The following is a 72089-nucleotide window of genomic DNA, read 5'->3' as shown; positions in this document are numbered from 1 at the left end:
ACTAAATCCCTTGGCCCGATGATTGACATGAGCCAAATCGCCTTGCTTGTCATATGAAATCCGTGACAGATCTTGCACTATTACATTCATCAAAATAAATACGAAATCAGCGAAAACCTTCTGCTAAAACAAGAATAGAGTGCTAAGTTTGAGGGTTTCTGTTGCTGATAATCTTGCAACTGATCATCTTGAAATCAGAAACAAGAAATGCCAGTTAGTGATCGATCACATTCTATCAAGAAAGGATAACCGCCGGTTACAACCGCCCGCGTCTACTCACATGTAAATCAACGACTGATCATAATTCAATCGTCTAACGAAAGATCCAGTGGTGTACAGTGAAGACAGGTAGACAGTTAGGGGAGTTAGTCTCAGAAGGAAACGCCTTACGGCGTAACAATGGTGTACAGTGAAGACAGGTAGACAGTTAGGGGAGTTAGTCTTAGAAGGAAACGCCTTACGGCGTAATTACATTAAACGATTACAATGCAGTACATAGATGAGTTTAAAAGTTTAACCGTGAGTTAAAGAGAAGATGAGAGTATGCATATTTTCAGTAAAGTTTTTACTTTAAATAATTTAAACCATTAGCTATATTTATAAATATAGAATATATTTTATAACATAAAGATTAAAAGGTTATATTTTTAAGTAAATAATTATTAAAAAAATTGGATAATTGATTGGGACATTTTTTTTATTTGAAAAAAAATTCTATACCCATCATTATTTTAATAATGATAGCTATTTCTATATTAGTAAATAAATTTGGTTAATATTAAAACGCACATAATATTAATTATATAGAGCATGGATAATGTTTAAAGCAAATATAAAATTTTGATTATTGTTTAAAAATTTATCAATTTATGTGTGATAATATACAGAAAGGTGGATAACTTTTGATTACTTTATTTTCTCTTTAATCTAATTTTTTTCTATAATTATTTGAAATTAAAATGCTTATTGAAAGGTGTTTGTTATTTAGTTGTTTTTATGCATTTTGTTTTAAAGTTTTTAAATTTAAATAATTAAGTATATTTATAAACATAGATTTTATTTTATAGAATTAAGATTTAAAAAAGTTATATTTTTAATAAACAATTATTTAAAAAAAATTGATAGTTGATGGGATGTTTATACACATTTTTTTTATTTGGAAAAAAGAGTAATACATATTGTTCTAGATGATAATTATTTTATATTAGAAAATGAGTTTAGTGAATATTAGAGTTTATAGAATTATTTAACAAATATTATTAGTTAATTAATTGTGTAAGACATGAGCAATGTTTAAAGCAAATATAAAGTTTTGAATATTGTTTAAAAATTGATCAACTCATGTGTCATAATATCTAAAAAGTGGATAATTTTGATTACTTCATTTGTTTTTCAATCCAAAAGCTTTTCAATCTATTTTATTTTACAATTATTTGAAATTAAAATGCTTATTGAAGTGGGTTTGTTATTTAGTTTCTTTTGTAAGTGATGATGAAAAGTAACTTTGATTTTTACATGATTTATAGCTATTTTTATGTATTTTATAGTAAAGTTTTAATTTAAATAATTTAAATATTTACGATATGTTTATAAACATAGACTTTATTTTATAAAATTAAGATTTAAAAAAGTTAATTTTTTAATAAACAATTATTTTAAAAAACTGGATAGTTGTTACACACATTTTTATTTGAGAAAAGAGTCAATGCATATTGCTCTAAATGATAATTATTTCTACATCAGAAAATGAGTTTGGTTAAGATTAAAGTGTACATAAAATTAATCAATGAAATATGTCTTTTATGAATATATGTGATAGTTGTCCCTATTGTTGGTATCACTCGTAAGTCTTCTTACCTGAAGGTGTGTATGTGTGCATATATATATATATATATATATATATATATATATATATATATATGAAACCAACATTCATCTTCACAATCTTGTAGCAAGCACCAAAATGATCAAATTTATTGAGGTGCAAAATTTTTCTCAAATTTTACACTCCGAAAATATGTTTGCACCTCGACACATTTGATCTCTTTTGGCACTTGATAGATCTAGAGTTAAAATGGATCTATGCTAGTTTTATTTTTTATTTTTCTCTTTTTAATTTTTAATTTTTATAGCTATTAAAATTTTGATTAGTTAACAGATTTGATAGGACTTAAATATCCATGATATATATATTTTTTTTCAAAATTTTAAATTGGTTTAAAAAAAATCCAAAAAAATTATAACTAAAATAATTGACGATAATTTTAAGTCTTTTTAATTAATTTTCTCATCCTCTAAATTTAATCTCCAAAAACCTTCAATGCACTCTTAAGATCATTCTCTAAGTAAACCCTGACATTATAATTCTTTAAATAAACCATGGCATTCTTAACCTACAAACACTATCAATACACTCATAATATTATGCTTTAAGTAATCCATGACATCTTCAACTTATAAACACCATAGATGCATTGAGAAAATCACTGTCCAAGTTTACCTCAACCTGTTATGAAAATATTATAATTAAACTTCTTCATGGCTTTCAAAGTAATTCATAAATAGCCAAAGTCTTATGGTTCATGTTTAAAAACTATAGACATTTGGTGGTCACTTTAGCACTTTAATTTTATTTTTATTTTTCCATGGGAAGAATTCTATAGCTTTCATTATATAAAATAGTAAAAAACACATCAGTAAATGCACATGCCGTCCTTCGATGGTTTAGAGACCTTGGTAGAGAAAAATTGCTTTCTTATATGGACATCTATTCATCGACATGTTGATATAAAATAATCCATCTGCACTGATTTTCTCAGTAAAAAAATCATAGCATGATGCTATTAATATCCACTCTAAAACCAACATCATTGTTGTCTCTATAGTACCTAATGTTATTTACTGGATACAATATTAAAAGCAGAAAATATAGTAGCAACTTTGATATCTCGAATATTAATAAATTATATCTTTGAAATAAAAATCACTAGAGGACTAGTCAGGCCCAAGGGTCAACAAGAAATTATTTCCTCTATCCTTCTTTATTTTCAAAGACCTTTCATGTTCCCTAGTCAAGATCAAATCCACTCTTCAAGCACCTACCATCTTCTTATTTCCTATGCTTGTAGAGGTGATTGAAAGTAATATGATGATCTAGGTGAATATTGGTGGCCACCTGCCAATTCCACTTGAACCCCGACCATTGTTTCTGTTAGTTTTTCAGTTTCCTTAATTGTAGCACAATTTACTATTTTTAGCAGTTTTTCGAGTCTTGAAATTCCGGAGCCGTTTTGAGGCCCTAAACAACGTTTTTTGGGAAAACTATGAGAAACATGGGTCCACAAACCTATGTTGCTCTTCCCAAATTTGTAGTCCTCAAATAGATATTTCTAACGAGGTATTGTGCGCGTCAAACGGAGATCATATGCCAAAGTTATGACCCCGGGAAGTTGATGTACCAATTTACCCAAAACGGGGCCCATAGTTTGGCGCTTCATCTCCTAGGGTTAAGTTTTTGGATGTTTACGATTTTCCATTATTTCTCAACAATAAATAGGCCTTCGAGCCTCATTGTAAGACAGTTCAGAGGCATGTAGCTGCCACATCTCTTCTTAGATATAAGCTACCATTTCCCTAACTAGTTTATTTCCATTTCTATTTGTAAGCATATTTCAGTATTTTATAGCAATGAAATGAAGTATTTTTTTTGCTGCATCTTTGTATGTATGGTCATATCTGTCATTTATTGCGTTCCTGTTTAAATATGGATTAGTGGCATACTCTTTCTCCGTCTTTCTTTGCATGTGTGCAACGAGGTCGGGATATAAGGAGTTAAGGCTTGAACTAGTCAAACCTTTGCAAGACTAGCCTCACAAATCCAGAGGACCTCCCATGGTGAATGAAAAGAAAGACGAGGGGGCAAGAGATCCTATCAAAATCATGCTCGAAGAAGCCCTTGAGCAACAAAGGAACGCGATGATGGACAACTTTGCCCAAATCCTTCAGCGGCTATCAAGGGGCAACACATATACTTCCAATAACTACTCTAGAAGTGCCACACCCTTTAAGGTACAAGTTAACTTTGACATTCCCATATTTTAGGGTTAGATAGATGTAGACGTTGTAGATAAACGGTTAAATATGTTAGAAGGGTAATTTTTTGTTCATGATTTTTCGACCAGGAAAATATTACTTTCACTCTTCTCAAAGTCGTCCCCCATGTCAAGGACTGGTGGGAAACCTACTATGAGCAGAAGGATGAAGTACAACCTCATTTTTTTAAGCTACACCCACTTTGAATTCATTCTGGGCTGCCATCAAGGAGAAGTACTACCCTATAGGAAGCTATGAGGATCAATACATAAAGTGAACCACACTGCGACAAGGAAGGGACCAAGACGTGCCAGAGTTTACCAATATTTTCCATACCCTTCACACGCATTTGGGTGTCAAGGATTCAGAGCAGCATTTGGTACTCAAATATCACAGGTGCCTACAAAGGTACATCCAAGATGAAATAGAATTCCTAAACATCTCCTCACTCGGCACGACATACCGATATGTCGTCAAGATCGAGCAAAAGTTTAAACAAAAGAAGAAAGACTTTGGATCTATGAATCCGAAGCAAGGGAAAGGTGCCCCCAAACAACAGAATAAAGGACAAAGCCAAGGCGGGGCAACCCAAGACAACCCGCCAAAGCTGTAACCAAAGAACAACACTGCAAAGCCAAAAAAGGACATGGGAAAGTGGTGTGAGTTCCATAAGAGATCCACTCACAACACAAGTGAGTGTTGGGCAAGCAGTCACTAGTGGCCGAGCTAAAGGTTTCAGAATCAGATGTATGTTCCAACTCAGAGTCAAAACCCAACAAGGGGAATGACAAAGGGAAGCAGATTATCAATGCAGAGCCCAACGCCACTGTTGCCACCATGAAGATCCAGAATAGGAACTCAAAGATCCAGAGGAGGAGGAGTGCCTCTTCCCTTCCCAAATGTGGGTAGAGGGCTCCTCACTACAGTTCATTGTTGACAATGGGAGCCAAAAGAACCTCATAATAGTAGAGGTCGTGAAGCAGCTGGGCTTATCAACCACAACACATCCACAACCGTACACCATCAGATGGCTTAACCAAGGACAATATCTTTCCCTAAGCGAGCAGTGTCACCTTCCATACAACATCAAGCCCTTCACTGATGAGGTATTATGTGACGTTGACCCCCTTGATGTTTTTGATGTATTATTAGGCCATCCATGCTTGTGGAAGCGATATGATGTATATGAATCAAGGCCTCATGTTGTTATTTTTACTTTGGGAAATAAGTTGTACAGGATACCGGTGGTATCACCGCCTACTGCCATCCCTTTGGTTACTACAAAACAATGCAGTAAGATCATTTCGAAAACTGGGAAATTTGTTTTCCTAATGATATGCCCTCAAGGAAAGAAGAAGACGGTGGCCACGACCTCTAAACAAGGCCCCTCTACATGACAACTACAGATGGACAAGGTCGTGGATGAGTACGAGGACATCTTCACCTCCCCCACAGGGGTTCCTCTATGCTATCAGGTCAAGCACTCCATCAATTTGACCCCAAGTGCGCCGCTGCCCAATGGACCAATCTATTGGCACTCCGTTATGGAGAACGATGAGATCAAGAGGCAGATTTAGGAGCTATTGCATAAAGGTCACATTTGTCTGAGGTCATCGTTTTGTGGGAGCCCTATCGTGTTGGTACAGAAGAAGGATGGGACTTTGAGACTCAGTATTGACTATCAGGTGCAGAATAAGATCACTGTCTGTAATAGGTACCCGATCCCACAGATTGATGACCTCTTGGAACAAATGAGGGGGGAAAATATTTCAGCAAGATTGATTTGAAGTCAGGATATCACCAACTACCAATCAAACCCTCTAATGTGTGGAAAACTACCTTCAAAGCCAAGGAGGGCCTTTTCGAATGGTTGGTTATGCATTTTGGGTTGATGAATGCTCCTGCAACGTTCATGAGGCCAATGGATGACATCTTGCAGCCATTCACCAACTCTTTGTAGTGGTATACTTATATGAAATCCCGTTCTTCAACTAGATTTGGGAAGAGCACCTCCACCACATCTGACAGGTTCTCCAAACACTGCGGCAACACAAGTTATGTGCCGATTTAGAGAAATGCACTTTTGGCATGAACCAAGTTCAATATATGGGATACATTATTGATGAACGAGGGGTGCATGTGGATCCATCCAAGATACAAGTCATTCAGAATTGGCCATCCAACCACTCTGATAGAGCTCCACAACTTTCTGGGTCTTGCCATCTTCTACTGCAGGTTCGTGTTGGGATTTTCTCATATCACTTGGCCCTTGAGTCAAGTCACCAAGGAAGGAGTGAAGGAAAAATTCTTTTGGTCTAAATCTTAACAGAAGGAATTCACAGAGTTGAAACCTCACCTCTACTCATAACCAGTGGTCGCATTACCAGACTTGCAACAACCATTTGAGGTTGAGACAGATGCCTCTGACTATGCTATTGGCGTAGTCCTTACTCAACACAGGAATCCAATGGCATATCATAATGAGACACTTTCAGACACAATGTGGAAGTATCCAACTTATGACAAAGAGATGTATTCCATTGTGTAGGCCTACCGACAATGGAAGCATTACATTTTGGGGAAGGAAACAATCATCCACATAGACCACCGACCCCTGCAGTTCATACAGACCCAAGGGAAATTGTAGAATGATCGTCATCAGAAGTGGTCCACACACCTGCAACAGTTCCATTTGAATATCAAATATAAGAAGGGAAAAACCAATAATGTTGTAGATTGCCTTAGTTGACCACTGATCATGGCATTAACCACCGTGCTAAACTCTTGTGGTCACGAGACTTCTGATTGGCCACTTCTCTACAAAAGCGACCTAGAATTTGGCCACACATACCAGACACTCTTGGAGGGTCAGCATGTTCCATATTTTCACCTCCAAGATGCCCTGTTATGCTACCTGGGTCACCTTTGTGTTCCTTCAAGCGAGCGTGCCAAGATAATTTGGGAGGCACACTATAGTCAGGCTGCTGGGAATTTCAGGGTCGAGAAAACGGTGGCAGTATTGAAAAAGTGTTTTTATTGGTCGAATCTTTGGCGGGATGTCGGGAAGTACATTAGATCATGCACTTCTTGCACCATTGCCAAACCAACCATCAAGAAGCAAGGCCTCTATACCTCGCTGCCTACCCCTAGTCGACTCTGGGAATCCATCTCTATGGATTACATGTCGGGCCTTCCTTCTACTAAGCATGGAAATGACTATGTTTTTGTGGTCGTCGACATGTTCTCGAAGATGGCCATTATGGCGGTCTGCAAGAAGAATATCACAACAGAAGCCACTGGTAAACTCTTCTTTGAACGAGTCTGAGTACACTTTGGAATCCCACAGCCTATCATCTCAAATCGGTGTAGCGGGTTCCTAGTACATTTGGTCCAGTCTCTAATCGATGTTGGACACCAAACTCACTAAGTCCAGAGTCTTCCATCCCCAAACAAATGTGGCCATGCCATTTGCAGCTACTCAGGAAGATTCAGCTCATGTCTAGTCCAAAATAGCTAATGCAAACAGATTCTTTGAGCACTTCCAACATATTCGCCAGCAGGTCCACAACATTTTGGAGAAATCAAATGCCAAATACAAGAAGCTATATGATCAACATTGGGTGCCACACAAGTTTTAGGTGGGCGACAAAGTCTGGTTGCATTTGCAAAAGGAATGCCTTACTGGAGCCTATCGGAAACTCAGACCACTCTGATATGGTGCTTACACCATTACCAAGACTGTGGGAGACAATGCATTTGAGCTTAGCATTCCCCTATTCCTTGGCCTGCACCCAGTGTTCAATGTGGACCGCCTTCGACCATACTTTCCACCATTACTAGACACATATGACATTGTAAAACAACTCACACCCACAAAGTTAAATCCAGATTGCATGGAACAAGATGCAACTAATCGGATCATGGGCACACAAATCAATCACACTTTATAGTAGAAGATCCAATTGTATCGAGTTGTCAAAGCATGCCAACTCCTTCACCAAGGCAAGTGGGTCGCCAGGGACCAATTTTAGTAGAAGTTTCCTCATCTCATGGAGGAACTCAATGCAATGGGGACCATTGCTTACTAGGGGGGGGGGGGGGGGGGGGGGGGGGATATGGATATTGGTGGCCACGCCAATTCCACTAATGGAACCCCACCATTGTTTCTTTCAGTTTTTCAGTTTCCTTAATTGTAGCACAATTTACTATTTTTAGTAGTTTTTCGGGTCGTGAACTTCCGAAGCCGTTTTGAGGTCCTAAATGATGCTTTTGGGAAAACTGGGAGCAACATGGTGCCATGAAGCCATGTTTCTCTTCCGAAAGTTGTATTCCTCGGAAAGATGTTTCTAATGAGGTTTTGTGCACGTCAAATGGAGATCATATGCCAAAGTTGTGACCCCAAGAAGTTGATGTACCATTTTTCCCAAAATGGGGCCCATAGTTTGGTGCTTCATCTCCTAGTGTTAGAATTTTAGATGTTTAGGGTTTTCCATTGTTTCTCAACAATAAATAGGCCTTCATTGTAAGACAATTCAAAGGCATGTAGCCACCACATATCTTCTCAAAGATAAGCTACCATCGCCCTAGCTAGTTTATTTCCATTTCTGTTTGTAAGCATCTTTCAGTATTTTACAGTAATGAAATGAAGTATTGTTTCTGTTGCATCTTTGTATGTATGGTTATATCTTTCATTTATCGTGTTCCTGTTTAAATTCGAATCATATGAGAAAAATATGTGATTTTGTGTGTAATTTTTTGATGAAGTGCTAGTAAAGAATAATTCCCCCAGACAAAACTTACCCTTGCATCCATTTTATGAAAACCTATGAATCACAATAGATCTATATGCATTGAATTTCTAGAGAAATGTCTAGAAGGATGATGGTATGAAGAGAAAAAAGTTCAACATAGTTATTTGTGGCCTAACTTATATTGTAGAGAAGGATAAAAAATGGGAATTGGAAATGTACAAAATTCCTTCAATTCCTCCATGAGAAGTAAAGCCTTGAGCCACCCCATCAAAGAAAGCCTAGAGAGTATTCCTAAAATTCCTCCATGAGAAGGAAAGCCTTGAGCCAACCCATCAAAGAAAGCCCATGAAATATTTGTTTGCAGATCCATAAAAGCAGGTGGGATGGATGTATGAGTGGAGGGAGGAATAGAGAAAGAGGAGGAAATAGCAAGACATTAAGAGGACACTTTGCAAAATTTAGGTACTCTGTTTTAAATGATAGTCAAATTCTTCTCCAGTCAAATTCCCCACCTAACAAATAGGGGGATTTCATTTATGTGATCCAAAAGATTATGAGACAACCAAGTTTAAAGACATAGATAGATGTTACCATCTTCCCAAGAGGGAATTTGAGGGTAAGAAAGTTTGATTTTTTTCCAAACCTTGCTAGTAAAAAGGCATTTGATGAAAATATGGAAGATGGATTTTGTGTCGTCTTTAGCGAGAGGGGAAAAACAAGGGCCCTAAAAGGATCACTTTTGTAGGTTTTCCTAGGTGGGACCTTATCTTTTAACATGAACCACATTAACAATTTCACTTTTTGTTCCATAGAGAATTCCCCCACTAGGGAGGATTTCCCGACTCTTGAAACAAGGGGATGTAACCATATTTTGGGGCATAAGAACCAAAGGGGATAGGGTCCAGGTGAGGCTATCTGGTCCTTTTCTAATTCTAAATATAGCCTCATTTAGAATCCTAGCCCCTTTGTGTCTTATGCCTTGAAATATGGCTACATATCCCTGTTTCAAGAGCAGGGAAATCCACCTTGGTGTGGGAATTCTCTATGGGAAATTAGTTGTCATCCAAAAGAAAAATTACTAATATGTCTTAAGATAAAGATAAGGTCCCCACCAAGGACAACCTAAAAAAAAAAAAATCCTTTTAGGGCCCTATCGTTCTCCCTCTCTATAGACAAGATGGAGAATCCATCTTCCATATTTTCATCAAATTCCCCTTTACTAACAAATTTTGGACAAATATCAAGCTTTCTTACACTCAACTTCCCCCTTGGGAAGTTGGTAACGTTTCTCTATGCCTTTAGACTTGGCTCCCTCATTAGCTTCTAGATCACATAAAGTGGCATTCCCTATTGGTGGGCTCCAGTATTGCAGCAATGATGCTGCAACTCCTAGGACTCCCTTATTTACTTTTATCAACCCAATAGTTCGTAACAAACTTGGAAGCAACAGTGCTGTATCCACAAGTACTAGCCCTTACTGCAACCTGTCACTTGATCAGTTGGCACAAGTTCTCTAGGAGCTCAAGACAACACTTATGAGTTCTCAGAAGAATCTTTTAATCATGATGGAAGAAAGATAATCTCAAAAGGGCTATTCTATTTGTAAAAAGAAGATGAAAGCTGAAAGGAAACACAAACCCTAACAAACCCTAGTTTTACCCGTTATCCCTACCTTTGCAAGAAAAAGAGAGGAAACTACTAAAATGGATGCCATGGACTATTCTCAATATGAAATTCATGTACTTAAGCTATTTCTGAAGGAAAATGTGGAAGAACCATCTTTTTGTATTTTTGAGCAATTTTATGTAGAGTTATTATGGTTGTGCTTTAAGTTATTCGACTATGCAGATGTTTGGTGGCGAAAGGAGGTGGGATTGGCTGTTGCAGATGATGGGGAAGGTGTGGAGAGGACCTAAGGAGACCCCAGCACCCTTCTATATAATTCCATGGCGATCAGATCTCAAAAAATTGCTCGCATGAACTTCTACAAGAAGTCTGCAGGGGATCTACAGGAAGTTCTACAGGAGCAGGCCGAAAGTGATTTTTGAAGGTTTGAAGGAGGAAAAATAGTGGGAAAGTGGAAATGAATGATGGATAGAGATGTTAAGGGGTCTAGGACCTTGTAAATGAAGCTCAGGAGTGAAGAAGATGGTTGGAGTTGTTCAAAGGTGAAGGAAGCGATTTTGCACAAAAATGTAGAAATTAGGGCTGTTTGGGAAAGTGTGGCAAATGAGTGAAGAAAACCTTGAGAAAGAGACTGGAACAGGTTGTATGATGGAGGAAGGATAGGTTGGAGTGTCTTACAGGTGCTCTGCACACTTCTATTCAAAACTGACCCAAGCAAAAACTATGAAAACATATTTTTACTTATTTTTGACCTAATTTTGACCTAGAAAACATAAAAGTGCTAAACAGAACTTGATGGACAGGAAGTTATGCAAGAAATCTATGGAAAATGAGCAAGAACAGATCTAAGCATGAAAATATAATTGGTATCAACTTTTCCAACTCGAAATCCAACACTAGCAATTTTATTGGAAAGCAAAAACTTCTCTTTTTGTGGCAGCAAGAGTGCCTTGGTCTCAATTCATGGTCCCAAGGTGGGAGAAAGGAGATCAAGGACTGCTTGGTAGTATTTTTGTGGATATTTTCTGTTACCAAACTATCAAGTCAACCTGAAGCAAAAACAACTATCTTAATCATCAAAAACAACCTAAGTAACAAAGCAAGATTTAACCTAAATAACAGAAATTATTCTATGAATGCAAGAAAAAAACATATATAAATACAAGAAGGAGGTACTGGGAACTTGGGTTACACCAAACCCCAAGAGCTACAGCCCCTTAGAAACATTAGTTCTGGTTCAAGGCTGAATTCATCTTCATTGATCAAAAAATAATAGTCATGTCACAAAACTGTTTACAGAAAGAGCTCGAAAATGAGTTGAATGCAGAGCTGCACTAAAGTGTGAAAATAAATTGTTCAATAGCTAACCTACTGAGGCCTGAGGCCTTCTTATTTATACAAGTTGGGGACCCCAACAGTCCTCCTAAACTTTAGGAACTTGACTGCCAAAACTTGCAGATAACAACCACTTCACTAGACTTGCTCGGCTGCCCCTTGAAATCTTCTTTGGTGGGCTGTGGAACTCCGAGCTGTTGGTGGAGAACTCAAGGAAGGGGTCATTTAGTGTAGGAGACACCCCTCCTATAAATCCTCAGCCTTTTTTCTTCGAATTGGCTGCTAATCTGCTTCATAAATGCCTGATCTTGGTCCAAAAATGTCCAAAAATCTGCAATAAGCACGTATTAGACTTTGTGGTAAAATGACTATCCCCATTCACTCAATTAACATAAATATATTCAAAATCATGCATAAAACTATGGAGAATGGTGGATTAAATGAGAATAATAGGCAAAATGAGCCCATAAAGTTACCCATTTCTGGGGTTCATCATCACCCCCCTGTTGAATGGGTTGCTCATCCTCTGAGCAACTAATCCAGCTCTTCATCCTTGATGGCCTTAACTACTTCCCTGACATCCCATGCTTTTGAGGTGATGTCCTCTTCTCTATCATGAAACCCTACCTTTCTTTCTACTTCCTCCCATTGCCTGTGTTCTTCTTCTTCCTTAACCCCTTCCAGTAGTCCTATGAGTAGTGGAGGATTGAACTTTACGCCAATACAGTTGGCCTTCAGGTTTTGCATTGATTATTTATAAAGGGGAACTCTTGGAAAAGCCTCTCTCATTCTATTTGGGGAGTGATACTCCATGACCTTCAAGCTATAGGATAGTGTATTCCATCTCCTCATACAAGCATGAAGACAATCATCACCAAATAATCTCTCCATGTCCTCAAAATGGGCGATGGCTTGCGCTTTCTTTTCAACATAATCTGGGAGAACTTGAGGGTTGTTTGCAAGTTGTTGATGAGTATATAATAGGGCTAAGGGGTCTTCTGGTTCCGCCCTAATTAGCAGGGGCTCATTTAGTTCTTTGGCTATGATTTGTTGAACTTACACTACCCTTTTTCCCTCATGGCTCATCCAGGAAGCCATAGCCATGAGTTGTACATCTCCCAATGCAGCATTAGGGTCCCAAAAGTTCATATTAGGGAGTTCCATATTGTGTAAATAAAACTTTGCTAATTTGGCCTTATCCTCAGCCAGACAAGTGTCACACAGATGCATAGATTGACCATAATGTTGGAAAGGGATGGTGCCCCTTTGGGCCAATGTTTTGATTTGAAATTGAAGCCATTGGTCTTTAAGATACAATGCATAAGATTTGGCCGGTTGTATACATTGCAAGGCTTCCATTGCCTAGCTGGCCATGCAGGCCATCTTGGCTTCTCTTTCCTACAGCTGCTATTTCAACATCAGTATTTCAGCTGCTGCCGAAGACTCCCTCTCCTATTATTGCTTTCTTCTCTTGGCTGATGTTCCTGTGCTATCCTGTCTTGCTAGGGGATGTTCCTGTAGTTGCTGTTCTTCAGAAATTTGTGTCATGTCTGCCTTTTGAGCTTGCTATTGCTGTAACTACTTTTTCAGCAGTGCATTTTCCTCCTGCAGCTGGGCTCTTTTACTGCTTTCAGTGTGTCTCACCATTGCCAACTCTCTTCTCAATTCTTTCAGTTGTTCTTCTAGGTGGCCTATGTCTGCAACTCCCTTGGATTTAGCAATTCTCATCCAAGTGTGAGTCCTAACCCGTTCTTGTTCCAATGCAAAGAAAAGTGGTACAACAAACTTCTGTGGGATGATCTTCCCACTTTCTAGCAAGTTGTAATATGAGCCCAAACTAGGCTGAGGGCTTGGTTCAGGTATCTCCTCGGTCTTGTCTTCTTCTTGTGATTGTTTCGCTACCTCCTCTTCCAATTTTTCAGTCTCCTTTAACTTGGACAACGTTTCCTGTAGAGAAGTCTCAGCTTCCTGTAGAACTGTTTTGGTGTCCATCAGTCTGATTTTCTCCTTCCAGGTGGAAGTCTTGGGACTTCCTCTTTCATAAGTGATAGATATTTTGGAGGGGGATTCCTCCTTCTGTTCAGTAGGTGCATCTGTGATTATGATAGGTTCCTTTGGTGGAGGTTGGGGCTTGCCCACCTTTATCTGGGTGCTCCTTCTAGCTTTAAAATACATTGAAGTTTCCCTTTTTCTTTTTCCTTTTTGTTTGGTCGGAGTGCTTAATGCAGCCAGCACAACTGCTGCTTCTTTCGCCAATGTCTCAGGGGATGTTTCTTCCTGCTACTCCCCTTCATATTTTGCTATCTTTTCCATGATTGTTGTTTCTTTTTTTGTTTCTACTGTTTCTAGCAATGGCTTCTCTTTTTCTTTCTGGGTTCCTGTCTTGCTTGTGGCAGTCCTCTTTTGGACTTTCTTAGGCTTTTTCTTCTCACTTCCTATTCTTTTCCTTTTCTCTGTCTTTGGGGTGGTCTTCTTTTCTGTTGTGGGTTTTTCAAGTTTCTCTTCTGTTTCCTATTCCTCCTCTGTTTCTTGCTCTTCCACTGTCTACATATGTGGTGTCTCTTCATGTCCTTCTTCCTCAATTTCCTCCTCCTCTTCCTGACTGTCAGATGGGCTGATATCCTCAACCAAAGTTTTGATATCATCATCTCTGGACATATTTCTGAAAATGTCCCAAGCTATGGGAATGGTATATGTATGTAAGGTGTCTTCTACCAATAGTTTGATAAGCCCATGGTGGGCCAACTGGTTTGGGATTCTTGCATTTAGCTTGGTACTGCATTCTATTAGAGACTAGAGGAGGAAATATGGGAGACTCAGCTTTTTAACTGGAGGCAGATCTATCCCATACCTCAATTCATGTAGTAACCTGAAGTGATAACCATACACAACGCTAAAACTCCCCTCACAAGTGATATAATTCACTATTTGGTAACTAACTTCATTCCATGGAAGAGGCAAGCTTGTCCTCCTGAACCCGTTTTTATCCTCTACGAGATCTTCCCCAGGTTGAAAAATGGTCTTCTTGGCCACCTGTCCCAATGAGTTTTCCTTCTTACTCCAGGGGAGCCCATGAGGGAGGCCTGTAATTCGACTGATAAAATCAGGGGTGAGTTCTAGGGACAGACCCCTAATGCTGACTGTGGCATGAGTTTTTGAATGGGGTTGTAGGGCCATCAGAAATTCTTCGGTTACCTCATCATCATATCCATGTATTCTATCGAAGAAGATCATCCAATTTTCCCTAGTGAAAAGGGCCACCACCTCAAGGTGCTCATGTAATTGGTTGGATTCCAAGGGCTCCTTCCTCATAAATCCTCCTGGCATGGTGTTGAGTGCTTCTTTTTTCGTTTTAACCAGAAGAAGGAAAAAAATGCTCAGGTGGAAAAAAATAGTCAACACTGAAATAGAGGATAGTTGAATTCTGTCTTTTTTGAGATCAAAGAAGGAATTCTGTTGTGTGTGGAGCATGATTGTTCAGAGGTCTTTGTTTCAGCCGAATCTATACCCCAGGAAGTTTGTACACCCCTCCACGCGGGGGGGGGGGCGGGGGGGGGGGGGGGGTGCGGGGGGGCCGATCCCCCTCGGCTGGGGGGTCCGGGGGCCAGCGGTCCCCCAGCGGGGGCTCGGGGGTAGCACCCGCGAAGCTAAAAACAAATGTAAAATTTCCTTGTAAAAGTATAGTAATTTCTAGTCAATCTGAGCCGTTCATTAGGCAGATGATCTGACGATAGAACTTATGTTTAGTTTAGGGTTTTTTGCCCTAGAAGGCAACCCCTCTCTTTGTATGAGGGTATTGTATTTGAGGCTAAGATACAGATGTGTATTCTATGAGCGAGAAACAGAGAGGTGAGACTGTGAGAGAAAACAGAGGATATTACAGCGGATTTGCTGTAGGTTGTGTCCCTTCATTTTTCTGGATAATAAAAAGGAAGGACTGACTGTTCGGGGTGGATGTAGCCCAAACTAGGTGAACCACGTATATCTATGTCTCTCTTGTTTTGTGCGTTTTCTGTGTTTATATTTCTGCAATACTTTATGTGTTCTATTGCTCCGTAATATATAATTTTCTAACAAATTCCCCATGTGCTTCTCCTTACAACATCAAATTGCAATAATTCCCCTGTTTTTAAACTGCTATTTCCCCAAATTCGACTTTCTGTTTTTGAAAAGAAAAGATTTTTTTTTTTCAGAACAGAGGATAAGGACACAGGTTCTTTTTTTTTAGCAAGTAGATAGATATGCAAATTCATTTCTTCTTTTCACACACACAGGCTGGCCCCTACTGTTGCAAATGTTTTCCTTTCAGCAGAATATGAAAAAGAAGAAGACAGACTTCGAATACAGAGAGGAAAACAGGAAACTGTGTAGAACTCAGGAAAATATGCAGACAGACTTTCAAACTTCGTTTTCCTTTTTTCAATCCAATTCTATGTTTTTAATCCACCACCTTACTCAAACAGGTCATATGCAGAGAGGTTTTCCTGAGCCTACCTCATTTTGAGCTTGAATTTCGATGAAAATCCTAGGTTTTCCTTCTGCAGAGTTGTTCTTTGCCTTTCCCGTAGAAACCTTCCTGTAGAAATCTCCCGGCTCCTGTAGAATGAAACAATGCTCCTATAGAGCCCGATAGGCGGGAGGGTTTTAAAAAACTGGCAGAGAACTGGCGGAGGATGACTGGTTAGCTACTCTGGAAGTGGGCGGTGCGTACTCCAGTCAAGAACGTCGTGAATGCAAAGTGAACAAAGGGTGGCGAAGGCCTGAACTGAGCTGTCTTTTAACTGCTGGCATGATTCGTGGTGAGGAGATGAGGTGGCCGGATGGGTATGTTATCCCCATCCGGACCGTTGGTCCTATGTCATAGTCATAATGTTTCTGCATGCCGACTGACCACCATCACCTCCCTTACTCCCATTATTCACCGCCACCACTACCAGTCCTGACTGTTTTCTCTTGAATGGACATACCACACATGCTGGCTATGTCTCTGATCAACAGTTTTGAATTTGACGAGGCTTGCTTAATTCCACAAGGATGTGTAACTGAACGAGGGTGGCCAGTTAACTGGCCACTGATTCCATTCAATCATAACCATTCCCATAGTCATGCAACCTTGAAATATGATTCATGTAATTGAGGAATAGGGTTAGACACTTACCTGCTCAGTCGCAGCCGTGTTATGCATATTTCGGATTTTGGAACCCATTTCTTCACTGCTGTGGCTGCTTGCTCTCTGCATGCTCAGCCTCGGGATTTTGCTGATGTTCTCACATTCAAACAGAGCTCCTTGCATGTTTCATATGCCTTACTTTGCTGACCCTCTCTCTAGTGTATACTTTTCAGGGGGATGAGCTGTTACAGGAATCCTATAGGATTTTCTGTAGCTACTTCTCCTTTTGAAATTCAAGCTAATATCAGAGTAGGGATACAATTGTTGACGAGGGAATCGGTTGACAAGGAATCACAGATGGAAGGTATCAGGTAGGGTGAGTGAAAAGGTTGCTGCTTTGAAGGAAACAAAATGTCAATGTGTGACTGTGGAGGGACAGAAAATCGAGTGCAATGAAGGTGTATAGAGATGGGAAGGCAATATAGGGTGATGGATGGAGGTAGGGAGGTCCACAGGCCTCATAGACAGATTTCCAACCTTCGGATCCTCCTCTGAGATTGATTTTGGCCTTTCTGTAGCTTCTACAGGATCTTCCTATAGAAGATACACAGTTTCCTGTAGGATGTGAAATTTCAGACCAAAAGAGACCAAAACTTGGGAAAGGGTAATGGTGATGGAGGAATGGACTGTGAGGGATGCATGCAGCTTGGTCATGTCCTTTGTCTTTGTCTTGCGCGATCCTCCCAAAACCTGCAATGACCTTCCTGCAACTTGCAATTTATTCAAAAGAAATTAGGTTCATTTTTTCTTCTTTTTTCTTTTTGGCTTTTTTTTTTAGACAGCTGGGGCGCCTCCAGGAGGTTTTCACCCTCACTTCCCGCGTAGGGCGCGTCCAAGAGGTTTTCACCCAGGGATCTTTTATTTCATTTTCTTTTTTCTGTTTTTGTTGTTGTTTTTTTTTTTTGTTTTTTTGCTCAAGGTATGGGTGGTGTGGAGACAAGGACCTACTCCACTACCAGCATTGATTTACCCAGAGTTTCAATGAAATCCTTCTTATAAAGGGGCTTCCTATAGATTTTCAATCGATGCCCATTGACGAGCATGGGGATGGCTTCTTCATCAATGGTCCTGATAAGGACTGAACCATTGTCATTGCATTTTTCCATTGTATATGGTCCCAACCATCTGGTTCTCAGCTTGCCCTTGAAATCCTTGTATCTTGAGTCATACAGCAACACCCAATCACTTGGATGAAATTGTTTCTCTCCAAGGTGTTGGTCATGCCATATTTTTCTTTGAAGTTGGACTACCTCTGAGTGGAGAAGGGCTTGCATTCTTTGTTCATCTAATCCATTTAGCTGAAGCAGTCTTTCTTTTTGTGCATGGATAAGGTCTAGGTACAGCTGAGCGGCCAACCTTAATGTGTTATATTCAAATTCTATAGATAACAAAGCCTTCTTCCCATAGATCAGCTCATAGGGTGTGAAACTTGTAGTAGTTTCCCAAGTAGTGTTATAGGCCCAGGTGGCCTCAACCAATCAATCTACCCAATATTTTCTACTACTGCTCACCACCTTAGTCAAAATATCTTCCAAAGCTCTATTAGTGACTTCCACCTATCCATTTCCTTGGCGGTGATAAGGTGTGGAAGTTCTGTGCTTAATCTTGTGGTGTGTGAGCAGGTCTTCACCTAAATTGGAGGTAAATTAACTCCCTTGATTTGTAACTAGCTCTCTTGGGTAGCCAAACTTGTAGAAGATATTTTCCCTTAAGAACTTAGCTACTTTTTCCTCTCTTGCTGCTTTGATTTCCTTTGTTTCTGCCCACTTTGTCAGGTAGTCTGTGCACACAATGATGTAAGACTTTTGTTTTGAAGGAGGGTTGTTAGGACCCACAAAGTCCATGCCCCACTTCTAAAATGGCTCGAAAGTCACTTGAGGTTGCAGGGGAATCTCATCCCTAGGAGTCGGTTTCCCCATCCTTTGACATCGGTCACATTGGCTAATGTATCTCCTGACACCTTGATGAAGAGTGGGCCAATAGTAACCTGCCTGCAAATTCTTGGAATCTATCCTCTTTGCTGCAAAGTGGCCCCCACAAGGCCCATCATGATAGGTTAAGAGGATGTCAAAGACTTCCTCCTCCCTGACACATCGCCTCAAAATCTGATCTGGGCCAAGTTTGAACAGGTTGCCCCCAATCCAAGTGAATGGGGCACTTTTCCTCACGATCTTGCTCTTCTCTTTTGAGGATAGGTGTGGCGGAAACTGTGCTGAAACCAAGTAATTTGCTATATCAGCAAACCATGGAGAGAGTACTGAAATAGAAAATAAGTTTTCATCTAGCATTTGATCATCCACCATTCCTTCTTCACCTACAGGCAGATCTAACCTAGACAGAAAATCAGTAACAACATTTTCCTTACCAGGTTTATCAACAATAGTCAAATCGAATTGCTGCAACAAAAGTAACCATCTAATGATACGAGCATTTACATCTGGTTTATTCATCAAATACTTAATTGCAACATGGTCAGTGTGTATGAACGTTTGATAACCAGTGATGTAGTGTTTGAACTTGTTTAGGGAATGGACTACAGCTAGGAGCTCTTTTTCGGTTACCGTGTAGTTTAATTCTGCCTTGGACAGGTTTTTATTGACGAAGTATATGTCATATGGTAGCTTCTCTTCAACTTGTCCTAGGGCTACTCCTATAGCTTTGTTCGAGGCATCTGTATGAATGTGGAAAGGTAGGGCCCAGTTTGGACCTCTCAAGATTGGGGTAGTTACCAGCTTACCTTTCAACGCATCCAGAGCCTCTTGATAGTTGTTAGTCCATATAAACTCAACAACTTTCCCCAAAAGGCCAAACAATGGAGAGGCTAGCTTGCTAAAATCCTTGATGAATCTTCTATAATACCCTGCTAAGCCTAGAAAACTCTGAACATCTCTTACCTTTTGAGGAGGTGGGACCCTTTGGATGATAGAAATCTTGTTAGGATCCATATGTAATCCTTGCTGAGAAATTATATGACCTAGCATGGTACCTTCAGTCATTAGGAATTCACATTTTTCAGGACTGAGGGATAGGTTCATTTCAATACACTTGGCTAAAACTTTTCCCAGGTTAGTCAATGCTTCTTGGAAGTTGGAACCATAAGGGGTAAAGTCATCCATATAGATTTCCACTGAATCATGAACCAGATCAGCAAATATGCTCAGCACTGCTCTCTGGAAAGTGGCAGGAGTGTTGCACAACCCAAAGGGAAGGACCCGGTAGGCAAAGGTACCCCATGGACAAGTGAAAGTGGTCTTATCTTGGTCTTCTGGGCTGATTTGGATCTGGTTGTACCCGCTAAACCCATCTAAGAAAGAGAAGAACTTCTTCCCTGCCAGGCCATCTAACACTTGATCTATGAAAGGCAAAGGGAAATGGTCCTTCTTGGTGGCTTTGTTCAGTTCCCGGTAATCTACATAGATTCTCCACTTCCCATTTTTCTTTGGCACTAGCACCAAAGGAGAAACCCATTTGCTGTCAGAGATGGGGTAGATGAATCCTGCATCCAACAACTTTTGCAGTTCTTCTTTGACAATGTCCTTGAGGGCTGGATTCATCCTCCTTTGAGGCTGCCTAACTGGCTTACAATCTTCCTTGATGTAAATGTGATGAGTACAGACAGAAGGGTGGACTCCCTTCATCTCCTTATAGTTCCAAGCAAAAGCATCCAAGTGATTCTTCAATAAGCTACACAGCTTTTTCTCCTGAGAGGTGGATAGGGCTGAGTTGATCCTCAAGGTTCTTTCTGGGCCAAATTCCACATTCTTAACTTGGAGAGGGGTTGGATCAGCCACACAGAGATCAACTGAAGCATTGGCTTGGGTTTCTTCCACCAACTCTTCTAATGGCAACTCACTGGGGGGCCAATTTTGAATCAAATCTTCAATAAGATCATCCTCGGTTTGTGGACCCCCTATGGTAGTTTCTACTGTACACACTGGTGCGGAGTAGACTTCACCCTCATCTTCCTCCTCCAACCAGAGGGGTAAATCATGTTCCAGTAGAGGTTGGGCAGGAGGGTAGAGGACTAGCTGCTTGGACATATGCCCATTCTTGATTGTCATGTTCCTAGCTCGGCAACTGATGTAGGCATCTGCAGTAGCCAACCAAGGTCTTCCCAGGATGAGAGGATACCCAGTGAGCTTTTCCTTTGGTTGGAGAACCAAGAAATCAGTGAGGTACTCCCAGGAATCAATAGAGACCATGACATCTTCCACAATCCCCTCGGGGGTCACGGTGGAGTGGTCTGATAACTGCAGTACTGTCGAGGTCTTTCTTAGGGAGCCCTAAAGGTTGAGCTTGAGCATAGTGTCCCTGGTCATCACATTAATGGCATCCCCTAGATTGATCAATGTATGTGGGATTATGGTGCCATTTATGTGGACATCCACTCCTGGACCCCAAGGGTCTAGATATTTTGGACAGATTACCTATCTCAACATCAGGTCAGACAGTTGTCCTACGACATTGATAGTTGGGGCATCTCTCTTTCTCCTGCCTGGGTGTCTAAAGCACTTCTCCTTGATCATCTTATTGTATATGGGCACATCCTTTATGGCTTGGTGTTGGACGGATAAATCAATCTTGCAGACAAGGTCGATCTCCCTAGTATCGACAGATATCTAGCAACAAGCAGGACAAGAAAATCTACCTTTCTCTAAACATATTGTGATTCATTAATAAAAACTAAAGAGGTGTTAAGAGCCTACCTTAAGTCCAACGCTATTTTGTGGTAGCCATGCTCCAACCGTCCGAAAGAGTTTCCTTTTAAGAACCTGCAATCACAAACAAGCACACATCAATTAACACCTGCATAGCTAATATAATAAATCATGTTCATCATTGTGATCAAGGAATCCATGAATAAACCATAAAACACAGCGTATTGAGAAAAATAAACTTGATTGTATTAACTTTGAAATAGAAGAACTTTACAACCTTTGGTGCCTTAATGTTGTACAAGCTCTTCCCAAGGTCCAAACAGGAATCTCCTCTACTTTGACTAGCCTCACTCTCTTCCAAATGAGATCAAAAAGGTATGTAATCTCTCCTCTCAAAAGCTCAATTAGGAAGACTAAGTTCCAACAGCATTTCACCTCAAAAATATTCAGCTTTCAACCTCCCAAGTAACCAGCCCAATGCTTCATTGTATAGTGCAAAGGAAGGAGGTTACAGGTCCACCATTGAAGGGATAGAGTCCTCCTTCAAAGGGATAAGCCGCTAACATCAAGGGGTTAGCTCCTTAAGGTATGGGATGCATGAACCTTTAAAGAGCGAACTTTCCATCTCAAGATTCCCTCTAGAAGCTTCCAGAAATGACTCAAAGTGAGTTTTTAAGAATGTACTTGCACCTTTTTAACTTTTACAGGGGTCCGCACCTATAACACAGAGATAGAGCAGTCAGGTACACAGGGAACATGACCATTAGGTGCAGGACCGCAGGTAATACTAAGAGAAAGTGTGGAACCAGAGTTTTAGAGATTTTTAAGGACTTTCTCTTATTTTCAAGGCTTGATATGAAGAACTGAGGTTTAAGACTTGCAAAGGAGTAAGGTATGAGTGGTGATAGACTCACACAGATTGCAGAATGTCAAGGTGACAATTTTTTTTGCAATAGATTGCCCCCTAAAGTGCGAAGTTTGTAATAGATGAGGATAGCTTTTGTCATCTAAGAAGAGTGAAGTAATTTATCATTTCAAGGATCTTCCTGCGGATACCCCGGTCGGAACCTGTAAAAACATTCAATGAAATATATATATATATATATATATATATAAACATATCATCGTTGAGGTAGGCATTCCCATATTCAGATCAAAACTAACTAGAAAACTATCTAAACTGCTCTGATATAAGAATGATTTTGTAATACATCACAAGTATAGACATATGTAGACACAGTATGGGCGAAGCCATCTGTTTATGAATAGTCCACTGTATAATGAATAACAAAATTCCTCGTAGCCTGGATGGTTGAAACTAGATCCAGGGTCTTGATTTCTGCTTCCCGAACTAGTACGATTCTATCCATGTGAATGAATGTGTTGAAGTTGAACATGGTAGAAACCACTTGATTACCAGTCAATGATGTGAACTATTAACAAGTGTGAGAGAAACCACCAGTAATGTCAATGGCCCTCAAAATACTCAGTACAATCCATGAAATGTGAATAAATGAGTTGATGTCGAACACGTCACAGAATCCTTTGATCGAAGGTCAATGATGCAACTTGTCGTCAAAGGCGAGAAACTTGCCATTAAGGCATGCAGATTCCAAGGTACTGATGATTTCTAGATCATCTTTCTAGATAATGAGTTGGAGTCGATAAAAAGCGATCCGTCGTAGGCAAGCACACAACACGAATTCATTGATCAAGTTTTGAAGAAATATAGTTGGTAAGGACTAACTCAGGGATGGTCAAGATGGATGATAGATATTTTGCGAATGAATGGTTTCTTTGAACTGACCTCTTGAACACATAACGACACTGTAGATGGTTTGGTGACAATTGATCCAAAGCTAATACCCATAAACCAGCTGAAGACTTTCAATATGGTTTGATTAACTGTTAGGAAAAGGATTTCCCAACCTAGGTGAACAAAAAGTGTCGTGTTCAAGAGTGGTTAATTGTTTTTCTAAACACAAAGTATAACAAACAGGTTTATTTTTCTCTCTTTTCCCCCAACATTTCTGTCAAGTACCTCTTTATTTTTGACAAGCTTGAGGAGAATAACATTTGCTTGATTATAAGCTCATCCTTTGGATGAGTCCAACTTAGTTTAAAATTCGAACCCTAAGAAGGAGTGGTCCGTTCCTGTTTAAAATTGAGCAGGTCCTTTATTGTTGAATTTTAACGAGTCCAATATAGGAAAAACTCGGTTTTTTTTCAATTTTAGGGAGTCAGAAGAAAAACTTAAGAAAACTCCATGGTTGTCCTTTTTCATAAATTTGTGTCCCCCAAACCCGAAAAAGTATAAAATGATACTTGAGAGAACCACTTGACCATTACGATCAAGGATTACTCTTCATAATTAGTGCCTTCGATCTGAAAAGGTAAAAAAGTGATCGAAAACACGTCATTTTATAACCAATATCAAACTTGAAACGACAAAAGTTCGACAAACTTTTCATGTTTATACGGTCAGAAAAGAGCTGTAAGTGGACCATCTTTTTAATTCCGTTTTAACGAGTTTAAAAGAAAAAATCGGCAATCTTTTCATATTTTACGAGTCAAAAAAGAGCTTAACGAGGACTCCTAAGTTTCGCTTTTTCGTAAATTTTGGAAAAGTGCGAAAAAGTGAAAAAGTATGCTCTTTGTTGAAAATGATCAATTCTTCCTGAAAATCCAATATTCTGCACAAAAACTCAAAACATTACTCATACCTGTTTAAAATAAATAAAAATGCATCAAAAGTTACCTTTTTAAAGTGAAAAATAAACAAATTAAAAATTCATTTATTCAAAAAATCTTATTAAAAGGGGTTTTGTAAATTCATTTTTACGTTTGACTTCAGAGTGAGAAGTAAGAGCTTTTGAGTAAGAAAATTCCTGCGAATATTGTGGAAAATAAGACTGTTGGAATCGAAAACCGTCGGCTCCAGGTAATCCGCATCATGCCTATCTTGCATTTGAACCATTTAATTTTCATTTTAGGGCTTTAAAAATTGATTTTTAAAGGAAAATTTTGTTTAAAAAACCGTTCGCGGGGGTCCGCAGGTGCAACATGCGGCCCCTGCGGACCTCGAATTTTTCATACAAAGGAAAAAGTCAGGGTCTCGCACTTTCTCTTCAGGACGAGTGCGACCCAGGAACTGTCCCTAACTAGAGGGTGCGGACCCCGCGAAATAAGTTTTAAAATGTCAACTTTTTCCATTTCCGCCCGAAAATTTTGAACTAAAATATTCTAATTCGCCTTTTTTGCAATGTAGGATATACAAAATGCTCATTTGGCAGGAACGGGAGCACAAAGATGTGGATATTTCTGCATTAATTCATCCACCTACAATACGGGCATTAAAAACATGCGAACTATTTAAATTATGGGCCATACCCGACATGAGGGCTCAGGTAGATTTTCTGCAACAGCTGGTAGACAAGTGGAGCACACAGGACCAGTGTTTCATAATTGGTGGCCACCGGCTCGAAATCGAGCTAGAGGACATTTATTTCTTGACTGGTTTGCCCAAGAGAGGTGAATGATTGTCTCTATTTGGGACTAGGCCAAGTGGCTAGTCTGTCGCTAGTCTCCGACTAGAGTTTTGTAATGACCAAACTGAGGACAAACAGATAGATATTAAGACTATTTCCCATCCTGAACTTAAAGTGATCGCATTTACTGTCACCAGACTATGCGGGAGTGCAACATTGCATGTAGCTACCAGATCCCAAATGCGAATGGTAGTAGACTGTTACCGAGGCACCATATTCAACTGGTGCAAGGCTGTGTTGGTGAATGTAAAAGGGCAACTGACTAGAGCAAAGAATAGACAACTAAAAAACTTTGGATATGATTTCTTGGTTGTGAGCTTTGGCCTAGAGAGGGTCCCTATGTTGGTCCCACAACAACTTTCCATTGAGACTGGACTTCCCTGAGAGCCTAGGATTATGCGCTGGGTTGTAGTGATGGCCCGTCATCGTGACGAAGGTACAGAGGTTGTCTGATTTCCAACTGAGCATTTTCATTGGTTGAGGAACCAAGTTTTCGTGATTCAAGACTTTCCATATGCTGGGGTGGATTATTGTGGTGATCCAGACATGGCTCTTACACCAGGAGAGCAATGGGATGATTCAGGTAAAATCATTTTCAACATTTCTAAATTTTTAAACTAATTTTTTTGTTTTCCTTGCGGTAGATTATTTTACCAAGTGGGCCGAGGCAATGCCTACATTTTCGGCAGACATCAAAACTGCTATAATTTTCATTTTCAATCATATAATTGCTAGATTCGGTGTTCCTCAAGCTATTATTACTGATCACGGAAGTAATTTTTGAAACATCATGATGACTAAAATAACAGATCAATGCGTCACAATAGTTCTACTCCATATTACCCACAGGCTAATGGTCTGGTTGAAGCAATCAATAAAGTTCTAGTCACTGTGATCCAACGAATCATTGGTATTTATCGGTCGAATTGGAATAACATGTTATTTTCAGCGCTTTGGACATATCGAACCTTAGTAAAAACATCAACTGGTTTCACTCCTTTTCAACTAGTTTACGGGCTAGAAGTAGTGTTACCCATTGAATGGGAAATTTCGTCATTGCAAATAGCCATAGAATTACTCCCAGCCACTTCTGAAGAGGACAAACGTTTGTTGTACTTAGCTAAGCTAGATGAGAATCGATGTGACGCTACATTAGCAATCGAGACTCATGCAAAATGAATAAAAGCTCAGTACGACCGAAGTGTTACACCTCGTAATTTTTCGGAAGGAGACCTAAAATTTACTATACGATCAAGCAAACAATAATCTAGGGTTTGGAAAATTTGTACCTATGTGGCATGGTCCTTATGCTGTCAAGCGAAAGCTGGCAAAAGGGGCCTATGAATTGGTAGATTTTGACGGTGTCTGTTTGGGTAAACCCAAAAATGGGCTTTACCTTAAAAGATATTATGCTTAAAATTTGGTGTGGAGATTTTTTGATAGAATAGTTTCTTTCTAGTTGGTGTGTTTTAGATTAGAAAGTGTGCCTAGTTTAGAGAGTGTCTTTATCATTATTCCTGCTTATCTTGATTTTACTCTTGATATTGTAGATGTCAACGTCTCTTCAAACATACATTGGTTTTGCTGATGGTGCTTGTCATAGTACACAGAACATTTATTCCGCGGCTTGGGCTATCTAGAAATCTAGTGTTATTAAGATTATTTTTGAGAGTTCGTCTCTTGGAACGTGAATTTGACTACATTGAATATCACCATATTCCAAGATATTTAAATACATTAGCAGATGCAGTTGCTTCTCGAATGTTAAATAGACATTTTCAATAATCAAAACAGTAAATTTAAAAACATTCCATAAACATGTTATACAAGATAGCCAGTAATAGTGATATATCATAGCATATAAGTGTGTCAAATATACATCGTCTTCGATCATAGGTTGAAAAACACCTTATGATCGGAGACGATGTATATTTGACACACTTCTATGCTATGATATATCACTATTACTGGCTATCTTGTATAACATGTTTATGGAATGTTTTTAAATTTACTGTCTTGATTATTGCAAATGTTTATTTAACATTCAAGAAGAAACTGCATTTGCTAATGTATTTAAATATCTTGGAATATGTTGATATTCAATGTAGTCAAATTCACGTTCCAAGAGACGAACTCTCAAAAATAATCTTAATAACACTGTATTTCTAATGGCATAAACCCTGTTAAGCTGTAATAAAATGAGTTCAGAATTTAACCTAACAATCAAAATCCAAATCCAAAATGAGATGGATTCAGATAATAACTCAATCACTGTACTATACTCTGCAATGTTATTTGTTGTTTGACCTAGGCTTACCCCATGCATAGATACTAACTCCTCAAAGGGTGAATAGATAACCCAAGCTGCAGAAGAAATGTTCCATGTACTACGACAAGCACCATCAGCAAAACCAATGTATGTTTGAAGAGAAGTCGACATCTGCAATATCAAGAGTAAAATCAATAAGCAGGAATAATCATAAAGACACTCTCTAAACTAGGCACACTTTCTAATCTAAAACACACCAACTAGAAAGAAACTATTCTATCAAAAAATCTCCACACCAAATTTTAAGCATAATATCTTTTTAGGTAAAGCCCATTTCTGGGTTTACCCAAAGAGACACCGTCAAAATCTACCAATTCATAGGCCCCTTTTTCCAGCTTTCGCTTGACAACATAAGGACCATGCCACATAGGTACAATTTTTCTAACCCCTAGCTTATCGTTTGCTTGATCGTATAGTAAAACTAGGTCTCCTTCCAAAAAATGACAAGGTGTAACATTTCGGTCATACTGAGCTTTTATTCGTTTTGCATGAGTCTCGATTACTAATGCAGCATCATGTCGATTCTCATCTAGCTGAGCTAAGTACAACAAACGTTTCTCCTCTTCGGAAGTGGCTGGGAGTAATTCTATGGCTATTTGCAATAATGGAATTTCGCATTCAATGGGTAACACTGCTTCCAGCCCGTAAACTAGTTGAAAAGGAGTGAAACCAGTTAATGTTTTTACTGAGGTTCGATATGCCCAAAGCTTGAAAATAACATGTTATTCCAATTCGACCGATGAATACCATTGATTCGTTGGATCATAGTGACTAGAAATTTATTGATTGCTTGAACCAGACCATTAGCCTGTCGGTAATATGGAGTAGAACTATCATGACCCAGGCCAAGTTGATCTGTTAGTTTAGTCATCATGATGTTTCGAAAATGACTTCCATGATCAGTAATAATAGCTTGAGGAACACTAAATCTAGCAATTATATGATTGAAAACGAAAATTGCAGCAGTTTTTCCATCTGCCGAAAATGTAGGCATCGCCTCAGCCCACTTGGTAAAATAATCTACCGCAAGGATGATATACGCATGCCCCCCGGCCGAGTGGGGGTTACATGTAATAAAGTTGATACCCCACTTTGCAAAAGGACTTACGACAATTATAGGGTGGAGAGGAGCAGGTGGAGCACGCATCTTACGATCAAAAATTTGGCAACTGTGGCATTTCCAGACTACATTGATACAATCTTTAAATAAGGATGGCCAGAAATAACCAGCACACAATATCTTTTGGGTTGTGGCATACCTAGACATATGACCGCCACATGATCCAGAGTGACAATCATTTAGAACCTTTTCAACTTCTTCATGAGTTATACAACGTCGGAAAATAGAATCTACCCCACGACGATAGAGTGTATGTCCAATAATATTGTACTGTTGGGATTGGAAACGTATTTTCCTTCGCTGAGATCATGAGATTTCAGGCCAAAAAGATTGGGTTTGGAGATAGACAATTATATCTCCATACCATGGATCAAGATTACTGATAAGAAACAAGGATTCATCCGTAATGGGTTCTTCCTCCACAGTTTAAGTATCAGTACGCGGGAATCACACATCAGTTCCGCAAAAACCAAAGATTTCTTTGCCTTGGATTTTTCAAATTCCAAGTCAAATTCTTGTAGGATAAATATCCATTTGGAATATTTGCCCCCTAGCAATTTTTTGGTCAAAATATACGTCATAGGGTTAAAGCCAGAAATTACCGTGGTTTTGCATAATAAGATGTAGTGACGAAATCTTTGGACAGCTTGAACAGCTGCCAAGGAAAATTTCTCCACATGCAAATATTTAAGCTCAGTTGGATTCAAAGTTTGACTAAGATAGTAAATCACATGTTCGTTGTCGAATTCATCTTCCTAAACTAAAACCATCCCAATGGTGGAATGAGAAGCGGTGAGGTACAAAATGTAATCCTGGTTGTAGTTGGGAGGATGCAATAACGGTGCATGGGTCAACGTGTGTTTAAGTGCATCAAAAGATTTGTTAGCTATCTCATCCCAAAAGAATGGAGTATTCTGTTTCAGCAACCTGGTAAAACCTTTTTTTATCTCGACGTAGTTAGGAATGAAACGATGTAAAAGGTTTGCTTTCCCTTGCAAACTTTTGAGTTGGTGAAGAGTCGAAGGCGGAGGTAATTTGACAATAGCTTCAAACTTCGAGGGATCGACACAAATGCTGGATTTTGAGACAACAAATCCCAGTAAATGACTCGTTTCTATACAAAAAACACATTTGTGTGGGTTCAGCCTAATTCGATAATGCCTACATCTCATAAAGATTACTCGTAAATGAGTGAGATGATCGGCTCTATGTAATGAATGAGCAAGTAAATCATCGAGATAAGGCTGCACAATGTGTTTGATGTCATGAAATGCATAAGACATAGCCCTTTGAAAAGTTGCTCCAGCATTCCTCAATCCAAAAGGAAATTTACAATAAGCAAATGTCCTCCATGGACAAATGAAAGCCGTTTTAGGTTGATTAGCAGGGAGTATGTTGATTTGATTGTAACCAGAAAAACCATCCATAAAGGAGAACATTTCACTGCCAGCACAATCATCAATAATTTGATCGATATAGGGGGTTGGATAATTGTCTTTAGGACAAGCTCGATTAATATCCCTATAATCGATACATATTCTTATCGTTCCTTGCTTTTTGTTAACAGGAACAATATTCGATACCCAATCCGTTAAGGGAATTAGATAAATAAAACATGCTCGAAGTAATTTCTCAACTTTAGCTTTAATAGCAGCAACTTTTCTTGGATGTATCTGACGCAAAATTTTCCAGATAGGTTTAGCATCTGGGTAAGTTTTAATTTCATGGACAACAATTGATGGATCGATTACTGGCATTTCTTCATATGACCAGGCAAACACGTCGCAAAATTCTTGAAATAGGGCTTTATAAGTTTGGATTTCCTCATCCGTACAGGAAGCACCTATATGAATGTTTTCAATAATTCTGGGTTTCACTGAAATGTCAGTAGGAACCGTTTGAGAAATATTTCCCAAATTCAACTCAGGATCAATATGTTTCAATGGATTTTATGGTTCTTTGACATAATCAGCGATAAAAATAGATGAGAAATCATTTTCAAAATGATCAAGCTTAGGTAAAAACAAAGATCAATGATGAAGATCTTCCCATGGTAAATCATCAACAGACAAAAGTTCATGAATCTACTCATCAGTATGAATAGGATCAAAAAGAGTTGTTGAATCTGAGGTTGAGATTGAAAATTATTCCCCATGGACCACATTCATTGGATCAGATTTGGTTGAACAAGAGTCAGAAAACGACTGTATAGCCTGATATGCAACTTCAAAGGGGCTCAAAGGCATTGTATCACCAAATGAGTCCACCTCAGAATCAGAAGGTACGATCCAAGGATCATCAAAAGCAATAGTGTTTTATGAAATCATATGAATAGTTGCAAAAGAAGGTGATATGTTAGGAGGAGGAAATGAAAAAGTTCCCAGTAAACCAGAATCTTTAATCAAACCTACCCCAACATCCTTGTAAGGGATAGTTGTTTTACCGACATGTTCAATAATATCAGAAGAGGCTGGGTCGGATGAAAAATACGTTAATTGGTCTAATGTAATGATCTTTCCATTATGAGGAAACTTGATAAGTCGAAAGACCGATGAAACAACATAAGTCGTAGCGTAAGACCAACTGCGACCCAAAAGAAGGTTGTAATCTAGAGGGGCATCAACCACTTCCACATCTAGATTTATAGTTTTGCCTTCAACCCCTATAGGTAAATCCTGCAAAATGCCAAAAGGATGAAATCCTCGGCCATCAAAAGCCTTTAAAATCATCAGGGATTGATTGAGTGTAGGAGAACCAAGTGATCTCCAACACTGGATCAACATAATACACGTAGAAGCTCCCTCATCAATCACAGTCCGAAAGCAAGGTCTGTTTTTGACTAACACTGGGATATAGAAAGCCATTTGATGAGGTAGGCGAGGTGTACTATTCTCTAAATTGAAGATTATAAGGTTGGAATCCTGAATATCAACAACTACTATAGTAGACAATAGCAGTTTACGCTGTGCTGGGCATGATTGCAGCACCTCCAAAGCCGACATTGCTGAAGGGGAAATAACTAAATCTTCAGCAATGTTATAGTTCTGAGCAGCTCTCACATGTGGATTGAAAGCTGACTTCCGAAGTATACCTTTAGCAGGCAGTTTGATTACTAAGTCTGGTTAGGTTTCTTGATCTGTAGTGAATCAGAACCGGAAGGAGTTGAGGTTGATGGGTTTGAATTAGAGATTTTGTTTCTTTACCACCAACAAGATTCTTACTACCATAATCTTGAGATTGTGTCGCAATCCTAACATGGTACATCATCATAATGGGTTCTTCTTAGGCATTTGAGGAAGAACCTATCACCTTACTATCTTGATTAGGAAAATGATCCTTCAAGACATCAGGCGTTTGAGAAACTTTGACGATTTTTGAAACCTTAGCTTGATGTGGGCAATCTCTTGTAAAATTCTCCTCATCACAAATGAGACAAGGATAGAGAGGTTTACGTTTCTCATCAGTAGGTTCATTTTTATCTGGTTTCTCTTTTGAATTTTGTTTATTTTTATTTTTCCCCTTCTTTTTACCGCCGGATTTGATTTGGCTATAGATGATTCTATGACATGGATATCGGCAAGAATTTAAACGGAAGAATCTCCTGTCGGGGAATTTGGTAAAGTTATAATAGGAGAAGAATTCTTTGAAGATTTCTTCTTGCTTTTGGTACTAACTGAACCAATCATACCATCAGTGGTATGAGACCCTGAAGGAGATACAGTTATTTGATTTTGTTTCGGAAGGTCGGGGATTTTTTCGTGTAAAGTACCCGACTACGTATAAATGAGGTCAAGGTACTGAGCTTGAGCAATTAATTGTTCTTCATTAACAACTCTTGCCTTAGCTACATCCTCAGTGATTTTAGGTAATAATGACTTAACAAACCATTCTGCCAAAATTTGATCCGGAATAAAAACTTTCACTAAATGTCGTCGATGTCGCCATTCATGAATATGATCTGAAATATATGTGGATGTTGATTCTTTTAATGAAGTCAATAATTCCGTGCCATTGTCATATCTGACAAGCAACTGAAAATGAGTTAAGAAAGAGGTGGCTAACTGACTAAAATTATAAAAATAGCCTCGTGGTAACTCAATGTACCATTTGGCAGCAAGACCAATTAGAGTGTGTTGAAAAAGACGTAAGAAAATTGAATCATCGATAAGGGAATTGGATGCACACCAGAGGTGATAAGTCATCACATGATTTGACGGATCTTCTCCTGACTTACCTTCAAACTTTGGGATATCACTGGGCAATTTATTAGGCATTGGCGGCCAATACGGAAGATAATAAATTGGATCTTTCATAAGGTGTGACAAATAAGGTAAATCCAAAGTTGCGATAAAAGGTAACTGATGATTAGGGTCTCAAAAACCTTGGGTCACAAGACCAGCTCCAGGAGGAGGATATCTAGGATAACCTAGAATTGGATTTGCATTAGGAATATTATAACCTCCTGGAAAACCAGGATTAACCGGACCAAACTGGGGTTGTTGAGGTTGCTGATAAGCATATCCAGGGCATGGTTGATACTGATAAACTGGGCTTTTCACGATAGGACCGAATTGGTACTGTCCCTGGTACGGTTTATAAGTGAATTGCGGTTGACTCATGACAACCGTACTTGGACCAAGTTGTCCTACAGGCATATGAACCGAAGTTTGAACCGTAGGTCCTGACTGTGGTAAAGAGGTCTGAGGAGTTGATGCAGGAACAGTAGAAACCGGAGCTGCCGATACTCCAGAAGTAGGTGGGGTAGATTGAATAGAAGCTGCAGTAGTTGCAGCAGTAGTTTGAGGTGGATTTCAAGGTGAACTAGGCCCAGGATAATGAACTACACTAGGTGCAGAAGTTTGAATAGTAGGCTAGACAGGTTGCTGGGTTGGACCAGAAACCAAAGGTTGTCCAGGTTGACTTGATAACTGCACAGTAGGTTGCAAAATATGTTGAGTTTGAGATGGATCCCACACCATGTTCATTCTGGGGTATGGACATATAAAAAGTTGAGCATATTGAGGACCATAACCAGGTTGAGTGTAGGGCTGATAATTGGGAGGTACATTTCCAGCTCCTTGTACAAATGGTTGACCAGAATGCTGTTGGAAACCTTGAGTTGGGTACTGACCTTGAGGTTGATAGCCTTGAGGCACGTATTGAAATTGGGGTTGACCTTGAGGTATATATTGATACTGGGGTTGACCTTGAGGTATATACTAAGTTTGGGGTTGACCTTGAGGTATGTACTGTCCTTGAGGTTGCCCCCCAAGCGGTATTTGACTACCTTGAGGTTGCCCCCCAGGTGGTAATTGACTACCTTGAGGTTTCCCCCCAAGCGGTAACTGACTACCTTGAGGTTACCCTCCAAGTGGTAACTAAATACCTTGAGGTTGCCCTCTAGGTGGTAACTGACTACCTTGAGGTTGCGGATTTGGAATAGTACCAAACATCATAAGAATTTCTTCTACACTCAATAGTGGAGTTCTGTTATTACCATTTGATATCCCATGTTCAATGGGTTGAGGAGATGCTCCTAAAAAAGTACTAGTGAGTGACTGATACCTAGAAGGAACAGAAGGACCGCCATATAAAAATGTTTCCGGTGTTTGGGAAAACATGGATGACCGTTTTGACATATTCAAAGGAGGATAATAACCTCTGGGCATAGGATGAAAAGGAATACGAGGTGGTGAAAAAGCAAGACCTGGATTTTCTAAAAAGTTTGTCAATGATACGTACCAAGCATCACTTCTAAAAGGACTGTAGAAGATTGATTCACGCTCCCTAAGTTCTAAAGTTGGTTTATTTTTAGGGAGAGTTGTATCTTCGTCCGGACTAACAAGTTCTTCAATAGAAATGAGTCTAGAAGGAAGATTTTTGGTAATGAGACTTCCTACCCAGGGTGAACTAGGACCACTAGAAGTTGGAGAAGCAAATCCTGAGGATGGAGTAGTAGAAGGTTCAGTTTCAGGCTCAGAAATTTCAAGTTCCTCAATTAATTCACTAGTAGGAGAAATACTACTAGTAAATTCGGAAAATGAAGTTGGTTCAGAAATATACTATGTTGCTTGAACTTGATAATCGGGATGAATAATTAAAGATGATTCTCCAGCTTCTGGTGACCCAACTCTACTATCACTAGGTGATACAAGAGCTCGTAACCCTTCAAGCTGACTTGGTTTATATTCAGGAGGTTGCCCCCGAAGTCTACGGGATTGTTTTGGTAATTCAGCCATGATTAAATATTTAATTACTTCACACACAAACAAAGAAAATCTCAATAAAACCACCTAAAGTCTCTAAAGAAACAAACAATTAAATTACATGCCTAAAAAATCTAAGAGTTCAAACCACACACAGACAGTAACTTTCTTTACCAAAAACACTAGTTGGTGATGAAATCCAACATCACAGAATTCAATACAGAAATGGTGGTTGGAACAGTTACCCCGACAACCTACTTAATGAAACAGACTAGCACAAGTTTCTTCACAAAACTGTCTAGAGTGAAGAGAACCCCCTAAAGAGTCCAAGTGAGTCTAGTCGGTGTCTGCTCTAGGTACAGTGAGACCCATCCTTCACCATCACCTTAGGAAAGAATCTTAAGATTATGGTCACTGAGGTTACCAACAGTAACAAATACAATTGGGGGAACAGTCTACGATCCGATCTATGCGCAAGGGTAGGGTAGCAAAGCTCAATCCCCTTGAAGGCTCCTCGACATGATTAATCCGAGGTCTACCAACAAGTGACCCCAGGCTCCTCGACAATGGTTAATCCAAGGTTTATTGTTTTTAATACGCGCAAATCTGCTACTTTCCCAATGTGACAAACTTGATTGTCTCAAAGATTCAGACATGATCTCATGATTGACTCCTTTAAGAGGAGCTTGCTAGAATATATCAATTACAATTGGATTTATTTCCTACCACAAGATATAGCTACTTGTTTGTTTTAACTATCTTGGAGAGTTAATTACTCCCTACTCCAAGATACTAGCCTAAGTTATATTGGTGATAATAGCCCTAGAAATAAAAAGATTGCTAGATCAATTTTAATTAAGCATTACTTTTATGGGTTGTTTCTTAAGTCAATAGATATGGAGATGAAACTTTGATGGTGTGAAGACTTGACTCCAAAAACACTAAAAAAAATGCACCTAAAATGATAAACAATTATTTTTTCCTTCAATGAATTTCTAGCTAAAAGAAAGAGTTGAGAATGCAATTCCTTGGAAAACAAAACTTTCCTTCAACATAGAAATGAAAAGAAAAACTTTTTGTCTTTTTCAATAAACTCAAAACGATACTACTAATTAAGCTCACAAAAATAAATCCCTTTTCCTTTTCAACACTCAAAACTACAGAAAACAATTCTTTCAAAAGAGAATCTGCGGTTTCTAGAAAACACTCAAAACTATGAAAAACTAATCTTGAGATCTGAAAACTTCTAAAAACCTAATCGAAATACAATCTTCAAATGTTTTTGAGGACGTTTTACTTAGTTATTCAGTAAAATAAGGATTAATTCGTTCAGAATAACAAATCAATCAAAAAACACCCAACTATGTTTTCTTTTATAAAAATGAAATTCGCAACATATGACCAACTTCGTTCAAAGATTCGAAAAGAGAAACGAAATCTATTTCTCACCAAGGGAAGATTTCACAAACCAGCCAGGCTCATCAGGAAGATTAAAAGATATCAGGGTGATCTAAGGTTTCTTAGGCTTCCAATCTTTAAGTCACTACAGAGACCGAGTGAAAACCAATCCAGGTATGCAAAACTTCTAGAAAATCATCTAAAACAAAAACACCAATTGAACTTACTCACAAGAGACTTTTGACAGGACACATGCAGATCCGGGAAGAGACTAAAAGTCGTAAACAAATCCTAAACTTAACTCGACGAAAATATTTTAGGTTTTTGAAAAATTTGGATAGGGTCCCCAGGCTTTCAATAAAACTAGATGTGGTACCGCTCTGTGCACTAAAGGAACAGTGCAGGGATGTCTGTACTGTATTATAAACAGAGCGTGCGGTCCTCTTGAAACAAGAACAAGTTTCTCAAAGTCAAAGACAAAGGAAAATAAAAAAACCAAATTCAGTTCCCCAGTGGAGTCGTCAATTAGTTGGCCGGATAAATCGATCTTGCAGACAAGGTTGATCTCCCTAATATCAACAGATATCTAGCAACAAGCAGGACAAGCCAATCTACCTTTCTCTAAACATATTGCGATTCATTAATAAAAACTAAAGAGGTGTTAAGAGCCTACCTTAAGTCCAACGCTAGTTTGTGGCAGCCATGCTCCAACCGTCTGAAAGAGTTTCCTTCTAGGAACTTACAATCACAAACAAGTACACATCAAATAACACATGCATAGCTAATATAATAAATCATGTTTATCATGGTGATCAAGGAACCCATGAAATAAACCATAAAACATAGCTTATTGAGAAAAATAAACTTGATTGTATTAACTTTGAAATAGAAGAACTTTACAACCTTTGGTGCCTTGATGTTGTACAAGCTCTTCCCAGGGTCCAAACATGAATCTCCTCTACTTTGACAAGCCTCACTCTCTTCAAAATGAGATAAAAAATGTATCTAATCTCTCCTCTCAAAAGCTCAATTAGGAAGACTAAGTTCCAGCAGCATTTCACCTCAAAAATATTCAACTTCCAACCTCCCAAGTAACCATCCCAATGCTTCATTTTATAGTGCAAAGAAAGGAGGTTACAGGTCCACCATTGAGGGGATAGAGTCCTCCTTCAAAGGGATAAGCCCCTCACATCAAGGGGTTTGCTCCTTAAGGTATGGGATGCATGAAACTTTAAAGAGAAAACTTGCCACCTCAAGATTCCCTCTAGAAGCTTCCAGAAATGACTCAAAGTGAGTTTTTAAGAATGTACTTGTGCCATTTTAACTTTTACAGGGGTCCGCACCCATAACACAAAGACAAAGCAGTCAGGTGTGCAGAGAACATGACCATTAGGTGCGGGACCATAGGTAATACTAAGAGAAAGTGCGGAACCAGAGTTCTAGAGATTTTTAAGGACTTTCTCTTATTTTCAAGGCTTGATATGAAGAACTGAGGTTTAAGACTTGCAAAGGAAGAAGGTATGAGTGGTGATAGACTCACACAGATTGCAGAATGTCAAGGTGACAATTTTTGTGCAACACTTGGAGAAGGGGTTGTAATATCCCTCCCCTTAATAATAAATAATAAATAATAAGATAATAATAAATAATAAATAATAAAAATAATAAATAATACAAAATAAATAATAAAAATATAAATCATAAATCATAAATCATAAATCATAAATGTTAAATAATAAATGATATTTAAAAATATACAAGAAAATAAATAAAAATAATAAAAATAAAAAATAGTAATAACTATACTAAAGCTCTAAATATGAATAAATAGAAATAAAACAAAGAAAACAATAAAAAAATCAGTAAAGCTATCAAAAAGAAGAAAATAAAATAAGAAAGCTAAAAATCAAAAGAAAAGTAAAGAAATAAAACAAGAAAGCTAAAAATCAAAGTTGCATGTAGACACATGGAGTGTGTGCATGTGGTTCCCATCCAATGTTTGTTCTATTTAATAGATGGTGAGGAAGATGAGAGGCATTCCTGCATTCCATCATTCCGAGATTCTATCTTTCATTCTCTTGGGAGAATGGTGTTCTAAGACTTAGGAGTCACTGGCAGTAGTACGTTGATTGAGGGCTCGGGGGTGGCCAGTTGTAGCAGAATCCTTGCACAATTGAGCCTACGGTTGGGTGGAGAGTCGTCCCCAAAACCTTGTTGCAGTAAGCCTACTTCTACGACATGTAAGCACTATTCTTAGTTGAATTTAATGTTAATTAGAAAAGTTAATTAGATATTTATTTTTGGACTGTTACAGGGGTATTTTTACACATAACTGTTTTAGTTCTCCCAGAATTTCAGTTTCTTCTGGGGTCAGTTGTGTGGTTCCAGTTAGTCTCTTAGGAAAGGGTGGGATGACTTTCGGTTCACTTTGTTGTTTCTCTTCTTCATCCTCCTTCGGAGGAGGTTGGCTATCATGGAGGACCTTCCCAGATCGTAGGTTGATCTCTTGAATCCCCACAGCATAGGTAGGGCATGATGTCTCTCTAGTATATACCTGTTGGGCTTGTCTGTTATTAGGGTTCCGGTTCGGTTGAGTAGGTATTTGGGGTTGCCTTGGAGGAGCAGGAGGTAATGGTTGTGGTTGAGTAGGCGGTGGAGGCAAAAGAGCAGGAGGAGAGTTGTATTAGGGCCTCCACCCCTGATGAGGTACACTGAGGTTGTGGCTGAACATGAGAATGAAACGAATGGGCAGTAGGTTGAGTATGGTATTGAGATGGATATGACCAAGGAGAGGGTGTGGACTAGGAAGGATGAGAAGGGGGACCCCAAGAAGGTATGTGAGTGGATTGATTGGGGTTGTAATAAGTCTGGGATATCCCTTGCATTCCCTGTTGGTAAGGTTTGGGTCCATGTGGCCTCCTTTGGTTCATGAAGTAGAGTGGTTCAGTGGCTCCTTCAGCCTCTTGGTACATAGCTTTAAATCCAGGTAAGGATGGGCACTGATTTGTAGGGTGGTTTGCCTCACAAACAAAACACACCTCTACGGATTGCAATGGACACTCATTCTTCGGATACTTTCTAGTGCATCTGGGACAAAAGATGGTCAAAGCCCTCTCAGATTCCTCTTGCTTCTGTTGGATTTGCATGACAATGGTCTGTCTCATCTCACTTTTGAAGTCTTCCATCTGATTTGCAAACTCGCTTTGGATAAGGGGGCACTGACTAAAAGTTGACTTCTCCTACCTCTTTTTCTAGTTGCCCTAGAATGGTTTCTAAACATAGTCTTTATGTCATCATAAGGTAGCTGGTAGATGTCTCCCCCAGCCAAGAAATGGAGGGTATCTAAAAGGTCTTCAGGGACTCCTCAGAGTAGAACCAGCTTCAGAGATTTGGGGTCAAGTGTGCACCTAGCCATTTTATAACAAGGTTGGAACCTTTCTTCATAGTCTTCTAAAGATTCATCACTTCCCATGGTCATCTGAAAGATTTCTCCCTTTGTTTCCTTTGACCTACAGTAATCCCGGTATTTGTTGTTAAAGGTTTGCTGCATCTGAGCCCAAGTTGTGATACTGTTTCCAGGTAACCCCATGAACCAGCGGACTGCTGCATCCTTGAGGGTAGAGGGAAAGAGTTTCAACTTCTGCTCATCTTCAGCAGTTAATCCATGGAAGTGAGGTAAGGCTGAGGGACTTATGTTTTTCATCTTTGTGTCCCCATTGGTCGCTCGGATGGGAAAGGTGCCTTCTATTCTCTCCTCATTTCCTATATCATGTCTACGTTCAACCATGGTCTTCGAAGGAATGTTTTCTTGCTCTTCTTCTATTATATGATCTTCGTATATCTCTAGAAGTTCACCTATAGGTTCTTCTGGATAATTGCCACCAAAGAAGAGAGAAGGGTGACTTAGTGATGTGTTGGGCGTGTTGGGTACGCATTTTCCTGAATTGTCTCTATTCCTATGAGGCATGAAAGAGAATCTCTTTTTTAGGATTTTTGCGGTTCTTTTTCTGCTTGCTCCTGCAAAACTAAAATTGACTGAACAACAAGTTGCAAATAACTACAATAAACCTTGCTAAAATGAAAATTGCAGAATGGAAATGAAAGTGGGAAATGACTAATCTATGTTGCTTAAATGAAATTGCATAATTGAAATGCTAATCTACGCTTGCAGAATTGAAATTGAAGAATTGGAATGCTAAGCTATGCTTGCATAATTGAAATTGTAGAATTGAAGTGAAAGCAGGAAATGTCTAGTCTATGCTTGCTAAAATGAAATGAAAGCAGGAAATGTCTAATCTACTTTTGCGGAACTGAAATTGCAGAATGGAAATGAAACAACTACTCTACTCTTGCTGAAATAAACTACTTAGTAGAATGTTGCAGTAGAAAATAGAAGAAAATTAGTAATCACAAATACTCTGACGCTTCCCCGGCAACGGTGCCAAAAATATGGTGGGCTCCAGTATTGCAGCAATGATGTTGCAACTCCTGGGACTCCCTTCTTTACTTTTATCAACCCGGTAGTTTGTAATAAGCTTGGAAGCGACGGTGTTGTATGTACAAGTACTAGCTCTTACTGCAGGCTGTCACTTGATCAACTGGCACAAGTTTGCTAGGAGCTCAAGCCAACTTCTATGAGTTCTCAGAAGAAGCTTTTAATTGTGATGGAAGAAAGCTAATCTCAAAAGGGCTATTCTACTTGCAGAAAGAAGATGAAAGCTGAAAGGAAACACAAACCCTAGCAAACCCTCGTTTTACCCATTAACCCTATGTTTGCAAGAAAAAAAAGGAAACTATTGAAATGGATGCCATGGACTACTGTCAATATGAAATGCATGTACTTAAGCTATTTCTGAAGGAAAATGTGGAAGAACCATCTTTTTGTATTTTTGAGCAATTTTCTGCAAAGTTATTATGGTTGTGCTTTAACTTAGTCGACTGTGTAGATGTTTGGTGGCGAAATAAGGTGGGATTGGTTGTTGCAGATGATGGGGAAGGTGTGGAGAGGATCTTAAGAGTCCCCAACACCCTTCTGGAGAATTCCATGGCGATCAGATCTCGAAAAATTGCTCGCATGAACTTCTACAGGAAGTCTACGGGGGATCTACAGGTAGTTCTACAAGAGCAAGCCGAAAGTGATTTTTGAAGGTTTGAAGGAGGAAAAATAGTGGGAGAGTGGAAATGAAGGATGGATAGAGATGTTAAGGGGCCTAGTGCCTTGTAAGTGAGGCTCAGGAGTGAAGAATATGGTTGGAGTTGTTCAAAGGTGAAGGACGCGATTTTGCACAAAAACGTAGAAATTAGAGCTGTTTGGGCAAGTGTGGCAAATGAGTGAAAAAATCCTTAAGAAAGAGACTGGAACAGGTTGTATGATGGAGGAAGGATAGGCTAGAGTGTCTTACAGGTGCTCTGCACACTTCTATTCAAAACTGGCCCAAGCAAAAACTATTTACTGATTTTTGACCTAATTTTGACCTAGAAAACAGAAAAGTGTTGAACAGAACTTGATGGACAGGAATTTATGCAAGAAAGCTATGGAAACTGAGAAAGAACAGATCTAAGCATGAAAATATAACTAGTATCAACTTTTCCAACTCGAAATCTAACACTAGCAATTGCATTGGAAAGCAAAAACAATGTTTTTGTGGCAGCAAGAGTGCCTTGGTCTCAATTCATGGTCCCAAGGAGGGAGAAAGGAGATCAAGGACTGCTTGGTAGCCTTTTTGTGGATCTTTTCTGTTACCAAACTATCAAGTCAACCTGAAGCAAAAACAACTATCTTAATCATCAAAAACAACCTAAGTAACAAAGCAAGATTTAACCTAAATAACAGAAATTATTCTATGAATGCAAGAAAAAAAACATATATAAATACAAGAAGGAGGTACTGGGAACTTGGGTTGGGCCCAACCCCAAGAGCTACAGCCCCCTTAGAAATATCAGTTCTGGTTCAAGGCTAAATTCATCTTCATTGATCACAAAATAATAGTCATGTCACAAAACTATTTACAAAAAGAGCTCGAAAATGAGCTGAATGCAAAGCTGCACTAAAGTGTGAAAATAAATTGTTCAATAGTTAATCTACTGAGACCTGAGGCCTTCTTATTTATACATGTTGAGGACACCAACAGTCCTCCTAAACTTTAGGAACTCGGCTGCCAAAACTTGCAGATAACAGCCACTTCACTAGGTCTACTCGGTTGCCCCTTGAAATCTTCTTTGGTGGGTTGTGGAACTCCGAGATGTTGGTGGAGAACTCGAGGAAGGGGTCATTTAGTGCAGGAGACACCCCTCCTATAAATCCTCAGCCTTGTTTCTTCGAATTGGCTACCAATCTGCTTCATAAATGCCTGATCTTGGTCCAAAAATGTCCAAAAATCTGCAATAAGCACGTATTAGACTTTGTGGTAAAATGACTATCCCCATTCACTCAATTAACATAAATATATTCAAAATCATGCATAAAACTATGGAGAATGGTGGATTAAATGAGAATAATAGGCAAAATGAGCCCATAAAGTTACCCATTTCTGGGGCTCATCACCTATGTATTAGTTGGGATGTTTGGCTAGAGTAGAATGCAACTATCTTTGAAAATACAGTATCTAACTTTTACAGATTGTTCTCTCAATTTTCTTGATATTTCCTCCTCTTTCTCTCTTCCTTCCTCCACTTTTACATACATCCCACCTGCCCTTGTGGATATGCAAACAAATACTCCATGGATTTGTTTAATGGGGTGGCTTAAGGCTTGCCTTTTCATGGAGGAATTAGAGGAATTTTGTACCTATTTGATTCCAATATTTTACTCTTCTCTACAAATATAGGTGGGGACACAAATAGCTATGTTGAATTTTTTTCCCTTCATACCACCATCCTTTTGGCCATTGTTGTGGAAGTTCACTCCATAAACATATATAGTGATTCATAGGTTGTTATAAAATGGATGCAAGGGCAAGTCGTCCTTAGGAATTATTCTTTACTACCACTTCATCAAAAAATTACACACAACATCACAAATTTTGCTCATATTACTTTCAATCACATCCACAGGTACGAGGATGAAGAAGATGGTAGGCTTTCGAAGAGTGGACTGGATCTAGACTAAGAAACATGCAAGGTCTCTGAAAATAAAAATGACCATAAGACATAATTTATTTTGACCCTTAGTTCTGACTAGTCCTCTAGTGATTTTTATTTCATATCATAATTTTTTTGTAATATCCGATATATTAGACTTGCTACCATCTTTTTTCCTTTTCCTATAATATCCAACAAGTAATATCTAAGGTACTATACAGACATCAATTTGTCGATTTTGTAGTGGATATTTACAACTTCATACTATGATTTTTGAATGAATAAATCAATACTGATGGACCGTTTTATATCAACATATGTTGATGAATATAGATGTCCATAAAGAAAATCTTTTTTGCTAATGTATAGGTATCTTTTACTATTTTATATAATGAAAACTATAGATTTTTTCCATGAAAATAAAAAAATAAAAAATTAGTGAGCTAAAGTGAGCTTAAAAGTTCTATAGTTATATGAACCATATTTATGAAGTGGTTAGAAAGCCATGAAGAAGTTTACTTATAATATTATTATAACATGTTAAGGTGAACTTGGAGAGTGACTTTCTCAATGCATTGATGGTACTTGCAGGTTGAAGATGTCATGGATTACTTAAGGACAATCTTGTGGGTGCATTGCAGGTTGAGAATGTCATGGATTAGTTAGAGGATAATCTTTTGAGTGTACCGATGGTTTTGGCCGATTGAGTTGAGAGAATGAGAAAATTAATTTAAAGAACTAAAAAACATCGTGAAATGGATTAGTTATAACTTTTTGGAATTCCTTATTTTTAAATGACTTTAACATTTTGCAAAAAGATCTCAAAGATTAGCACATATCATGGATATAAGTCCTATCAAGTTTGTGAACTAATTGATTTTTTTAATTAATATATCGTATTTGCTGGTTGAGAATGTGATGGATTATTTAGAGGACAATCTTGCAAGTGCACTCATGGTTTTTGCGGATTGAGTTTAGAGAATGAGAATTAATTTAAAAAACTAAAAAAATCATGAAATGGATTAGTTATAATTTTTTGGTGTGTTTTTTTTGTTTTTTAATAATGATTTTGGAAAAAAATTAACATACACCATGGATATAAATTCTATTAAGTTTGTGAATTAATTAAATTTTTAATATATGGTATTTGTAGGTTGAGTATGTAATGGATTATTTAGAGGACAATCTTGTGAGTGCCATGGTTTATGATTGAGTTTAGAGAATGAGAAGATTAATTTAAAAAATAAAAACCAATGAATTAATTAAAAAAAAATTATAAATTAGATTAGTTATAGTTATTTGGAATTTTTTTATTTTTTATTGATTTTGAAAGTTTGAAAAAAAAAATTAATATATAGTATGTATATGAATTTGTAAACTAATTAAATTTTTAACATATAATTAATTTTTATTTTATTTTTTTATTTTTTTTTATAGAAAGTTTAATTAATATATTTTATTAATAATTATAAATTACTATTTCACTTAAATTTAATAAATTGGTAGGAAATAAATTTTTAGTTTTTCTCATCTATACTTGTGATTAATTTTTTCTTAATATTTTGAAATCTATAATTAAATTATCTCAAAATAATATATTGGATGGATTATTCACATAAATATGTATAATGAACTAAGATTAAATTGTTATTTCAATATTCCAAGGCAATGGTGATGAAGGAACCCATTTTCAATGGTAATGTTTTTGCACAAAAGCAAGTGTCTTTAATGAGTGATATTTCTATCTATAGTTTGGATCATCAGCTCCCAATGCCTAACGTGTTAAAATTTAAGCTCATTGGCAGACCTATGTCTACCGCTTTTAAAATCAAACAAGAATCTGAACATCGACGTCGTGCTTTCTAGTGGCCGGACCCTAGGTGGTCACAATGTCATTGTGGGATTTTTCGTGAGTGTGGAATGATTTGTTGGGAAGTATGGCCGCAAAGTGTCTATAGAAATGTGTGTCCCAACTTTCTAGGGGTGGATCAGGTTTTCCAACAATGTGTTTGTCATTACTCCTACACTAGATATTAGTCAAAGCTTGTGCAGTTTGCCCTATGTTCAGGATACCAGGTCTGCAAAGCTTGTTTCTTTTCTAATTTTTGTCAAAATCTTCGCTGGAAGGTCGCTATGCTTCATGATCAGAGAGAGTGATGTCATCTCCTCCCTTGTAGCTCAAATCCATACTAGGACTGGAGTCCCTTTGGGAGTGATATGTCTCCTTTTCAAATGAAAATATTTAAATTTTTCACAAGTTCTTAAATAGTGTGGCATTAAAAAAAATTATATTGTTTTCCTCATTGTAGGGCTCAAATGGGGAGCCAGGGGAGGTGGCTCCTTCAGCTACTAAAACCATGTCTTTCAAGGATGTCCTTAAACTTAGCTCCAACTTTCTCTGCCTGTCAAGGATCTTTTAGGCTCACGCTTTGTAGTTGAACATTCATGGGACATGCTATGCCTTGAAGTGATAAATGATGATACCAATTTTAAGGTTGTGGAATTCCAAGAGAAGGTAATCATATGCCATTTCGGATTTTGGCCATTGTCATCTGCTCTTAGAGACTGGGTCTACTAGAACTGGTCCCAAAATTTGGAGATGGTATGTTGTTCAACATAATTTTTTGTGGTGGTCTTCAAACATCTCGAGGAAATGCAAAGAGACCTTGACCAAAGTTCATGGTTTTGGGGACGCGCTAGTCTCTCGATGAAGCAGTGGTTTTGAGGCTTTAATCCTCTCACAATGTCAGATATGTCTACTCTAGTTTTGGTAAGGTTGTCCAACTTTCCCATTCACTTTACCCATCTGAAGCTCTTAGAATAGATGAGTAACTTACTTGGGAAATTTATTAAAATAGATGAGGAAAGGTTATCTCAAGGAATTTTCATTGATGTCCGCAAATGTGTTGAAGTTGATTTTCATAAATGTTTTGCCCGATAAAATATAAATTCAGTGGAGAGGACATGCCTTTTCTCACCTCTTAGACTACGAAAACATAACTTTCCGATGTAGGAATTGCCAATAGGATGGTCCGCTTCAAAATATATGTCCTTTTTTGAAAGCAATTGTCTCCTCTCCATTACCTAAGAGTTTGAGTCATGGTTGGAGAGATCCTAAGGAAGGACCTAGATCTAAAGAATTGTCTAGTCAAAGAAAAGATAAGTCGCAACACGTAGATACAGTGTTAGGAATACCATTGCCCCCAAGGGCACCATCTCATTCCATAGTAGGGGTGAATCAACAAGGATAGAACAGGATAGTGATTCAACCATGGTTGTGGTTGCGATAAGCGGATAGCAAAAGAACTCATGAATAAGATCTTTTTGAGAGTGACAAAGAAATGACAAACAAGGATGATTCCATGGCATTAGAATTGTATAAAAGCAATGCGACCACTGATTCTTCTATAGCAAAGAAGAGTTGATGTAGAGGCTTGGTTTGATGGAGAAAAGGGAAGAAGGAAAAACCCTAGTGTTGTCCTGGGAATTAATTCAAAGGTTGCAAGATTTGTAGTTAATATTAGACGAACATTTTGTTCTAAAGTCTCTTAGATTTATGTAATAGGGTTTCTATAAAAATTTATATTTGGAATGGTGTATGGTAATGTAAACTTCACCCCAAAGTAAGTTGTATGAAAAACGATGTATTCATCGTTTTCAATTGGAATATAATTGTGATTAAAATAAAAAGGACTCAAAATAATACACTTACCTATCTTCTAAACATCATTTGTATATTTTAGTAACGCTTTTTCTTTTCTGAACTTTTTGTTTGCGGTGGTGTTTAGTAAATGGAAAATAGGTTATCGTTTCAGGGCATCGAATCGGCCGGATCTAGTAACGCTTTTTCTTTTCTGAACGTTTTGTTTGCCGTGGTGTTTAGTAAATTGAAAATAGGTTATCGTTTCAGGGCATCGAATCGGCGGGATCTCTAGGGTTCAACTAATGGCATTATAAATTGATAATATGTAAATGCCTTAGTTTATGAAAGTAGGATTATTAGAAGATAAAAATGGATGCTTTGAGTATTGGCGAACTTCCAAATGATTTGATTGAAGACATATTGGCATGGCTACCAACTGAATATCTCTGCAGATTTCGCAGCGTCTGTAACAAATGGAACACACTGTTTTTGTCAACCAGATTCATTACTACACAGTGGGGCGAGGCGCCTCCCAACAAACTTCCATTGTTGATGGTAGGTGTGATGCACTACTATTGGGAATGTTACACATACTCCTCCTTCACCCAGAGGTGGAATACCTCACCTTTATTTCTTCCTTTTATTGCTGGAAGTACATACCGGAATGCCGGGCTTTCTCCGGGTCCAATTCGGTGTCGTTTCAGGGGATCGGGGGCAGGCCTGTTCTTGATTGAAGACAAATTCAACCATTCCATCAATGTCTTCAATCCTCTCACAGGTAAGCGCTTCACACTTCCACCCATGGCATACGGAGAACATTATTGGAAGGGGCAGATGGGCATCGTGCAACAAGGGGAAGATGGATACAAAGTGGCAGTCGTGCGCATATGCACGTCGCTGGGGCGGAATGTTGTGGAAATCTACGATTCCACTCAGAATGCATGGAGGATTGCAACAGTGTTGGACCTGAATTTGGATTTATATTCTCATGTGAGTAAGAGCACTGGCATTGTTTTTCCCAGACTCGGCTTCTTCTATTGTTTAGTGGTATCAGACAATTTGAGAGGTATGCTAAGCTTCAACATGCGAGAAGGGACGTACAACTTTGTGCCACTGCCACAGCATTCACCAAATGTCTACAATAGCTTTGCTCACCTTGTTAACTGCGGGTCGCGGATTCTGTTGGTGGATGGAATGAAAATTGAACCGGAAATTGGAAGTGAAACTGAAGTTCAAGCTGTGGAGGTGGTTATATGGGAGTATCAAGAAGACGATGCGGCCACCAAGTGGAAAGAGATTGCGAGGATGCCTCCAACAGTTTTTGCGGCGAGCCGCCATGGACGTTTTGAGTGCGCTGCAATGGCGGATTGCATCTACTTCAAAATAACCGCACGGGGTGAAGTAGCAGTGTGCAACTTGACCCAAAATTTATGGAGTATGCTTCCATACTGCCCCTGTCCTACGGTAACGCTAGGAATTGTGGGTCCTCCTCTGGTTGCCTTTACACCAAGGCTCGACATGTTGAAATCATAGGTATGAAATTTGGATTTAGATTCGATACAATTTGAGATTATACAACTTTATTTTTCATATTACAAAATTACTTAACAATACACCTATGGCCATCTATGATTCTATTCCATCTCAATAAACTTTAGATTATACATTTTACAAATTCATTCAGATTCAATATATATTGATAAATATTTAAAAAAACCAGATTTGTTAAACTATAAAAAGACAATGCTGAATAACTTAATTATTATGATGTTACCTTTTAAAATGTTAAGTTTTCATTGTTTTTTTTTATAGGAAAGAACAAAAGGTATGTGGACTTCTTGTTTAATCATGATGTTATTTTTTTTTTCAGCCGATGAAAAAAAACAGAAACATGTCTTCATTACATTTGGAGATTGTTTTATATAAGCTTACATCTATTTCAGGCTTTTCCCAAGTTGAATTGTAAATATACATATACCAAAAAAAACTGACCACTGATATGTCAATAGGACATTACAATAAGACTGTCAAATATATGCTCACACTTCGAGCAAAAAAACATAACAAAACAGGGATAGATTAATGAATTATAGAGAGGGAGTCATCCATGATCACAACTTTCTCAATGCCAATCCAAGAGACACATTGAAGAGCACCCCATAAAGCAACCATCTCTGCCTTGTAATTGTCTCCAGGCCCAACAAACTAGACAAAACTATATAGAGAACAGGGTTCAATAAGAAGATATACATCAGAGCCACATTTTTCACATTATGATTGGAAGTTCAATTATAATGTTACTTATTATTGTACTAAAAATTAATATAGATCTATTCTAATTAGGCATCTTAGACAATTTTCTAAAGAGTTTAAATTAATTATGATCTTATTATATTTGGAAATTTAATTATAATGTTGTTTATTTTTTATTGAAAATAAGTATAAATCCATTTTAATTATGGTCTTAGCAAGTTCATGAAGAACAAATTAATTATGATGTTATTATTATTGTAAATTTAATTATAATGCTATTTATTATTGTAATAAAAACAAATATATATCTATCTTAACCACTCAAAAGGGTTGTGACATATTTGGAGTATTATGTAATGTTTAGTTCTCTTTACTTTTTTTCCAAATATAATTTTTATTTTTAATGTTATTAATAGCATATTTTATTTAAACTATTTTTTTGACTGTATATATGGATTCAACATCCTAGGGCACTTCTATTGTGCAGGGGTTACCTATGAAACTCGTGATTTTAATAAATTCTTGTCGAATGTTAGAGAACTTAGATTGGAAAAACCCACCGGAAAGTTTTTGAACTAATAACTGAGGAAAGGTAAGGAGTTGGCAGAAGATTGGAAATTGCGGAAGGGTGGCTAGAAGAAGTAGATACAACTGACCGAGGAAAGAGCAAGAGCAGTCGAGCATGGGAGAAGGAACTAGCAGTTTAGGTTCGCATGCAGGAAAAGGGAAGAAGAAGATAAAATGAAGAAATGAGAATGTAGAGGAGGTTGTTTTCATTAGGTTGTGTTGTGGTTCTTCTTAGAGATATTATTCTTCCTATGTTGCAGAGCTATGAGAACAACTTTGTGACTGTCTTTCTATAAGCTTGTATTCTGCCTATTAGAGTTTTGATGTTGAGAAATAGGTTGCAAGCCTAGTGTAATGTACTTACCTTTATATTAATGAAGAATAATGTTATGGGATCATAGCGTATTCAATATGTGTTATTCTGATTATTCAATTTTTTTATGTATGCACATGTTTAGGTAGCCTTTCTGTTACAACATGTATAGACTGTTGCGATATGATTGCTTTGAAAAATAATCTAATGTTCCTTGCTCTCTATCATTTGATATGGTTTTCCCCAATATTGGATTCCAACCCTCATCTAACTAATGTTGTGGCATGCCTCAAGTGAGACTCCTTACCCTTCTCGACTAAGGTGAAAATGGCAGCGTTGTGTTGGACTATAGCGGAGCCTTGTTGGCCCCTGTGCTTGAACCGAGGTTTAACCCTGTTGCTATTTCTACGCCAACAAATGTTTCCATTGTCGAGACCTGGAATTCAAAAATATGATTTGGAATATGGCATCGAGGATATTTAAGAAATAACTGTGAAACTGGTGGGATGAGTAAGTGGACAAGTTTGTTTCTCAGCAAGCTCAACTTTGCAGATGAATTTTTGCGAAATTGATGAATGAAATAATCTATTTGGAACTGGAAAGTGATAAGTACGAGATCTTCTAGTGTAAATTTCAAGAAGAACTTTACAACTGGTTACAAAGATTGTTGGTGAAAGGGCGGTCCAGTGGAAAAAACCCATCTGTCACAACTGGACTCAAGCAAATCTCACTGCACTACATTGTCTTGACATATATATGATGAGAGTAGTAGATTTATGGGCACCAACCATTCTAGAAGGATATATGATCGAATTTGTAGTAGAAAGCCATCAATCCTTTTCAAAGGATGAAGTTGTATTCCGATCAGGGTTGCGAGGGATCAAGGTCTTAATGGTGGAATAGGGCTTGTTGGTGTTCCAAAGCCTGAGCATGGAAGCGTAAACCCCTAGTACTGGGGGAAGGTCCTAAAGGGAGGGATGCTACCGAGCGGGGAACTATGAGGCTGTTAAGAGGATGGATGCAAATGACTCCTAGAGGGCCAACGATCTAAGAGCACAAAGGAGAACACGAACAGTAGAGGAATGGCAGGAGAGGGCCATACAGACGATTAAAAGACAACATAAGGGATTGCACCAAGCAAGAGTGGCGTTGAGAGACTTGAAAGGAAGAGAAAGGATGGAAGGAAGCTCAGTGGGAGGGGTAGAGATGGCCGCAACCACCACGGTTCTAGAAGGTGAAAGGGATCCACCCTCACCAGTGGAGATGGAGATGTTCGATGGAAATAGACACATAAGTTTAGAGGAAAGCCTAGAAGATGACATGCATTTTATTATACATAGACTGTTTGTTGAAGATGATGTGTCCAAAGGAATCAACGCTTTTCCTCCCTGAAGCTCAAGTAGTGTCTTCCCCAACCTTCCCCTGGTACTCTATTAACAATCTTGACATGTTCCTTCTAATTTGATCAAAACTATAAGAGTTCATATTGTGCATGTTAATTGCAAAGCTACTACTAGTTGAAAACTGTTGGGTGATTTAATTTTGAGTTAAATCTCTATCATTATTAATCTAATGCAAGAAACTTGAAATTAATTACAAAGAAAATAATGAAAGCAAATGAAAAGCAAGTGCACACATTCTCTCTCAATCACTTTCTCTCCCAAAGACCAACTCTACAAAAACCAACAATTCTAATATAAGATATGAAATGAAAAAGTAATTTAATCTAGTAGTCTATGAGATTACTAATATTATATTACTAGTGTGAGATTACTAGCGTGCCAATCCAATCCAAACATAAGGAAATTAAATTAATCTTAACAAAACAACATTAATGAAATAACATAAAAAACATATAATCAAAATAAAATAAAAGAAACTAAACTAAACTTGCATAAATGAAATAACATAAATATTTACAACAAAGGAAAGAGGTGCGCAAGCTGCAGTTGATGGGGGCCCTCCACTCCTCAGCAAACACACTAAATGATTACCAAAGCTTGGAGATCAAATAAGCAACATTTATTCCATAAAATGAAGTTGGAGAAAGTTCTAATGATATTACAATAATCAAACTCTCTTCCTCTCTATCCTCACTTTACAAATTACATTAATCATTTCTTCTCCATTATTCTCTATTCTATAATATCTCATATCTTGGATGGAACACCTTTGAATGAAGGATGCACTCCTATTTATACAAAAACTTATGATAACTAATCAATAAATGTAGATCCACAAATCTCTCCTAGATCCACAATTATCTCTTGTGGTTACAACCAATTACCTAAAAATATGAGATACAAATCCTCTCACACATCTTTAGGAGACACATATCAAAACATCCATGATTCTTCTCCTTTGAATGTGCTTAGTCAATGATCCAAAACTTCTACAAATATTCCACAAATCTTCATGAGTGGAAATTGAAATTCGAATTTCTAGTTGAGTGGCCAAATAAGACTCTTCTAGAATCTTCAAATAGGCCTACAACATTATAAAACTCATCCCACTTTTAGATATATATGAAAACATGCTAATTTCCTAATATTTAATCACAAATTATCTTAAAATACTTTAAATAAATGACTTGGAAAATAATAATGATAAACCCATATGACCATGCAATTGGTATTAATGTAGGTTATGGAGCTATGGAATATGGTAAAGAGCTACGAAATATGTTAAAATGATAGAAATGAGGGTGAAAGACGGTGACATTTTGGATGCCCAATAACAACACTTAGAAAATTGTAAGGATATATGGAATAGGGAAGGAGTTCCAAAGGAGTTGTGGGTGCATGGGTTCATACACACCTTGGGAACCTTTCCAAAAGCCTAATATGTAAAAGAGGAAATAAGGAGGAAAACAGGGAATTGGGATAGCTTGGTTGATCAGGTTGTCAGCAACGTTTCTTTATTAGACAACGATAGGAGGTTGACTGAGGCACTTCAAGATTGCAAGTAGATTCTTCTTAGAACATGTCAGTTAATGGACAGGCGCATAGTGTTGAAAAGTGTAACTAGGTTTGGTCTTCATAATAAAATGTAATTGTGATTTTTGTAAATGATGTAAAGAAGAAAATAAAATTATTATTATAAGGCTTTCTACATGGGCTTCATGAGCAAGAGATTTTATTTTCTGTTAGATGGCTCCCATTGAGAGCCATAACATTTGTCATAAATTCAAAGAATCAATGTCATGTATGAAGACCCCTTCTTGGGCATATAATGAATATATATGAGTTTATAAAAGTGTCCAGAAGCCCTCCAACGACAAGCACTAGTGCTCCTCTTCATGCTAGCTTTAAGATGAATTTTAAGATCATGTTGGCTCACCTAAATGAAGACACACCCATTCGGATGCACATGTCCACTTATTAAACAGGAAAAACTACTATATATACATGGCTAGGCTCTTTGTATTTTGACACATTTCATAAATTCAGTTCTCTCTAAATTCGGATGGGTAGTCACAGTGAATAGTTTAGATAACCCTCTGAAGTTTGGGTAGATAGTTACAGTGAAGAATTCAGATGTCACTACAGTCAAGGAAATTCAGATCTCTCTGAAATTTAGGTAACCAAAACACAGTGACAAGTTCATATATCCAATGGTTGACTATAGTGATGCATTTAGATCTTGGTAAAGAACAGTTTGGTGTCATGTCATCTAGACAACAATTCAGACAAGGATATATATAAGCACAGTTTATTGCTATAATGATACCACATGTTACACATAGAAACAATCTCTATACTTCCATGAAGAAAAGGGTCACAACTAGTATGAGATCTCAGTGCTTCTACTATGATAAGATCAATGTATACTTATAAGTATAAAAATTTCAGTTCAGTGATGAGGCTTTCGATGATACATAGAAGTAGTCTTAGTGCTAAGAAGGTCAAAAATGGAATAGGATGTACGAAGAAGAAAGGAGCGGAAGACATTCAAGAGAATTAGTGTCTTGGTCTTGGAGTGGCTAATAGGTCAAGGGTCTTGGTCTTGGTATTCGTCAATTAGAATCTCTATAAGAAGAATTTGTGTGAGTTTTCTTCTCAAAGTGTGAGAGGTTTTTGCCCTGGTTGATAGCCTACATTTTGTGTCTCTTATCTATTTATGGTCATGCATTGGTAGTTGTTTGATGAAGAAGAATACTAAAAATATAACTAGAAGAGGATCCTCATATAAAGAAGTAAAAATCACTCACAAACAATTACTAATCAAGATAAATGACCTAATTCATGATGCCCTAGATTTCTCAATATGGTATCATAGCTAAGATGTCAAAGTCAAGAAAAGGGCATGTAATCAAATAGACACTCAAGGATCGGGTTTCAAGGAAGGCATCAAAGCAAGTTGAAGGATATCAAAGTGAAGTCAATATCTACATAGAAATATCAAACCCTGGATCAAAGAAGAAATCTACATCAACAAAAGTCTTGGATCATCATTAAAAGAACACAAAGACCCTCATCAATTCAAAGAGATCTACAAGCAAGGTAGCTCAAAGTATAGACACCCAAGAAAAAAAAAAATCTAGGAATAAGATCACATCATCTTGGAAAAATTTGAAACCCTTCAGATCTGCACTAATTCACGACCGAAGAAGTCAAGGTATCTTTAAGACTAGAACACATTAAAATCATCTTCAAAAACTATAAGGAAAACTCCCTCTCATTAAAGCAAGGATTCCCTCCTTATCCTTGAAGAATATCATCCAAGGAAGCATCAAAACATACTCATCAATCACCATCAATAAAGGGGACTAGATCTAAAGGCGGTGTCATCATAAAAGGATCAATTTCCTTTTTATTGAAGAATAGATTTTCATTTGGAAGAAGATCATCCAAAATAGGCACGAATACATCTTCTTCAACCACCATCAAAGTGATCAAGTTGAAGATTTCATCTTCACTTGTCAAGTAAGTATCTTTCATTCTATAATCTAATATAGTAAAACAACTTTGTTTCACAAGGAGATCTATAAGTTGGTTGGGTAATCAAACTTCCTTGCATGAAAAGGGAGCATAAACATAGTCCTCGAAGAAAGTGAAGTCATTTCAATGGAAAAGTCTCCTAACCATCGTAAGGTCAAGAATTATCTGAATACATGGAAAAGGGATCTAAGGGATCAAGGGATTCTTATGAAATCAGACAAAGGTCCCATCATCCCTATATAGTAGGATTGGAGACATCAAAGAGATATATGATAAGTTGGTAGAACTATTATCTGAAGATGAGATAAGAAAGGTCATATCACTTAGATCTTATCTACATAAATTGAATGATAAAGGGTTATCTTCATAATATCTCAACTGCAAAATCTGGGAGAGATAATCATCATTGTTCTAAATACACTAACTGACTAACAAGGTAACAAATGTCTATGAGGATAAGAAAGGCCATCCCATTCAACAACATGTGGTCTCTATGTAAGATAGGAGAAGAGAAGTTTAGGGAAAAAGGTATTCAGACATTTACCGAAAGGAAAGAAGAACATAGTTAAGAATCAATGCTTTGAACATTATAAGAAAGATTGTCCTAAGCTTAAGAAGGGCAATAACAAGGAAGATATAAAATAATTCCATTTAAGCGAAGAAGTGGAGGAAGCTGAAAGAAGGAATTCCAAGGAAGAGGAAAATCATTAGAAGTAAGAGCTCGTGACATCACCATAGGAAACATGAAGGATGTCTGATAGTCAACTATGAAGGATATAGTTCTTGGGAACCTCATTGGAAACTTAAGGAAAGGAAGAAGTCATCCAAGACAAGGCTCATCATACATCAAAAGGTAACATCTGATGGATAAGGATATGCAAGATCCTCAAGGCTCATTGATGGAATCTTCAGAAGGTTCACCAATCTATAGTGTAAGCGAGTGTTTCATTAGGAACTCCAACTTCTAGAATTCATGGGATGATGATATCATGACATAAGAGATGAATCATACCAAGGGGTTAAAGCTCTCTTCAATCAAGGAAGCTATTGAAAGAATCCTAGATGACCTAAAGGTAAATGAGGTATGTATGCTTGTATTCAATATTATAATTCATGTTGTATGGTTGCAGGTCACATGAATCACTACTCTGTCTTGAGAAGCATGATCAAAGGAAAGGAATCTCCCCCTATGAAAGGTTTCCATAAGGCATGGATCACACTAGATGAAATTAACATAATATGTCCTCATATGAAGTATGAGGTGGTTGAATACAATTGAGTAACTCTGAATGGAAGCCCCTAGAAATGAAATGTGTGAAGAAAGGAAGGAAGAGATCATGAGATATGTAACCTGGTAATGGAAATAAACATCTGAAAGACCAAGAATATTTGACTAATAAATCTTCTAGAAAGATATGAAGACTTTGATGGAAGTCTAAAAAGATGGAGACCCTTGACAATGGATATCTTTGGGAGATAAGTCAACATGTACGTAGGATGTTGATGCAAATTGGAAGATGTCATGACGAAAGGCCATCACAAAGATAATTTTGATTTAAGTGTTCATTTCTTATTTATGAACTAGTATCTGGATGGGCTTATGTAGGGCCACCAAAGAGAAGAACTATGGATATATTCCAAGATAACCATGTAGAATGATGCAATATCCTTCTAAAGAAGAAAACATGATGAAGGTAGCATAACATGAAGCAATGAAAGATGTGGAATGATAGATCACTTTCTAATGAGAGGAATGGTGGCACGAATGACTCATGGATGAAAGTGATGGATGGTATGTTCCCTATGAAGAAGTCCCAAAAGATGAAGACTCCATGACAAAGAAATTCATGACATCGAAGGAAGGAGTTGTTCAAGTAGTTGGTTGTCCCATCATCTCCACCTAAGGAGCTGCTATAGATCCCTAATTAAGAGGGAGCATGGAAACAAGTTTCTTACTTGGAAGAAACTTGGAAATTTGTAAGCCAAGAGGGATATTAGGTACATTCCTTCTATAGGAATGAGTATATTCCTTTATTGGAATAGATATATCCTCCCTAATTGAGAAGGAGAGATAGACAAATTATTCTTGTCTTCACTTGGGAAGACAAAATAGAGGATTGGGTAATCATTTGGCATCCGATACTCTTTGAGGATGAGATAGGGAATCCAATATAATAGGAGTCGTGGAGGAACGATATTATTTGAGGGTTGGGGAGTCCAATATAAGAATAGTCCTCATAGAACACACCCTAAGAACTCGAGTGGGGTATGTTCTGAGAGAGACAATGATGAGAGTGTCTATAAATCATTGGTCTCGCCAACATTGAGCTCAGAACTTGTGGAGAGATAGAGTTGTTAGTTAAGGAATTGCTATATAACAACGTTGGTTGATATGTTGCTAAACAAATGGGTACCATTATCAATACCTCCCTAGTTAAGAGGGAGTGTTGATAAGTGTAACTAGGTTCGGTCTTCATAATGACATGTAATTGTGATTTTGTAAATGATGTAAAGAAGAAAATAAATTTATTATTGTAATGCTTTCTACATGGGTTTCATGAGCAAGAGATTTTATTTTCTGTTAGATGGCTCCCATTGACAGCCTTAGGATTTGTCATCAAGTCAAAGAGTCAATGTTATGTATGAAGACCCCTTCTTGGGCATATAGCAAATGTATATGTTTATAAAAGTGTCAAGAAGCCCTCGAAGGACAAGCACTAGTCCTCCTCTTCATGTCAGCTTTAAGATGAAGTATAAGATAATGTCGGCTCACCTAAATGAAGATACACCCATTCCGATGCACATGGAAGCTTATTATATAGGATGAACTACTATATATACGTGGCTAGTCTCTTCGCATTTTGACACAGTTTAGAAATTCAGATCTCTTTTTGAATTAAGATAGGAAGTCACCGTGAACATTTCAGATAACTCTCTGAAGTTCAGGTAGATAGTCACAGTGAATAATTCATATCCCTCTGAAATTCGGGTAACCAAAGCATAGTGACAAGTTAGGAAATCCAATGGTTGACTACAATGATGCATTTAAATATTGGTAAAGAATAGTTCAGTGTCATGTCAGCTAGACAACAGTTCAAACATGGATATATATAAGCATAGTTCAGCGCTATAATGATATCACATGTTACACAGTGAAACAGTATTTATAGTGCCATGAAGAAAAGGGTCACAGCTAGTATGAGATCTCGATGCTTCTACTATGATAAGATCAAGGTAGAGTTGTAATGATAAATATATCAGTACAATGATGAGGCTTTAGATGATATAGAGAAGTAGTCTCAGTGGTAATAAGTTCAAAATAAGAAGAGGAGTTATGAAGAAGAAAGGAGCTGAAGATAGTCAAGAGAACTAGTGCCTTGGTCTTCGAGTGGTTAGTAGGTCAAGGGTCTTGGTCTTGGTATTCATCAATTGGAATCTCTATAAGAAGAATTTGTGTGGGTTTTCCTATCAAAGAGTGAGGGATTTTGGCCCTAGATGATAGCCTACATTCTATGTTTCTTATCTATTTATGTTCATGCATTGGTCGTTGTTTGATGAAAAAGAACACTAATAATCTAAGTAGAAGAAGATCCTAATATAAAAATTAAAAATCTCTCACAAACAATTACTAATAAAGAAAAATCACCTAATTCATGATGCCCTAGATTTATCAACACTAGAGGACCTTAGAGCATCTCTATAAGGCAGGGTATCTTGAAGTAATGGCCTATTGAAAGGTGGAAAAAGAGCCAAATGAGGATGATCTGGAGGAGTTACGACATTTTTCATTCCAAGAAACTGAAGGGGAAAGGGACATCAAGGATGGACCTATAACTGATGCACCACACTTACTCCCATTGAAGTTACAGAAGCATAACATCGAGATGAATGATAAACCAAAGTTAGCCTCAATTGGAGATTATTGGGATGAACAAACTATAAAAGAGATTTTCGACCTCCTAAGAGAATATAAAGACGTGTTTCCTTCGTTAGTAGCAGAATTGAAAGGGATCAAGGGATACTTAGGGAAGATGAAAATCATATTAAAACTCGATGCAAAGCCAGTAAAGCACCGACCTTACAGACTGAACTCAAGATTCCAGGAGAAAGTGAAGAAAGAGATAGACAAGATGCTAGAAGAAGGGCTTATATTTCTGGTGGACGAGGGAGAATGGGTGAGTTCGATTGTAATAAGAAACAAGAAATATGTTATAAGGATAAGGGTCTGCTTGGACTGCCGTAACTTGAAAAATGTTTGTGTGCATAACCCTTTTCCTACACCATTTAGTGATGAGGTTTTAGATAATGTAGTGGGGAATGAAGCCTACTCCTTTACAGATGGATTTTTGGGCTATCACCAAGTCAGAATCGCCGAGGAGGATAAGAATAAAACTACCTTCACTACAGAATGGGGATCCTACACCTATCATGTTATGGCATTTGGTCTCAAGAATGCACTTGTAGTGTTCTAGAGAATTGTAATTGTAGCCTTTAGAGATTATATTCACAGGTTCTTAGAGGTTTACATGGATGACTGGATGGTCTATAGTCTGTTGAAAAACAATTACAGACTGTTAAGGCTAATGTTCCATCAATGTATACAACTACAAATATTGTTGAAATTGAAGAAATGCACATTTGTAGTACCATTTGGCACACTTTTGGGCCACATAGTGTGTAAAGAAGGGGTATGCATAGATCTTGTGAAGGTTGCGGTGATAGTGAATATGGACCCACCCACAAATGTCAAAAAACTCAGATCCATTTTGGGACATACCAAATATTGTAGGATATTTCTCTGCAACTATGCCTTGATTACTGGTCTACTGAGAAACTGTTGAGGAAGGCTAAACAATTTATGTGGTTAGAGGAGTGTCAAGCTGCACTCAACATACTACAAGAAAAGCTAGTAAGTGCACCAATTCTAGTCTACCCCAACTGGAACAAACAGTTCCATGTCCACATTGATGCATCAAACATCACTTTAGGGGATGTTTTGGTTCAGCCGGGAGAAAAGATCCTCGACCACCCAATTTACTTTTCTAATAGAAAATTATCCACAACAAAAAAGAACTCTACCATGACGGAGCGGGAGGAACTAGTGATGGTTTATTCACTCCAAAAATTTAGACACATTTTTTGGGGGACCTATTTAAGTTTTTATTGACCATTCTTCTTTGAAATACTTGGTGAACAAGCCTGTGCTTGAAGGAAGAATTTGCAGGTGGTTGTTGTTATTCCAGGATTTTTAAGTAATCATTAAGCCTGGCTGATTGAATGCAAAACCTGATCACCTCTCACAACTAGAATCATTATAAAGTGGAGGATCCCTGAATGATCAACTACCAGACGCAGATCTATTTCAAATTGAAGGAGTACCAAATTACCTATAAGATATTTCATCTTTCTTAGCTACAGGAAAATTTTCAAACAAATATAGAGCTACACAAAGGAGACATATGGTTGTCCGAGTGACCGATTATTAATTAATTGTGGGGAAAATGTATAAAGTGGGCCTTGATCACATGTTACACATGTGTCCTTTACCTTGAGAGACACGATGTGTTATGGTAATGTCATTTAGGAGTCATAGGTGGCCATGTTGGGGAAAACTCTACCACAAGGAAAGTGTTGCAGTCAAGGCTATGGTAACCGATGATTTTCAAAGACATGAAAGAATATGCCAGAGGATGCGATGTTTGCGAAAGTGTTGGAAGGCCATCACACTGAGATGAAATTCCATTGCAACCGGTACATGCACTGCAGATATTTGAGAAATGGGCAGTCGAATTCATAGGGTCTATCAATCCGTCGACGCATCACTCTCATGCTAGGTATATAATCACCGCAATAGATTAGCTCACCAGATGGGCCGAGGTAACACCTGTAAAGGACTGTACTATGGATATTACCCCCAGGTTGATATTTGAGAATATCATATGCAGATTTGGGTTCCCTAGGAGTCTCACTAGTGATTAGGGGACCCACTTCATAAATGAGACATTTGCTTCCCTGCTTCAAAATTTCATGATACAACACCACAAAAGCATCACGTAACATCTGCAGACCAATGGTACTATAGAGGCATTCAACAAGATATTAGAAAATGGTTTGACTAAGATATGCTTGACCAATTAGGATGATTAGGACGAGAGGGTGCCAACAACCCTATGGGCATATTGCACAGTTACTGTTAAGAAACTACACAAGCGTACACCTTTCCAGCTTGTGTATGGATGAGAATTTGTGGTGCCGGCTGAATTCGCTATCTCAATTCTTTTCATTGCCTAAGCCACTCATATGACATAGGAAGAATCAATTCAGAAGCGGCTAGATGAACTCTCGGAGCTCGATGAGGCAATATTTATGGAAGATTTCCACCAAATGGTCAAGAAGCAAAGGAAGAAGGCATGGCATGACCAACATATCAAGAGGAAATCATTCACAGTCAGCGAGCATGTTCTGTTATATGACAACAAGTTCTTGAAGTTTCCTGAAAAGATACAAATGTACTGGTCAGGACCATTTATTGTTAAGGAAGTAAGGGAGTCTGGAGCAGTTAAGATCACACAACTTGACGGGTTATTTCCACCAGGTTGGGTGAATGGTGCACACCTGAAACCCTTCCATAAATCAAACAATGTTACTCAGAATTAATGGGATCTCTAAAAGGAGACCATAGGTAGGAGTAGGTAAGAGTTAGTAGGAGTCATTTAGTTGTGTCATCACTAGTCGTGTCCGTCATTTTTTTCCTTTGATCAGTCAGTCCCTTACGTTTCCAAATAAACCTTCTACCAAGTCAGTCCCAGTTGTAGATGTTCTTCCACCACACCACAATTAGCTATTGTCAAGGGGAGTCACAAGTGTTAAGCCTCCTATTGTAGTGGCTACAACCACCCTCCAAAACTTTTCCTTAGTTTGTTTTGGAGCGTCCCTACCAACCTTACATAAAAATTTGTCTTGCTTCGTCAAGTACTCAAGCTTCAGCATTTTCCTTGCACAAAGGCAGCCTGTCGATCAGAGTCGATCCATTCCCCTCACAGGATGCTTACCTGGACTTGGTCTAGCTGCAGGCTGAGCAACTTCCCCTTGAAAATTGTTTATTCCTGGAGGGAAACCAGGCTTTCCCTCCAGGAATTGTGTAATCCTCTCTGGCAGCCTATTGGTCTCCAGGATTGCACAATCCTGCCAGCTAACCCTCCCAGCAAGATTTGCGCAATTTTTCCCATTAACAGGCTGTTCAACCTAGGATTTGTGCAAATCTGGGCAGCAGTCAGTTGTTGGGACCAGAAATTGTGAAATCCCCTTGGGCAGCCAACTTAGCTTACAGTCAAGAATGCACATTTTTCCCAAGCAATTGAGCACTGGCATGCATGGACAGTTCGGTTGACTAGTTCCACCCAAGACTGAGGAAACTTGACTTGCATGCATGCATGACTTGATCTTCTCGAAATAAAAATAGGTAACATGCAAAAGGTATCCCATGATTCAGGGAGCTATTTTTAGTAGCCGGGGGTTACATGCAAAGTTGTTTTAGAAGTTTCCCTGCAAGTGTCACTTTTTCCTAGATTTGTGGCATGTGTGTCTTGAGACCAAACTTATTTATTTGACAAATCAGAGCTCATTAATTCACATCAATATTGGAGCTCTGACATCCCACAGTACATCCAAGACTCTTCAACACATCCGACTCATCTATTCATGGGTAAGTGGACTCAAATTGTCTTTTTTAGCATTTATGTCGCTTTTTGTGTATTCACTTGTGTGAGTGTTGTTTTCTTGATTTCTTTGAACGCCTTCTGCCTTTTACATATATTCTAGCTTGTCCTAGCTTTGTTTCAATTTTCATTTCTATCTCACTGTTGTCACGTGCATGAAACTGTTTTGCACAGATGTTCGCCCAACCGATGAACGGCCTCACCCACATGCATGTTGATATGTTTTCTCAATATTCCATTCATGTTTTGCATGCACTGTTTATCACTTCTGTTATCACTTAGTGTTGCCATGCATTTCATCAACTTACTTGCTTTCAGTTTCTCATCGGCGAGTCGGGCCAACCTTGGCCTGTCCTCTGCTTTCACCAAGGCTGCATTGCGCAATCCGGAGAAGGAAGGCTCACCTTCCTCTCTACATTTGTGCATTATGTCCCAACATTGACCTCCTAGACTGAATTATGCATTTTTTGAGGTCAGTGGCTACTTGAACCAAAAATTTATGCAAATCTCCCCCTACGCCAGTAGTCTTTCCCAGCTGGAATCACTCATTGTGAAATCCTAGTAGCCAACTACCCAACTGGATTACACATTTTGTAGATCCAGCAGCTGGTCCAGTCTCCCAGTCAACCTAGACTTCCTTTTGCATAGTTTTGGTAGCCAATCACTCAGCCTCCCGGTGAAATTTGTGCAATCTTTCTCATCAGTTCCCAGGTATGTGTTGTGACCTTCCCCGGATTTGCTTTATTTTCACTAACATATTTCTTGCCATGCATGCTACTTGTTTCCAGATCTTTCAGGTGTTCATCTATCTCAATGGCTTCCAAGAGAACATGATACCAGGACACTAATGGTGTTGTAATTGGAACAACAGTTGAATAGGTGTCCTCTAGCATGCCAATCTACAAAGATACGAAGATGAATCTAGACAAGGACATCAAACTAAAGTGGCAAGAGGTGAATGAAAAATTTGCATGTACTTTTGGGGAAGTCCTTGAAGACCATCAGGTGTACATGAACATTCATAAGTTCGGCCTGTACCGGATTGCATGTAGATACTCCGTGTTCCCATGTGCAGATATGATTCACTGTATCGTCTCTCACACTGACCTTGAGACGATGACCTTGAGCAGTGTTAGTGGGATGAATATTGCAACCTTCTAGGCACGATATTATGATGAGATGTATCAGGTGGATGAGCCCATGACTGTCATGACCCCTCCATTCAACTTGCCCAATAGTAGAGGCCACTCTAGAGATATTATGAAGGATTGGGTAAAGGAGCCAGCTCGTTTCAAGATGACCCCTAATCGGATCTATAAGATGAAGATATTGAGGAAGGAATACTAATACTTGGTCATATTTTCATGTTAACTGAGTGCCCAAGCAAGCATTGAGACCTTCCCTCAAAGTTGGGTGGTCGTGCTAGACCACCTAGCTAGAGAAGGAAGACCATGCAACTGGTCCGACATACGAGCTCATCAGCTAAAGGAGAAAGTCACGATGGCCCGACAGTTGCTCGAAAGCATGCATGCAAAGATTTATATTTCCATCTACATTCTAGATGTAGTCTGTGCCCGACATGAGTTCTCAGGCTTAGAGTGGGCATGGTCACCAGGAGAGACTGTTGTGAGCACATATTTCAAGCTATTCTCCGAGTGCAACTTTAGAGGAGTGATTAAACAACTATCTGACCATCTTATCACCCCAATGTATAGGTTGATATTCGAACAGGATCCACCCTGCATGTCAGAAGAAGTGATGAAGGCATTGTTAGGCATTGCAGATTGGTATGCCTCACCAGACGACACATTCATCCGAGTGTTCAGTGCGAAGAAGCCTCCACATGTTCTGCCGAAGTTTGCATTGGATGTGCTTGTCATGCAGGAAGTAGCGTATCATATCTCAGCAGGATTAACAGCTAGGCTCCAGCAGAAGAAGAAGGAATCTTCTGTTGCGAATTGGGTTGTACGAGATCCAAAGTGTCAAGAAAGCAGATGTTGAAGCTGAACAAATGAGGAAGTACCTGTTCAACCTTCGAAGCTTCAACTCGTATGACCCACATTGCATTGTGAAGGATCATTGCATGAGAGTTCCGTTCAATTGGATCCATGGGGCATTTCATTGGGCCGAGGAAGACTCATGGAGGCATTGTTACCATCATTCTACACCCAATGAACATGTCTATTTCACCGTAGAATGGTTAGCAGGGAAGCATGAAGCAGCACCATGGAGAACACCAGCAATAGCAGCAATAGTAGCAACATCAGAGGCAGCAGAGCCAAGCATACCTATGCACGATAGGGAAGAGAAAGATTGTTGACCGCATGGCGAGGAACAAAGCTGCAAGTTTCAAGCAGATCCACTTGTAGAACAAGTAGATATGGCTATTCAACAGAAGAGGTAGCAACACGACAAGCAAAGCGTGCGAAGGTAGAAGGATCAGAAGAGAATGGAAGAAGCAGAGAAGGAGTTTCATGAGCCGAGGGAGCAACTCAAGAGTTGCGCCCGCATGAGAAGGAAGCGCAACAACAACAAATTCTGCAGGGGGTGCATCACATGCAGACAGACGAATCAACACCCATGCAAGTAGTTGATTCTTATGAACAGGATTTTGAACAGTTGGATGCAGACATGGAGTAGCCGAATTTGGGATAGGATACCGACCTATATCATCCTATGTGAAGGGATAGGATGATCGCCTTTGTAGACTCATACAACATTTTATATCTTTTTGTACTATCATTTTTGCCGATCATAAGGTGTTTTTCAACCTATGATCGAAGACGATGTATATTTGACACACTTCTATGCTATGATATATCACTATTACTGGCTATCTTGTATAACATGTTTATGGCATGTTTTTAAATTTACTATCTTGATTATTGCAAATGTCTATTTAACATTCGAGAAACAACTGCATCTGCTAATGTATTTAAATATCTTGGAATATGTTGATATTCAATGTAGTCAAATTCACATTCCAAGAGACAACTCTAAAAAATAATCTTAATAACACTGTATTTCTAATGGCATAAACCCTGTTAAGCTGTAATACAACGAGTTCAGAATCTAACCTAACAATCAAACTTCGAATCCCAAATGAGATGGATTTAGATAATAACTCAATCACTGTACTATATTCTGCAATGTTATTTGTTGTTTGACCCAGGCTTACCCCATGCATAGATACTAACTCGTCAGAGGGTGAATAGATAACCCAAGCTGCGGAAGAAATGTTCCATGTACTACGACAAGCACCATCAGCGAAACCAATGTATGTTTGAAGAGACGTCGACATCTGCAATATCAAGAGTAAAATCAAGATAAGCAGGAATAATGATAAAGAAACTCTCTAAACTAGGCACACTTTCTAATCTAAAACACACCAACTAGAAAGAAACTATTATATCAAAAAATCTCCACACCAAACTTTAAGCATAATATCTTTTCATGTAAAGCCCATTTCTGTGTTTACCCAAAGAGACACTGTCAAAATCTACCAATTCATAGGCCCCTTTTGCCAACTTTCACTTGACAACATAAGTACCATGCCACATAGGTACAAATTTTCTAGCCCCTAGCTTATCATTTGCTTGATCGTATAGTAAAACTAGGTCTCCTTCTGAAAAATTATGAGGTGTAACATTTCGGTCGTACTGAGCTTTTATTCATTTTGCATGAGTCTCGATTACTAATGCAGCATCACGTCGATTCTCATCTAGCTGAGCTAAGTACAAAAAACGTTTCTCCTCTTCAGAAGTGGCTGGGAGTAATTCTATGGCTATTTGCAATGACGGAATTTTGCATTCAATTGGTAACACTGCTTCCAGCCCATAAACTAGTTGAAAAGGAGTGAAACCAGTTGATTTTTTTACTAAGGTTCGATATGCCCAAAGCTTGAAAATAACATGTTATGCCAATTCGACCGATGAATACCAATGATTTGTTGGATCATAGTGACTAGAAATTTATTGATTGCTTCAACCAGACCATTAGCCTGTGGGTAATATGGAGTAGAACTATCATGACATAGGCCAAGTTGATCTGTTACTTCAGTCATCATGATGTTTCGAAAATGACTTCCATGATCAGTAATAATAGCTTGAGGAACACCAAATCTAGCAATTATATGATTGAAAACGAAAATTGAAGCAGTTTTTCCGTCTGCCGAAAATGTAGGCATCGCCTCAGCCCACTTGGTAAAATAATCTACCGCAAGGATGATATACGCATGCCCCCCGACCGAGTGAGGGTTACATGTAATAAAGTCGATACCCCACTTTGCGAAAGCACTGACGACAATTATAAGGTGGAGAGGAGCAGGTGGAGCATGCATCTTACGATCAAAAATTTGGCAATTGTGGCATTTCCAGACTGCATTGGTACAATCTTTAAATAAGGATGGCCAGAAATAACCAGCGCGCAATATCTTTTGGGCTGTGGCATACCCAGACATATGACCGCCACATGCTCCAGAGTGACAGTCATTTAGAACCTTTTCAACTTCTTCATGAGTTATACAATGTCAGAAAATAGAATCCGCCCCACGACAATAGAGTGTATGTCCAATAATATTGTACTGTTGGGATTGGAAACGTATTTTCCTTTGCTGATATCGTGAGATTTCAGGCCGAAAAGATTGGGTTTGGATATAGAAAATTATATCTCCATACCATGGATCAAGAGTACTGATAAGAAACAAGGATTCATCCGTAATGGGTTCTTCCACCACAGTTTCAGTATCAGCACGCGGGAAATCACACATCAGTTCCGAAAAACCAAAGATTTCTTTGCCTTGGATTTTTCAAATTCCAAGTCAAATTCTTGCAGGATAACTATCCATTTGGAATATTTTCCCCCTAGCAATGTTTTGGTCAAAATATACGTCATAGGGTTACAGTCATAAATTACCGTGGTTTTGCATAATAAGATGTAGTGATGAAATCTTTGGACAGCTTGAACAGCTGCCAAGGCCAATTTCTCCACATGCAAATATTTAAGCTCAGTTGGATTCAAAGTTTGACTAAGATAGTAAATCACATGTTCATTGTCGAATTCATCTTCCTGAACTAAAACCATCCCAATGGTGGAATGAGAAGTGGCGAGGTACAAAAAGTAATCTTGGTTGTAGTTGGGAGGATGCAATAACGGTGCATGGGTCAACGCATGTTTAAGTGCATCAAAAGATTTGTTAGCTATCTCATCCCAAAAGAATGGAGTATTCTCTTTCAGCAACCTGGTAAAACCTTTCGTTATCTTGGTGTAGTTAGGAATGAAACGATGTAAAAAGTTTTCTTTCCCTTGCAAACTTTGGAGTTGGCAAAGAGTTGAAGGCGGAGGTAATTTGAAAATAGCTTCAACCTTCGAGGGATCGACACAAATGCCAGATTTTGAGACAACAAATCCCAATAAATGACCCGTTTCTATACAAAAAACACATTTGTGTGGGTTCAGCCTAATTCGATAATGCCTACATCTCATAAAGATTTCTCGTAAATGAGTGAGATGATCAGCTCTATGTAGTGAATGAACAGGTAAATCATCAAGATAAGGCTGCACAATGTGCTTGATGTCATGAAATGCATAAGACATAGCCCTTTGAAAAGTTGCTCCGGCGTTCTTCAATCCAAAAGGAAATTTGCAATAAGCAAATGTCCCCCATGGACAAATGAAAGTCGTTTTAGGTTGATCAGCAGGGAGTATGTTGATTTGATTGTAACCGGAAAAGCCATCCATAAAGGAGAACATTTCACTGCCGGCACAATCATCAATAATTTGATCGATATAGGGGGTTGGATAATTGTCTTTAGGACAAGCTCGATTAATATCCCTATAATCGATACATATTCTTATCGTTCCTTGCTTTTTGTTAAGAGGAACAATGTTCAATACCCAATCCGTTAAGGGAATTAGATAAATAAAACCTGCTCGAAGTAATTTCTCAACTTCAGCTTTAATAGCAGCAACTTTTCTTGGATGTATTTGACGCAAACGTTGCCAGACAGGTTTAGCATCTGGGTAAGTTTTAATTTCATGGACAACAATTGATGGATCGATTCCTGGCATTTCTTCATATGACCAGGCAAACACGTCGCAGAATTCTTGAAATAGGGCTTTATAAGTTTGGATTTCCTCATCCGTACAGGAAGCACCTATATGAATGTTTTCAATAATTCCGGGTATCACTGAAATGTCAATTGGAACCGTTCGAGAAATATTTCCCAAATTCAACTCAGAATCAATATGTTGCAATGGAGTATGTGGTTCTTTGACATAATCAGCGGTAAAAATAGATGAGAAATCATTTTCAAAATGATCAAGTTTAGGTAAAAATGAAGATCAATGATGAAGATCTTCCCATGGTAAATCATCAACAGACAAAAGTTCACAAATCTTCTCATTAGTATGAACAGGATCAGAAAGAGTTGTTGAATCTGAGGTTGAGATTGAAAATGATTCCCCATGGACCACATTCATTGGATCAGATTTGGTTGAACAAGAGTCAGAAAACGACTATATAGCCTGATATGCAACTTCAAAGGGGCTCAAAGGCATTGCATCACCAAATGAGTCCACCTCAGAATCGGAAGGTACGATCCAAGGATCATCAAAAGCAATAGTGTTCGATGAAATCATATGAATAGTTGCAAAAGAAGGCGATACGTAAGGAGGAGGAAATGAAAAAGTTCCTAGTAAACCATAATCTTTAATCAAACCTACCCCAACATCCTTGTAAGGGATAGCTGTTTTACCGACATGTTGAATACTATCAAAAGAGGTTGGGTTGGATGAAAAATACGGTAACTGGTCTATTATAATGATCTTTCCATTATGAGGAAACTTGATAAGTCGAAAGACCGATGAAACAACAACAGTCGTAGCGTAAGACCAACTGCGACCCAAAAGAAGGTTGTAATCTAGAGGGGCATCAACCACTTCCACATCTAGATTTACGGTTTTGCCTTCAACCCCTATAGGTAAATCCTGCAAAATGTCAAAAGGATGAAATCTTTGGCCATCAAAAGCCTTTAAAATCGTCGGGGATTGATTAAATGTAGGAGAACCAAGTGATCTCCAACATTGGATCAACATAATACAGGTAGAAGCTCCCTCATCAATCACAGTCCGAAAGCAAGGTCTATTTTTTACTAACACTGGGATCTAGAAAGCCATTTGATGAGGTAGGCGAGGTGTACTATTCTCTAAATTGAATATTATAAGGTTGGAATCCTAAATATCAACAGCTCCTATAGCAAACAATAGCAATTTACGCTGTGCTGGGCATGATTGCAGCACCTCCAAAGCCGACATTGCTGAAGGGGAAATAGCTAAATCTTCAACAATGTTATAGTTCTGAGCAGCTCTCGCATGTGGATTGAAATTTGACTTCCGAAGTATACCTTTAGCAGGCAGTTTGATTACTAAGTTGTGGGTTAGGTTTCTTGATTTGTAGTGGATCAGAACTAGGAGTTGAGGTTGATGGGTTTGAATTAGAAGATTCTGCTTCTTTACCACCAACAGGATTCTTACTACCATAATCTTGCGATTGTGTCGCAATCCTGACATGGGACATCATCATAATGGGTTCTTCTCAGGCATTTGAGGAAGAACCTATCACCTTACTATCTTGATTAGGAAAAGGATCCTTCAAGACAACAGGCGTTTGAGAACCTTTGACGATTTTTGAAACCTTAGCTCGATGTGGGCAATCTCTTGTAAAATGCTCCTCGTCACAAATGAGACAAGGATAGCGAGGTTTACGTTTCTCGTCAGTAGGTTCATTTTTATCTGGTTTCTCTTTTGAATTTTGTTTATTTTTCTTCTTCCACTTCTTTTTACATTCGGATTTTGATTTGGCTGTAGATGCTTCTACGACATGGATATCGGAAGGAATTTTAGCGGAAGAATCTCCTGTCGGGGAATTTGGTAAAGTTATAATAGGAGAAGAATTCTTTGAAGATTTCTTCTTGCTTGTGGTACTAACTGAACCAATCATACCATCAGCGGTATGAGACCCTGAAGGAGTTGCAGTTATTTGATTTTGTTTCGGAAGGTTGGGGATTTTTTCGTGTAAAGTACCCGACTGCGTATAAACGAGGTCAAGGTACTGAGCTTGAGAATTACTTGTTCTTTAGTAACAACTCCTGCCTTAGCTACATCCTCAGTGATTTTAGGTAGTAATGATTTAACAAACCATTCTGTCAAAATTTGATACGGAATAAAAACTTTCACTAAATGTCGTCGACGTCGCCATTCATGAATATGATCTGAAATATATGTGGACGTTGACTGTTTTAATGAAGTCAATAATTCTGTGTCATTGTCATATCTGACAGACAACCGAAAATGAGTTAATAAAGAGGTGGCTAACTGAATAAAATTATAAAAAGAGCCTCGTGGTAACTCAATGTACCATTTGGCAGCAAGACCAATTAGAGTGCGTTGAAAAAGACGTAAGCAAATTGAATCATCGATAAGGGAATTGGATGCACACCAGAGGTGATAAGTCATCACATGATTTGACGGATCTTCTCCTGACTTACCTTCAAACTTCGGGATATCACTGGGAAACTTATTAGGCATTAGCAGCCAATACGGAATATAATAAATTGGATCATTCGTAAGGTGCGACAAATCAGGTAAATCCAAAGTTGCAATAAAAGGTAACTGACGATTAGGGTCTTGAAAACCTTGGGTCACAAGACCAGCTCCAGGAGGAGGATATCCAGGATAACCTGGAATTGGATTTGCAATAGGAATATTATATCCTCCCAGAAAACCAGGATTAACCAGACCAAACTGGGGTTGTTGATAAGTATATCCAGGGTACAGTTGATACTGATAAACTGGGCTTTGCACGACAGGACCGAATTGGTATTTTCCTTGGTAGGGTTGATAAGTGAATTGCGGTTGACTCGTGACAACCATACTTGGACCAGGTTGTCCTACAGGCATCTGAACCAAATTCTGAACCGTAGGTCCTGACTGTGGTAAAGAGGTCTGAGGAGTTGATGCAGGAACAGTAGAAACCGGAGCTGACGATACTCTAGAAGTAGGTGGGGTAAATTGAACAGAAGCTGCAGTAGTTGCAGCAGCAGTTTGAGGTGGAGTTCGAGGTGAACTAGGCCCAGGCTGATGAACTACACCAAGTGTAGAAGTTTGAATAGTAGGCTAGACAGGTTGCTGGGTTGGACCAAAAACCAAAGGTTGTCTAGGTTGACTTGAAAACTGCACATTAGGTTGCAAAATTTGTGAGTTTGAGATGGATCTCGCACCATGTTCATTCCGGGGTATGGACCCATAGAAGGTTGAGCATATTGAGGACCATAACCAGGTTGA

The 72089-nt window shown here is 38.4% G+C and overlaps 1 protein-coding gene across 1 annotated transcript; it reads left to right on the top strand.

The window, feature by feature from the left end:
- The first annotated feature begins 47325 nt into the window (after window positions 1-47325).
- LOC149259111 (F-box only protein 6-like) lies at window positions 47326-48489 on the top strand. Its single transcript, XM_089452226.1, has one exon. The coding sequence runs from the start codon at window positions 47326-47328 to the stop codon at window positions 48487-48489; it is 1164 nt and encodes a 387-aa protein (XP_089308352.1).
- Window positions 48490-72089: the final 23600 nt, after the last annotated feature.

This window comes from Pinus tabuliformis, chromosome 6, assembly GCF_031772625.1.
Source record: "Pinus tabuliformis cultivar Carrire ecotype Pingquan chromosome 6, CPIR1, whole genome shotgun sequence".
NCBI classification, from domain to species: domain Eukaryota; kingdom Viridiplantae; phylum Streptophyta; class Pinopsida; order Pinales; family Pinaceae; genus Pinus; species Pinus tabuliformis.
This window is presented reverse-complemented; position numbering and strand designations above follow the sequence as displayed.

What these genes read in the sequence shown, in the direction of transcription:
- LOC149259111 (XM_089452226.1), top strand. Translation starts at nt 47,326, where the DNA reads ATGGATGCTTTGAGTATTGGCGAACTTCCAAATGATTTGATTGAAGAC.